Source organism: Nymphaea colorata, chromosome 6 (genome assembly GCF_008831285.2).
Source record: "Nymphaea colorata isolate Beijing-Zhang1983 chromosome 6, ASM883128v2, whole genome shotgun sequence".
NCBI lineage: Eukaryota > Viridiplantae > Streptophyta > Magnoliopsida > Nymphaeales > Nymphaeaceae > Nymphaea > Nymphaea colorata.
Genome location: NC_045143.1, coordinates 16,560,650 through 16,630,013, shown reverse-complemented (window position 1 = coordinate 16,630,013; position 69,364 = coordinate 16,560,650). Strand labels below are relative to the sequence as shown.

At 39.7% G+C, this 69,364-nt stretch overlaps 8 protein-coding genes across 18 annotated transcripts in view; 2 read left to right on the top strand and 6 right to left on the bottom strand.

Moving 5' to 3' along the window:
• Positions 1-3,181, top strand: part of LOC116256078 (pentatricopeptide repeat-containing protein At3g09040, mitochondrial-like) — a 5,351-nt gene extending 2,170 nt beyond the window's left edge. For all 5 annotated transcript variants that reach the window (XM_031632241.2, XM_031632237.2, XM_031632239.2 and 2 more), the window contains one exon: positions 1,167-3,181. In XM_031632241.2, coding sequence (XP_031488101.1) covers positions 1,323-3,179 — 1,857 coding nt within the window. In that variant the 5' untranslated portion in view covers positions 1,167-1,322 and the 3' untranslated portion in view covers positions 3,180-3,181. The remainder of the gene's footprint in view (positions 1-1,166) is intronic.
• A 2,702-nt stretch (positions 3,182-5,883) lies between these two features.
• LOC116256080 (uncharacterized) lies at positions 5,884-6,764 on the bottom strand. Its single transcript, XM_031632243.2, has one exon. The coding sequence runs from the start codon at positions 6,604-6,606 to the stop codon at positions 6,172-6,174; it is 435 nt and encodes a 144-aa protein (XP_031488103.1). The 5' UTR covers positions 6,607-6,764; the 3' UTR covers positions 5,884-6,171.
• Positions 6,765-18,370: 11,606 nt separating this feature from the next.
• Positions 18,371-19,115, bottom strand: LOC116256460 (zinc finger protein ZAT11-like). Its single transcript, XM_031632831.2, has one exon. The coding sequence runs from the start codon at positions 19,003-19,005 to the stop codon at positions 18,505-18,507; it is 501 nt and encodes a 166-aa protein (XP_031488691.1). The 5' UTR covers positions 19,006-19,115; the 3' UTR covers positions 18,371-18,504.
• Positions 19,116-24,768: 5,653 nt separating this feature from the next.
• LOC116256374 (zinc finger protein ZAT12-like) lies at positions 24,769-25,592 on the bottom strand. The gene has a single exon (XM_031632730.2). It carries the CDS (start codon positions 25,511-25,513, stop codon positions 24,968-24,970), a length of 546 nt encoding a protein of 181 aa, XP_031488590.1. The 5' UTR covers positions 25,514-25,592; the 3' UTR covers positions 24,769-24,967.
• Positions 25,593-28,846: 3,254 nt separating this feature from the next.
• Positions 28,847-40,016, bottom strand: LOC116256146 (general transcription and DNA repair factor IIH subunit TFB2). Of its 5 annotated transcripts, none has more exons than XM_031632384.2 (16): positions 39,776-40,016; positions 39,010-39,150; positions 37,541-37,708; positions 37,329-37,397; positions 36,004-36,097; positions 35,721-35,821; positions 35,535-35,580; positions 35,380-35,439; positions 35,168-35,236; positions 34,631-34,714; positions 34,462-34,545; positions 32,201-32,286; positions 30,709-30,799; positions 30,031-30,111; positions 29,833-29,907; positions 28,847-29,143 (listed from the first exon to the last, which is right to left on the bottom strand). In XM_031632384.2, the coding sequence occupies exons 2-16, from the start codon at positions 39,120-39,122 to the stop codon at positions 29,009-29,011; spliced, it is 1,356 nt and encodes a 451-aa protein (XP_031488244.1). In that variant the 5' UTR covers positions 39,123-39,150; positions 39,776-40,016; the 3' UTR covers positions 28,847-29,008. The 5 variants fall into 5 exon arrangements, with proteins under 5 accessions (XP_031488244.1, XP_031488241.1, XP_031488242.1 ...); XM_031632381.2 differs by having other exon boundaries at positions 39,010-39,167; positions 39,771-40,015; XM_031632382.2 differs by having other exon boundaries at positions 39,010-39,167; positions 39,776-40,015.
• Positions 40,017-42,193: 2,177 nt separating this feature from the next.
• Positions 42,194-48,124, top strand: LOC116256570 (protein HIGH CHLOROPHYLL FLUORESCENCE PHENOTYPE 173, chloroplastic). Of its 2 annotated transcripts, XR_004173157.2 has the most exons (14): positions 42,194-42,802; positions 42,956-43,168; positions 43,959-44,163; positions 44,275-44,350; positions 44,742-44,877; positions 45,007-45,111; positions 45,254-45,334; positions 45,538-45,627; positions 45,747-45,812; positions 46,381-46,437; positions 46,512-46,589; positions 47,276-47,323; positions 47,488-47,623; positions 47,790-48,124. XR_004173157.2 is itself a non-coding variant. In XM_031632969.2 (13 exons), exons 1-13 carry the CDS (start codon positions 42,335-42,337, stop codon positions 47,859-47,861), a joined length of 1,695 nt encoding a protein of 564 aa, XP_031488829.1. In that variant the 5' UTR covers positions 42,196-42,334; the 3' UTR covers positions 47,862-48,124. The 2 variants fall into 2 exon arrangements, 1 of the variants encoding a protein (XP_031488829.1); XM_031632969.2 differs by lacking the exon at positions 47,488-47,623 and having other exon boundaries at positions 42,196-42,802.
• A 1,126-nt stretch (positions 48,125-49,250) lies between these two features.
• On the bottom strand, positions 49,251-55,881 carry LOC116256297 (uncharacterized). Its single transcript, XM_031632625.2, has 7 exons — positions 55,372-55,881; positions 53,464-53,640; positions 53,216-53,365; positions 51,556-51,657; positions 51,391-51,461; positions 51,226-51,293; positions 49,251-49,758 (listed from the first exon to the last, which is right to left on the bottom strand). Exons 1-7 carry the CDS (start codon positions 55,627-55,629, stop codon positions 49,523-49,525), a joined length of 1,062 nt encoding a protein of 353 aa, XP_031488485.1. The 5' UTR covers positions 55,630-55,881; the 3' UTR covers positions 49,251-49,522.
• Positions 55,882-57,063: 1,182 nt separating this feature from the next.
• On the bottom strand, positions 57,064-63,305 carry LOC116256440 (homeobox protein BEL1 homolog). Of its 2 annotated transcripts, none has more exons than XM_050078489.1 (6): positions 63,167-63,305; positions 62,651-62,719; positions 61,012-62,438; positions 58,958-59,343; positions 58,081-58,141; positions 57,064-57,732 (listed from the first exon to the last, which is right to left on the bottom strand). In XM_050078489.1, the coding sequence occupies exons 3-6, from the start codon at positions 62,404-62,406 to the stop codon at positions 57,352-57,354; spliced, it is 2,223 nt and encodes a 740-aa protein (XP_049934446.1). In that variant the 5' UTR covers positions 62,407-62,438; positions 62,651-62,719; positions 63,167-63,305; the 3' UTR covers positions 57,064-57,351. The 2 variants fall into 2 exon arrangements, with proteins under 2 accessions (XP_049934446.1, XP_031488666.1); XM_031632806.2 differs by having other exon boundaries at positions 62,663-62,719; positions 63,167-63,302.
• Positions 63,306-69,364: the final 6,059 nt, after the last annotated feature.

The window sequence follows — 69,364 nt, the reverse complement described above, 5'->3', positions numbered from 1 at the left end:
TGATTTTGATGTTCAGACTTCAATGTACCAAATTGTAAAATATCATGCCAATTGCTATGTATGTGAAAATTTCTTTGACTTAATCTGCTTTCCCTTTTTTTCTCTTTGGAAGTGGAATATTTTTTATTCTTAATGGTGTGAATGTGATAGATCATCGATGGAAATTGGTGATCAAATATATGAAAAATTGATAAAAATTTTGAAATCAGTCATATTATGTGTTATAAATTATAAGGTCATGGTTGTACTGTATTATTTAATTTAATGTTGACATTTTATGTAGGTGAATTTTTTAATGAGATGGAAACACTTCATAAATATTTCAGACCAAAAAAAGTGATTGCTACTTTCTTCATGTGTGTGTGTGTGTGTGTGTGCATGTATGTATACACATGTATGTATATTATATGTATGTGCTTACTCTGTCCTATCTATAACCGGTTTGGTTTGCCCCCCTCAAGAATAATTTCCTGGCTCTAGCATTTGTTCACATTTAGAGGTCGAGGTATGATGGGGTTTTGTCCTTGAGATATCCTCCTTTTCCTTCATCATTGATTATGGACGTGGCTTATCCACTCTCCTCTTCTCTTGGTTTTGGGAAAACCAAGATATTGTGATTCTCATATGATTTTCATGATGATAAGTATTTCGTGATTTTTTAGATATCTAGTTTCCCGTTTCCAGTTTAATGTCTTAAAATCATGATATGAAATTAACTTTCGCAGACATCATACATAATCAGATTGGATGTGTTTAACTTTTGATTATGAGTGTTTTGGGGTTTTTAGTTAATCACTAGTAGTGAGTTCTGTTTGATTTTTTCCCTAGTGAGTTCTGTGTGATTTTTTCCCTTTGAGAATTGTAAGGGCTTCTTGGAAAATGCTGGTGCGGTTGTCTCATCTTCTCTACTTTGAAGGAATGAGCAATACTCTAGAATGAGCAAGCTGGAACTTTTTGGGGATCAAAATGTCTTTGTATAACTTGTATGAGCACCAAACCATTTTTTCAATTTTGAACAATGGCTTCTTAAAGCAATCCACATTTTATCTTGATGTATAGACTTGTTTCATTTCATCCGTGTGAAAGTTTGATTTTACTTTATGTGAATAAGTTGTAGTATTGGTAGGTAATCGTTCAATGACTCATCCTTGGTATTTTATTTGCAGGGCAACAGTGTCTAGTTATCTATGCTATACCTGCCATTTCTGTGTCGTGTTTCAGCTGCTGCTTCTGCTAATCTGAAGTTACTAAGAGCATAAGATAGAACATGCTGGGACATTGCTTGGCCCTTGTGCAAGTACGGCTCAAGATACACATGCTTTATGGTAGTGATCAGATTTCTGTTTGAGCTTGCATATCATTGGAATATAATTCTCAATCAAAATGTGTATTGTGCCTCAAGTATGTGTTTCCACCACTCAAAGTTTAGTTCGAAGATGGCCACCCTGATGCGGCTTGGTTCATCCCCTGGATGCTTGAACTTTAACCGTCTGAAAATTCAGCGAATTTCATCTCTGGTTTCTGTGCATCCAGGCAAATTCTGTGATGCCTTGCAAGAATGCACAGACACAAGGGACATAAAGAGGGGCCTTCAGTTCCACTGTCAAGTGATCAAGTTGGTGGGGACGGGATGGCTTTCACTGTGGAATAAGCTTCTAAATGTTTATAGCCGATGTGGGCTAATGACTTATCTTTTTCGGGTGTTCAATAGCATGTCTGAAAGAGATATTGTTTCTTTTAATACTGTAATCTCTGGTTACACACAACGAGGATTATATAGTGAGGCTCTTGTTGTGTATTCACAGATTCGCACATCTGGCATGGTGCCCAATTCTATTAGTCTGTCCACTATGCTTAAAGCTTGTGCTTCTGTAACAGCAATAGAAAGAATACAGCAGCTACATGCTGAAGGGCTAAAATGTGGTCTCAATCTAGATAAGTTTGTTATGAGCTCATTAGTTGACTGCTATTTTAAGTGCAAGAGGTTGGACGAAGCAAGGGTGGCTTTTGATGAAATTGATCTACTAGATATTGTCTCATGGAACATAATGATTGCTGGATATGCATCAAATGATTGTCATGAACAGGCATTAGAAACGTTTATGCACATGCTTCAAGCAGGCATGTCTTGTGATTCTTTTACTATGACCAGCATACTTGGTGCATGTGTGCAGCCAAACCATTTGAAACTGGGAAAGCAACTGCATGCTTTTGCAATGAAAGCAGGATTGGCTTCTGAGACACCAATTGGAAATGCATTAATCACCATGTATTCGAAATGCAGAGACATGAACCATGCTAGCGAACTCTTTTTCAGAATATATTCAGCTAATATCATTTCATACACAGCTTTGATTGCCGGATTTATAGAAAATGGCATGAACGAGGATGCAGTGCTATTCTACCATCACATGCTGGACCAAGGTGTAAAAGAGAATGAATATACTTTTGCAAGTATACTAAAATCATTTAGCAGCCTATCAAGTCTGCAACAGGGGAGACAAGTACATGCACGCATAGTGAAATCAGGATTTGAATCTGACCTCTTAGTTGAAAATGCTCTTATAGATGCCTATTCCAAGTGTGGTAGCATTATGGATGCTCAGACCGTATTTGTTGGTATGATAAATCACGATAAGGTGTCATACACAACAATGATTGGAGCGCTTGCACAGCATGGGATGGGGAAAGAAGCTCTTGAACTTTTTGAAGCAATGAAAGTTAAGGGGCTTCATGCGGATGATGTTACGTATCTGACTATCCTTTCTGCGTGCAGTCACTCTGGGCTTGTGGATAAGGGACTCCAGATATTTCAGTCAATGAGTAAATTACATAGTGTTAAACCACGAAGGGAACACTATGCATGCATTGTTGATATGCTGGGCAGATCAGGGAGGCTTGGGGAGGCAGAGAAATTTATAAAGAATGTCTCCGTTGAGTCGGATGCTTATGTATGGGAGGCATTGCTTGGTGCTTGTCGAATTCATGGGGATATGGAACTGGGCATCAGATCAGCAAAAAAGGCTGTAGAATTGGGACAGGAGAAAGATGCAGTTCATGTGTTGTTGTCGAGTATTTACGCTGAAAAAGGGATGTGGGAAGAGAAGTGCAAGGTGAGGAGGAAGCTGGAAGGTAATGCATTGAGGAAAGAACCTGGGAGCAGCTGGCTTGAAGTTTGACATACTTCCAATAATTTTGCGTGGTGTCCTTTTGGATTTGGAAGCATTGTAGGACATATCTGGTCTTGGTTTTGTTCCAAAAGTTGGGCTTTGTGTCAATCTTTGTGACTGATACTTGGTTCAACAATGAAATGGTAATACCATGAGTTGGGGTGAGACCCGAAGGTGATAGAAACTCTGCAGTTAGAAGGTTAAAGCTGCATCAAATAGCTAACTGAGGGCTATGTTCTTTTCTGGGTGTACTGGGTGGGACAAACTGGGATGGCCATTGGCCCATTGCTAGTATTGGCAGGTGTCCTCATGCTCTTGGAGGAAGGCCAATAGCGCAGCTTATACTCCCCGGCCAACTAAGATATCACCTATATGCATTCACTTGGAGACAAAAAGATCTATCAAGATGATCTTACAAGATAACACGATTCACTTCCAATTTCGTTATGATTGATATCGACACGGGCAGTAAGTTCCTAGTCGCTGAGAAATCATTATGAAACCGATTGACGCCCTAGTTGATTCTTCATCGCTTCTGTCACCGAAGATACGGTCGCCACGGAGCAAGAAAAGAGACTGGCAAGCAATCTGGGCCGTTAACGATTCGCCTGGCTCCATTGGAGGAGTTGTCGTGATTGCTGGGGACTCGCCTAAGTGGCGGGCTGATTCCAGCGAGGTGTGGACACGTGAGAAGTAATTAAAGCTCATCGTTGGTGGCTCACCCAGTCCAGAATCTGAAGAGATATTTGTCCCGTCGGGGAGCGGGACAGGAACGTGTCCGTCTGCAACTCTCCTGTCTCAGTCGTATCGGTGCGTGTCAAATGACTCAAATCTCATGAGGTGGTACATCGAACAAAAGCCTTCAGAGTTCGGAGGCCTGCATTTACAAGGGAGGCCGTAAGTCTCTGTCGTATCGGTGCGTGTCGAATCTCTTTGTTTCCCTTCTCACTTGCTCTCGAATATCCCCGCTAATGGGGAAGGGGAAGAACATCGGTCTACCTTTGAAGTTGCTGATCGAAGGAAAGCGCAATAAAGTTGTATTTGCGGAAGCGGGGAAGGATTTGACAGACTTCCTGTTCGCCCTTCTCTCGCTTCCCTGATGCTATCGGGAAGCTGTACGACGTGTTCACAGGCATGGACGATACTGAAGGCTTCTTTGGGCTCCAAGACGGTTCTGACCGACGTGTTCCTTGCCAAGGTCTGTATACATGGACACTCTTTGCCAAGGTCTTCGTCTGGGAATTTTCTTATGCTCAGCTGTTGTTGGGACTCGCTTTAAGTCTGCGATAAGCAGCTTTTGAAGACTTGGAGTCCCAGTCCAACAGTTGTTTCTCCGTATTCACTTGAGAAAGGGAAGTGTTTAGTATAAAAAAGGCTAGCGCGTTAGTGGGACTTCAATAACATGCGGTGGTGATACTTCGTATGATTGTGACCATTGTTCTACATAATCAATGGTGGAGTGTGAGGACAATTCAAGTTCACTTTGGGTGAGGTCTTTAGAGTGTCAGGCACCTCACTGATTAGTTTGTTCGTGCTTTTGCTTATCAGGGAAAAACAAAACGTAAAATGCTCTACCTAGTGCCGTGAAGGAGCCGGGGAATTCATGTGAAGACGAGATACGAACCGCAATGGAAATCAGGATTTTTATACTGCTAGTGAATGGTATCCCCTCGAGGGTCTATCCTTTGGCGCTATCTGCTTCCTCTCGACCCCTTCTGTTCCTTTGTGGTATAAATGTCGCTTTTCTGGAAGAATGTATTTAGCGATGCATCTTACACAAAGATAGCATGAACCCCTGCTTTTTTTGTCAGAGAATAGGATTTTTTTTTTTGAGTGGTTGTTTCGTGTACCCATCAGGCCATCACAGATCGGAAAAGGAGTCTGATGCATGTGCACTTCGGATATTTAACGATGGAGGAGGGGAATTTACATCTGGGGCCTGTTTATTTTGGGATAGAATTTTCAGAAGAGAGATCGCGTTTACGACATCGTTTCATTTTTAGCCAGAACTGCCGAACTTTGGGTTCTGAGCTTGGAGAACCTCTTATATTTTCGGTATTTTTCGTTTTTAGATGAGTGGCTTCCTTCAATCTTGTAGGGCAAGAGGCATTCGCATTCCTGTTGGTTCGTTCAAGTTGAGTGACTTTCAAACCTCACCTTCGGTTGCGCCGCAATCGGGAGTGTTGCCCTCATATGGTTGCCTTGTTCGCGGGCCGTGTGTTCCTGCTCTCAAATCACGAGTAAAAAAAAGGTGCTCTTGACGAAACTCTGCCAAGAAAAGCGGTGGTAGGTGTTGCCTACTGGAAAACCCTCACAATGGGGATATGAATGGGTCCGAGAAGCCTGGAATTCGACCTTCAAAGGCGAATATAACTGTTGTTCCGTTTGCCCTGGGTAGTACATTAGCGTTGCAGGCATAGCTATTGTGACATAAAAAAGGATGCACGTATGGCGGAGGGTTGATTGTTATTCGGGTACGTAATACACAATTTTCAAGCAAAATCAATATTTTGACTAGCAATTTTGCAGATTGTACCTAGGAACTTGTGAGGAGTATGACTCATTCTTGGAAGTCTTGTAGTTTCGTCGCTTATGAATGGCTGTTAAGGGTAAAACCTATATATTATTGCACTTGAACCATGGCTTCCATGCACGCTGTAAGGATTTTGAAGGTCAGTTCATAAAAGGTTTCTTAAACACTGAGAAGAAAAGACCAAAAATTTACAAGAAGATGGTGACTGAAATTCCTGAGTTACTCAGACGCTCGTAGGAGCCAAGATTGGAAGGCTGCGTTGGATTTACAGTGCAAATTTCGATTCCCATTCTACATCTTTTCTGAGTATTTCCGATTTCCTAAGCAAACAAAAAGATGGTGGTGGGACAAACATATCAGCAGCATCTTTAAACGATTTCTCTTTCCCACTGTTTGTTTTGGCTTATTGTCAGTAATCAAAACATAAACAATTGATATAAGCCCACCTAGAGAGAGGGAGAGAGGGAATCACTGCGGCTCCCTGCAGAGACCCATTGCATGTACGAAGCCAGCTGACCCTGCCACCACCAATGCAGCAAACAAAGGCGGCACCACGAAATCCAGCCGAGACCGTCGGACAAGGTTCGCTGAAACACAAAGAACATCGCCGGCATCTTCCATCGGCAGCCGGAAACTTGCTCCGTTTGGGCCGGAGGCACTCATACTGCCAGTGTTGCATGCTTTAGAGAAACCGGAAGACGGAGACACCGCGTTGACGAAAGCAAGTTCTGGCGCGAAAGAGACCAGCAAGACGACGGTGGTCAGGAGGGCAGACCAAGAGATGGCATACAGGAAGAAGGGTCGCTGCACTAGTGCGAGGACTCTTCCCAGAAGGAAGCTGGTCTTCAAAGAAGCCATTGCTATGGGCAGGCCATGTCTCGTATGGGGAAGAAGAGCGCTCATCTCTAGTTAGACGATGGGAGTACGAGAGCGGAAGCTTGGCAATCTGATGAATTCAACAATCAATGGCTGCTGAATTATATCAGTTGCTCGGCTAAGTTTAGTGGATAAAAATAAACCTAACCCCAACTAACAAAAGTGTGTATAGTTGGGTTGGTGATGGGAAACGGAACCACTCCTGTTCTGGATTTCTTGGTTGACCTCTGGTTCTCTTGTGGAAAAGGGATCGGCCTTGCACCGGTCTGGTTTTGTCCGGATGCGGGATCCAAATCTCAGAAATCTGTTATCAAGACCCCGATACTGATAAGATGACATGGACCGTTTGGAGTTATAATAAACAGATCCACTAGAGAACTGGACTCAGATCTGAACAATTTTTCACGATATTGGTGGTAGCTATTTGCAGGACAGATTCAGGCTTCAGGATCCTAAATCTTTTTCTTATTTTTGAACTTTATCGTGGTGATGAATTATCTTCATTGTGGTCATCATCGTCAACGGTTGATATACATCCTATCGGCCCCTGACCAAAACGGCTGTCCCGACCTGCTTCTTATTTATTAAATAATAATAAAAATGCAATTTTTGTTATATTTTATTTACAAAAAATATTCAAGGACGGTCTAAGCCGATTTTGATCAATGGGGGTCGAAACTGCCCTTAGTCCCTTAATTACATATCGTTGGCCCATTTTGACTCACAGATAGTCCAATACTCAAAGGTGAACTTGGTTATACAAAAAGACAGGACTGCCCTTATTTTTCAGTGTCAGATGAACGTTACATCAAGTCATTAACCAAAAATATCATGTGGCCCCTCGAGGGTAAATTAGAGATTTTCAGCATCCATGACTCTCTTCCAAATGTTTTGGTGCGTTTATGATTACTCCTCCATAGCAGCATCCCAGCTAAATGGGAATTTATTTACATCATTATGCTAGTTAGCATGTTACAGTAACAGAAAATACCAAAGTATATCCGATAAACAAAAAAAAAACGAATTTTTTTTTAATATCTATTCATGTATATGCAATTTATACAATCAAATATAAAAAAATGTGTTAAGGCATCGTAGCTAAGAATTTATTAGCCAATTACAGAACAAACTCACTATATCTACTAAACTTCGAAGTACTTGTAAAAAAAATAACAAGTTCTTGTAATTTCATAAACGAAAGCTTAGTATACTTTTCGGAGTTGTTTGTTGTATTGACATCGCGCCAACCCCAGAAAATAACAAAAAGTTTTCTGAGTATTGGCACCACCAATTTCTCATACCCAGCAGCGCATCTTCTTCGGCCACTTCACGTTTGTTGTTCTTCTTGTTCTCATACAATTTCTGACTTCTTGTTCTTCTTCATGATCATCTATAGGTGGAGGTAGGTTAAGGTTAATATCAATTCTTGGCCGGTTGTTTATGCAAGGTCATATGTCCACCCAGTCTGGCGAGTTGGGAAGCACCTTCTACAGATAGAGCACTCATGGCGGCCCACCATCACCGGATGCTTCTCAACTGCACGCCCACCAACGTCCTTGCATCGACTACTATGACCACTTAATGCTTGAAACGAACGAAACTGGTGATGGCACTTCTTGCACTCATACATCTTCGTCGTCGAAGAAATAACTGCCGCTTCGTCGTGAATGGCATCCATGCTTAGAGAAGAAAGCTTGGGAACGCCAGTTTTGATGCAAACCTGCTGGTGGGTTGCCTCCATCGAGTAAAAAAGCTTGGAAACACCTCTTAAGGAAGAGAAGAGTTATCGGAGATGGGAGGGGAAGTGAAGGTGGCAGAAGAAGAAAGGTGGGAGGGAGGGAGAAGAGTTATCGGAGATGGGAGGGGAAGTGAAGGTGGCAGAAGAAGAAAGGTGGGAGGGAGGGAGAAGAGTTATTGGAGATGGGAGGGGAAGTGAAGGTGGCAGAAGAAGAAAGGTGGGAGGGGCAGGGGGTGTAAAGAGCCTCGTGAGAGAGGGAGAGAGATCTGTATATATCTTAAATAACAAGGAACTGCATTTTATCCAAATGTTGTTCATATCGGTATTGGCATAAGATAACTGAATTTGTTCACCAATTTGGGTTATTAGTCATTTTTCTGAATTAAGAATAATTTTATGATATTTCAATTGATTAATTAAAACATTAAAAAAATGAAGGCAAAAAAGGAAAAAAAAAAGAGAGAGAGAGAGAGAGAGAGAAACGCATATTGGCGGTGGCCGAATCGCTAATACGGGTGTGCTGACGTTATCAACACTGCTAAATATCAGTTAAGATGGGTTAAAGAGAACATTTGGCCCACTCTTAGAAGCCAGGAAGGACGGAAACGGGGGGTCGAACACATTTGGGTGTGTTGCCAACCCAGAAACAGATTTTATATATTCCTCTTCAGATTTTCGGATCAGAACCAAATACGATTTTTTTCAGGGACATAATTAGCTACTTTTCAGAAACAAATACTACTGTACTTTGGCCCTTGATATTCAGTTTTCTAGCTAACTGAGTTCCTCAGTCTGCAATTGAATTTTATTCTTAAACGGTGGTTTACATCTTTGGGGTCAATCATTTCTGAAATTGAATCTGACTTTGAAGTTGCCCTTGTGATGGTGCAAACATATAAACCCACCAAGGTCCTTGGTGATCGCTGTTACAGAAAACAAATTTATCACATGAAATACATTGGGGAACTTACTGATTTTATCCTTGCGCAAGTATTTATTCATGTGATGTACCATAATTTTGCTTTTCGGCGTTTTCATGCAATCAGAATTCATTGGTTTACTTGTTCACCTGATCAAATGATTACGCAATTACTTGGTTGCGTGCATATTCCTGTGCAATGCAATGATTAAAATGTCGCTGTTAACATTAAAAAAGAAATAATAAAAAAATATAATTTACATATTTTTATCAAAAATTAAAATGCCTCCACCTCTTTTCTTTATTTTTTCTTTTTTCATGTGCAGGCAATTCAATCTATTAAAATTTAAAACTTTTAATTTAATCTATATAAAAAAAATTCAGTGCATGTTACACTTTTTAAAACTATAGTTTGATCCCTACAATAAAAAAAAAAAAAAAAATCTTGATTGGCCATTCACTGCAGCATTATATTTTATTCCAAGTGCGTCTCATTTTTGTTTTTGTTTTCCTAGGACAATGGAAATGGTAGACAGTGAAGTGAAGTTAATTAAAAGGTCATTCTTGTTTTCCAATGGTATCGGGTTCGGATACTTGATGAGTACCCAGTCGATTGAACCCAAAAAAATTAGTTCGAGTCTTATTTTTGTATATTATTTTTAGTTAATAATGATATATATATATTTTATTATTTATTTGATATTTAGTTAATAATGATATATATTTTATTATTTATTTTATATTTAAAAAAGTATTTTTTATGTTTCGAACTCAAACTTACGATGCCGAGGCCTAATTGCCATGAAGTGAGCAACTGTATCAAGGTTATCGTTGACGGTAATAGAATTGGAGGTTTCATATGATATTGTGTCCTCATCTACTGTTAATCAAAGCTTATAACCATGGATAACTGAGCAGTAGCAAGCATGATAAATAGGAAAACCCAAATTATTGGGATAAACTTAATATAGTTCGCCAGTAGTGTGCCTATATCTGCGTCTAAAATGTCGTACAATAAAACATATGATTCTTTTCTAACAGAATTTGTTGATTTCTTTTACCTTTTTACCCGATGTAACAACTTGCACTATAAATTCCCTGCCTCAATTCTCTGCTCTGCTCTGTTTCCTTGGTGGTCGACTTTAGCAGTTGCCCCCAATGGGGATGGGGAAGGGGAAGGGAAAAAACACTGGTCCACCTCTAAGGTTGTTGATCTACGGAAGGAGCAGTAAAGTTTTTATTTGGAGAAGCAGAGAAGGATTCCTTTGGTGGACTTCCTCTTCGCTTTTCTCTCGCTTCCCCTGGGCTCCGTGGTTAGCCTGCTGGGAAAGCAGTCCGTGCCTGATCCCGTCGGGAAGCTGTACGAGAGCATGGAAAACCTGGATGCCTCCTACGTCATCTCGGGCTCCAAATCGCCGGACCAAATCAAGGCCGAACTTCTCTACCCTCCTCTGCCATCCTTGCAGCTTGGCGATGGCGTTCTTCATCTACCGTTGAAGAGTGCATCCACGTCGCCGGTGTACCACAACGCAGGGACGAGGTGCATTTCTTGTGGTAACCTGCAAATGAATACTGGTGGGATCGATAAAGGGGAGACGGGCTATGTGAAGGGAGTGGTAACTTACACCATAACCGATGATCTGAGCATCGCGCCATTGACCACGATTTCGGGATTGACCCTCATGAAAAACGTCAAAGTAGTAGACATTGAGGAGGTAAATCGTTTATCCATTTTCTTTTCTCTTTTTGTTCAATCTCCTCTGGAATCATTCCTACCTCTGTTCTTTCCGTTAATTCGTGCTCACCTCTTACATCGATTTCCTCCTCATTGAAAGTTTATCTCTATATATAATCAGTAGACATGGTGCCCAATAACAATAAATATTAACATCTTTTACCACAGGCTATGGCTATATTGAAGGCTTCTTTGGGCTCGAAGACGGTTCTTTCTCACCGACGTGTTCCTTGGCCAGGTCTGTAGGCAGGAACACTCTTTTTCCGTCGTCCTTCACTCTCGGAGTCTTTTTTGTGGGGACGGACTTGTGTTAAGCCTGCGATATCGGGTTGTCGACTCACACTCCCAACGGCTGTTCCCCTATTTTCTCTTGAAAACGGAAAACGTTGCTAATAAAAGCCTTAGCCCTTTAGCGGGAACTACAGTAACGTGTACTGAAGTATCGGATGTGTGACGTTGGTCTTCACAACCAAAAATGGACTATGAGGTGAACCTAAGAAGTTTATTTGAGGTGACTCTATGACTGATAAATTTGATCATGTCATGTGGTTTTGCTTGTCAGGGGAAATATGTAGACACGCTGCCTAGGGCAATGAAGAAAAGAGCCCGGGAGTTCATGTGAACACGAAATAAGGGAGTGCAATGGAAGGCGGGGAGTTTTTGACTGCTTGTAAATGACATGCCCTCGATGTGCCCATCTCCACTGTTCTCCGTTCTTTTTCTTTTGGAAGAGTGTTCTTAATGATGTATCTTCGAGGAATTTCTTAATGAGAGAGAGAAATTCACTTTGGCTCCCTGCATCGACCCATTGGATGTACAAAACCAGCTGACCCTGCCACCACCAATGCACTCAACGGAGGCGGAAACACGAAATCAAGCCGAGACAGTCGGACAAGGTTCGCTGGGACACGGAGAACATCGCCGGCTTTTCCATCGGTAGCCGGAAGCTTTCCCCATTTGGGCCGAATACAATCATGCTGCCTTCTATTGCATGCTTTAGAGAAGCCGGGAGACGGAGACATGGCGTTGGCGAAAGCAAGTTCTAGCGTGAAAGAGATCAGAAAAGGACCGTGGTTAGGAGGGCAGACCAAGAGATGGGATACAGGAAGAAGGGTTGCTGGACTAGTGCGAGAACTCTTACCAGAAGGAAGTTGGTCTTCAAAGAAGCCATTGTTATGGGCAGGGGAGACGACGGGTCGTGTCTCGTGCGGGGAAGAGCCTGATCGCTATGTTAAAGGATGAGAGTAGAAGCTTGATGATCTGATGATAACGGCTGTTGCATTATATCACTTGTTTGGTTAAGTTTATAATTTATATCATTACGGTGTCGGTGCCCACCATTCAACAGTTTATACACATCCTATCGGCCCTTCACCAAAACCAAAGCCTGAATCGGCTGACCCGACCTGCTTCGGTTTCTTATTTAATAAATAATACAAAAATGCAATTTTCATTATATTCTAATTACAAAAAATATACAAGAATGAACCAAATGGGAGTGGAAACTGCCCTTAGTCCCTTAATTAGGGGTCTGACTCACAGCTTAGAGGCCGCTCTCACGCTAGAGTCCAATAGTCAAAGGCAAACTTGGTTATAAAAAAAGACAGGACTGCCCTTATTTTTTCCATATGCACGTGTCACTGAGTTATTAACCAAAAAAATCAGGTCGCCCTCAAGGGCAAATTAGAGACTTCAGAATTCATGACTCGCTTCCAAATGTTTTGGTGCGTCATTGTTTCTTCTGGTCAAGGTTGTTGTCATACCCAAGCTCATGGGTTATTTTATTATTGATTAGGAGAAATACCTTCTAACCTGATTAATCTATATGCAGTTTCTGCAAACAAACAAACAAAAAATTTAAAAATCTGAATCTGAATCTGAATATTAATACGATTACTCCATACTCATAAACTATTCAGACATTGGAATGGCCGCATCCAAGCTGAATCTGAATTTATTTACATCATTAAGTTAGTTAGCATGTTATAGTAAAAGAAAAGACCAGTATATATTGCTACTGCATTGCAAAAGATTCAACTAGGAGATGTTTCCCTTGGTTAATATAATACACATCCACCAATGCGTCAAAAAAACGAAAAATTTCTGAATATGTATTCAAGTATACGCAATTTCTACAATCAAATATAAAAAATGTGTTAATGGCATCATACCTAAGAATTTATCTCCATCTTTAAGCTAGTTAGCCAGTTACAATGGCATCATACCTAGGAATTTATCTGCATCTTTAAGCTAGTTAGCCAGTTACAGTAAAAGAAGAAACTTATTGTATATACTAAACTTTGCAGTACTTGTAGAAAAAAAAAACAAATTCCTATAATTCCATAGGCGAAAGCTTACTAACTTCTAGGAGCTGCTTTCTGTATTGACATTAGAGAAAATACAAAAAGTTTTCCTAGTATTGGCACCACCAAATTCTTATACCCAGCAGTGCATCTTCTTCGGCCACTTCACGTCTGCCTCTTCTTCTTCATGATCATTAGCAGGTGGAGGTAGATTAAGGTCAATATCCAGAGGCTCCTTTTTTCCCACACCGTTGGCCGGCCGCCTTTACAAGGTCATATGTCCACCCAGAGCCTAACCAGTTGGAAAGCACATTCCACATATCGAGCACTCATAGCGGCCCACCGTAACCGAGAGCTTCTAAACTGCATGCCCACCAACATTATAATACCACATCATGCATCGGCTACTAAAGCTGCCTAGTGCTTGGAACGAACGAAACCTGTGATGGCATTTCTTGAACTCGTACACCCTTGTTGCTATAGGCGCAATTGCAGATTCATCATGCTTGGCATCCACGCTTGGACTTGGAGAAGGAAGCATGGGAACGCCTGTTGCCTCCATCTTTTACTCGTAAGAATTGAATGATGCTTGGAAACACCAGTCGGTTAAGGAAGATAAGAGTTGAATGAGTTTGACTCTCAGAGTTCTAGTGGGATCAAGAAGGGCGGTAGAAGCTAGTTGCTCTTTGATTGCTTATTTAATCTCTTCACTTGTATTAGTCAGTTACGCCATTATCAGTTGCTTAAATACTACATTTGGGAGGGTCTGTGTGACGCTAAATTAACAAGATAATTATCTTCTCTTTATCAGATGCCCAAGCAACTTTTTAAATGGGCTTGATGTTGATCCAAAAGGTAAGGTCATCACTTTCTTGAAGATAAAGCAGTCTAGAGTCCAATTCGCTCTATGAAAGGTCTGGGACGCGTGCTTGAGTGATGGACATGCGTCCACTTGTTCGTTTGAACTTGGAAAGCCTTAGGGCGACCACTTACTAAGAAGGCACTATATATTAACTGTATAGCTGAGGCCTATCCAGGTTATAGATCAACACTGGTAGCTGGCGGAGCATGAAAAAGGGAATTCGCTTTCTATTTGGATTTTGATTTGTTATTTTGTTTTGTTTGGACGCAGTTCTAGTATTTTTTGGTTTTTATTTATTATTATTGTATTTTGAATCCAAATCCAAGGATCTGTCTTTAGGCCTTATAAATATGTTTGGAGCTTGCTCCATTTGTAATTAGCTTTCAGTTAATAAAAACCGAAATTAGAAAACTGAAACATGAAATTCCATTTTTACCGGCACCTGCTCTGCGCCTCAATTGGTGTGAAGATCTATACATTAGGGTAAGAGAGGACTTGCTTAACTAATCTAGGGAGAATTAAAGGAGATGTAAAAGGAAATGGGAAAAGAAAATTAATTGTAAAAAACCATTAGGGTCTTCATTAACTCAAAGCTAATTACAAATGAGGCTTTAAACATCATTATGTGGCCTGAAAACAGATCCTTGGATCTATATCCGAAACAGAGTAAGAATAAATAAAATCTTAAAAATACAAGAACAAGATGCAAATAAAATAAAATAACAAATAAAAACCTAAATTCGAACTGATTTTTTTTTTTTTGGTCATGCTCAGTCTCTCGCTCAAGAGGGCATGACTGTGTACGACCATGCCACTCTGATGATTAACACGTTCAAATGCCGACGGAAATTGGTTTGAAGGGCATTTAACTTGCTAAACACTGATTGGGGGTGAAAATATCAAGATATCTTCAAATCAAAACTTATTTCAGCATTACCTGAGTTACAACAAATTTTCTTCTTAATATACATATATCCAGAAGAATTTAAGACTGAAGTGTTCCAGATGTTGGTTGATGGGAAAAAGCAAAAAATCCGTCGTTAAAAGTACTATAGACTGTCGCTAAACACACCAGAAAACGTTGCTTCAGATTAAAAAAAAAAAAAATTGTTTGCCAATGCTCCTTTAGCGACAATATTTTAACACCACATTTTTTATTTTTAATTGTTCCGCTAAAAGAGAACTTTGCTGAAGCTACTCTCACAACCGTTTTTTAGTATCGATATTTTATTTTTAGTTTTAACTTCCTAACATACACCAGCATCCAAACTTCCTTATATATATATAAGAAAGTTGAAAGTTGCAAGCACATAGAAAGAACATCATCTACAGATCTAATCCCTGAAAAGTATTTGCTCCGAACCGGACCTAACCCGCCCGTCTGGCATTTCCGCGTTGCCTTTGCTCACGGATTTTACTCTTAATTAATATGCACGGATTTGGATTAGGGAGACAGATGCACGTGCAATCTGGATCTGGACCCAGTTAGCCCTAATCAAATGTGTGTGTATATAAAGCACTCCATCTACATACTTAATCACAGTGGATGTACTTGAATTATATTTTAATCGAATTCAGATTCATTCAGACGTACAGCTGACTTGAATCCAAGGAGAAATACATGCAGTGATGATGGCTCACAAATATTGTTGAACCTCGTCTGAACGGACCAAGTCAACCAGCCATCCATCGCAGTTGATTGAAATTGACTCAGCTTCGCTTGCTCCCTTAAGTTCTTCTTCTTCTTCTTCTTCTTCTTCTTCACTGACTAACGACTTAACAACAGCCCACAAAGGAAGACGGTTCCCACTCGTAAGTAAGGGGGACTTTTGTGAGCAATATCATCGGCTTAGCTGCATTGACTCCATAAGTCAAGATATAAACGTACGCCGTAAGTGTCAATATCTTTTATCTATTCATGGGACGATAGAGTTGGTGAACTTTTCTTTAATACACGGCCCATAAAAATAATATTCTTTGTGACGAATGAACCAAAACGGAGGAAATTTGTTGCCTTCTAAATGTGAAATTAATCCATATAGTCTCTAAGGTGGCGGTGCATTGATCATGTGTTATGAACACTAATTGGTAGCTACCGTGTGAAGCCATTGACAAATGTAAGAGGGAACGCCGACTTCTCTGTCTTTATCGTCTTTAGCTTGCTAGCAACCAATCGCACTCATAATCACATCAACCTCTGCCATCTTCCTTAAGTCATACATGCTTGTCATCTTTTATGATTTCTCCATTCTTTCATCACAAACTGAGGTGTAGAAGATTAATTCAGGTCCTTCTAGATACAAGTAAAAAAAACAAGCATCACTGGGATGTCAAGCATACGTCAGCATCCTATATATATATATATGTATGTTTTTGCTAAAAGTATGTTAAATAAAATATAAACATCCTAACATAATTATAAAATTATTTTGATTTAAAACATGATTCAATTTTTTTTATGAAAAATGTTGACTTTTCTATTCATCAAAATGTTGATGCTATGAGAACCATTCAATTTTGCCTATTGTAAAAATGTTATTAAAACCCAAAAAATAATCAAGTCAATGTATATTTTGCATCATTTTATCTTTAGAATCAAAATTGGTAAGGTTAGATTTCAAAACAAAATTTTAAATATCATGTTTAAAGGGTCTGGTTTTTTGCCCCTAACCTATTGGTATGGTTTCTACCAATCTCTCTCTCTCTCTATCTCTTCTATATAAGAGAGAGGGAGAGTGTGTAGTAGTAGGATGACTACCCGGCCGACTGTGTATGGACAACATACTAATTATCAAAGTATCATCGATGTAAGCGCTGTTTGTTGAAGACCACACATTCCAAAAGGTCGCAAGGTACAGCACTTGACTGGACTCATGTTGGTTTGGTGGTCCTTTTAGGACACTTTTTACCAGTGTTTTGGTGTCGATACTTTTTCAATTTGCCCACATCTTGATGGGCCTTTTTTCTCAACTTAGAAACAATTTATAATGTTTTAATTTTCTTTAAATATAAGAAAATAAAAAAAAAATGTATTGCATCACTGAAGACCCTGCATGTGTTGGGGATCGAGCACATGATCTTGTTGAACCCAGGGGCGGAGGGAGGGGAGGCCGCCTAGGCCATGGCCCCACCCCGGCCAATGAAAAAAAAATACATTAAAAAAAATAAAAAATTTTAATTACGCCATGTAATTTTTATATTTGAATTCAGTTGGCCCTACCTGGATTCAGAGAGGCTGGACTCACTGGTTGGACTCACTGGTTCAACCTGCCATCTATTTTTTCCCATTTTCTCTATTTTCTTGTTTTACTTTAGTTTTTTGCAAACCTTATTCTTAGATTGTGGGGGCCCTTTTGTTTTCCAAGCATCTAAACGGCAGCAAAGCCAAGGTTTGGTCCAGGGGGTGCCACTGCCATTATATAATTTTAAAATCTTTACATGTCCAAATTTAACACCTTGTTTGTGAGTTGTGTGTCTGTGTCGGCTGATACTCAGGCTTAGGTGGGAGTTGCCGTATTTTAAAAATTATGTAATAAAATATTTTTTTAGTCTTTTAACTTTTATTTGGTTCTTTTTTGTCTTTATAATTTTTTTTTTTGTTATTAGCCAAGAAAAATTTGATCCTTAATCATGATGGCTAAAAAAAATTGTGCTCCGGACCAAGCGACCCCTATAACCAGTGTTCGGAGCCTAATAGAGTCTGCTTCACGGCCGTACTTCACTACTCTGGAAACAAACATAGGCATTCATTTTGTGTAGCTTGGGGTCTACAACTGAGGTCAGACCCCGCCCTTCTTCTTTTGAATTGGACCTTACATGTGGTTTTAGTCATGCACTGAAAAACTCACATCCTCATTTTCACATGGTGGTGGTGAAACCCCATGTTTTGTTTTCTCCGTAAGACATAGAAGGGATTTCAAATTTTTCCACCTCTGATCTTGGACCATATTAAGCTACCAAACACACCATTCTGTGTTTTCAAGAGATCAAAACATGCTTGTCTTAGACTTTTACATGCATGTACCTTGCAATGACCATAATTTCAAGAGATCAAATTATGTATTTCATGTTCCTCGTGTTTAATTATCGACAATTATAAACACGGTTCAGGTACCCGTGTATTATTTATTATATACAGGATACATGCACCCAAACTCTACATACAATTTATATAAAATAAGGTATAGATGTGGGTGCTCTTGTTGGTATGATTTGATTGCTCTAATAAGTTAAGAATAATAATATTTCCGCATGAAAATTTTCATTTACACATCCTATGTATGAACGATTACAAAAATGTATGGAAAATAATAACGAATCCCATGGTGGCCAAAGAAACCGGCCGGCTAGTTCCTCTCTACAATATTCTCAAGAGTATGTCAAGCAGAGCTGCAAGTTGGGCAAGTCCTCCAGAGGAGGCATGTTGAGGTCGAAGAAGTGGGCTTCGACAGTGCGTGGCTTCTTGGTGGGCACGGCGGCAGCTGGTGGTGCACCACCCACGGTGAGCCCATGGGCCGCCGTATTCCGGTGGCGCCTCATGTGGCCGCCGAGAGCCTGCCCTATGGCGAATTCCAGCCCGCAGATGGCGCACTCGTGCCCTCTAGGCTTATGATGCTTGTGAGACTGCTGACCCTGGTCGCCGTCTTCCTCGGCGAACCGCGGTCTCTTGTGGCTCGCCCGGTGGCCGCCGAGCGCCTGGAAGGTGGGGAAGCGGCGGTTGCACGTCTTGCACTCGTATCCCCCCGAGGGTGAGGTCCGCGCTGCGGCGGCGGTGCTCACGGCGTGGGAGAAGAGCAGCAGGCACTTGGCCGTTTCCGCGGCTTGCTCCAACTCTTCTGCTCCTGCATCCATGTGGAAACGAGGGTTCATGGTTTACTGAAACTGCTGCTGCCCGCTGCTTCTGTGATTGAACCGGCGAAGAGTCAATAGTGGAAAGGGCGATGTGAGGATCAGTGTCCTTGGGGAAGTGATGAATTGGGTGGTGGTGGTTGTTGTGCAATGGATGTGTAGACGTCTATATATAGACGCAAAGAAAGGAGCCAAACGTTGAGAGGTGTTGCGGTCAATGAAGTAGTACGTGTTTGGTACAGGTAGCCGGGTAGGAATCGGATTTTACTTGTTTTTCTAGATCAAGGGGTTGCTTGGCTTCTTCCAAGTAAACGTTTCAGTCAATCTTTTATTGAAAAAAGATTTGAACTTTTCCTGTTTAGCAAGCCAGAAGATTCAACACGTAGGCATGAAACGTCATTCTCTCTCTCTCTCTCTCTCTCTCTCTCTAGATTGAAAGTGCCAGGAATTTGTGAAACCGAACGAGATAAGGAAGAAAACTTAGAAAAGGAAACTTCGTGTGAGGAACCATTTCATCGAGAAGGATGACGCAACGTGGTGGAAAGACGTTTGATGAACCGCCATACCCCACAATCTCCATACGATGATCATATCGCGCGTTTGATTGGCGGGGAAGAAGACTTTTAATCGGCCATCCGACTAATTTCTCAAACAAAGATTCACCCACCACACAACACGAAAAAAGTTTTCCCACGACTTTTTTCATACTATCAAATGCCTTAACTATTGGGAGGTTAGTGTTAGTGGGGGTTATAAGCGTGCGCTAATGTGGGCAGTTGCCTACAACCACAAAATTTATTTGATTTATATATTAATATTTTTTTTCTTTTTTACCTATTGGTGCTCTTTAAATTTCAGATTTCTTTTGTTGCTACCATTTAGCTACAAATTTTTGTCTCTGCCACTAGTTGATGGCCCTCAAAAACTCTTTTAGTGAGCAAGTTTCTGAAAAAAATCTTAAAACAAAAGAAACAGACCAAAACTTTGGAAAATTATCTAGTGTCATACTTGAGTATGTTTTTCTTTTAGGCTGCATATGGTAGCAAATGTGAGACACAAGTTGAAGGTTGTATCTAATGTCTACCCAAACCCAAAGTAAGTCAGAACCTTAAGACATAGCTATCACTATCACCTTGAAGGTTAATGTCATGTAATGCCAGCTTTCTTTAGTGGGGGCTGTGAGCTTCAACTTTTTTCCAAAACTTTTCAACTGCCACGCGACATATTTTTTAGTTAAAGATATATTTCCTGCTATTAAAGGACTTTTCTTCGCGGGGCATTCAATGAGAAGAATATTGTATTATTAGAAAACATGTCTCAAGAACATCTGTTTCCTGTTTTAAGAAAAATATATACAGTCCGATTATTGCTGTTGTTATAAGATTCAACAGACCAAACTTTAGACACATGTTAATGACGTCATGTTTTTGGGAACAACCGAACAAGGACGGTGAAATATTGCATCTAAATCATGGTGTTCTGCCATTCCATTAATTGCAGGTGTTTGTTAGGAAGCGTGAAAACAAAGACCAAGTCTGGTATATCAGCTGTGCTCAGAATGTCAAAGAGTAAGATATCATGTTCCTGGCATTTTAGGAACGAGAACAGAACGAGCCCATAGGTAATGTTTGCTCATCTAGAATTAAGATTCTGCATCCCTAATTTTAGAATGATGGATAAGAAAAACTGATCACTATTTACCGTAACTTTATCACCTTCAGCCATAAAAGAAGTCAAATATCAGTATTTAGCTGTGCACCGTGCACAGTCGTGTACGTAACTCCTGATGGGTTTTATAACACATGCAAACACATTTATGTGTCGATGTTCATGCCAAACCTTCTTTCTTTTATTTTATATCGTCTTGAGGAAAAACTAATCCCCAAATGGTTTTCTTAATTCAAAACCAGCAAGTTGCACCAACTCATGACTAATCTCACTAGTGTTCACTTTGCCCCCACCGTTTGTAGTCAGTCAATTGCAGGAATTTGGTGAGAACTGACTCTCGCTCTCTGAAAAGAGAAAGCACTGTATACAGCCAACCGCTTCTGATGCAATCCAGTGCCGTCAGGCTAAATCCTAAAGAAGACGTCATGCTGGGGTCTGATCCCAACCTACTCCGCCATGGCTTCCCGTCCAACCATTCAACAATATTGGCCCTGCTCCTCCGGCGGGCCAAGTTTGACTGCTCATTAAAATCCGTGGGTCTCCATTTCATCCTTCATCGGCTTGACCGGATCTTTGTCCCTCATACAAATTTATTTGTTCCACAGTGCGCCACCACAGCCAGAAAAGCCCACCAGTATTCCTCTCTCTCGTTTAAGGTAGTGCTCGATAGGCTTAGCTCTGAGACTGTATTAAGAGTTGATAGTATGGAACTTAAATTGTAGATTTAAGGTCGGATGGAAGAAGTCCAACGGATCTGAAAGTTTAGTGATTTCAAATCACCACAGATCTCATATCCGTGGGGATAATTTTCACCCTTCGGCTCCCAACAGCTCCCATTTGAAACTCTCTTTTCTATTTTGTCTTTGCAACAACATAATTTTTTTAAATTATATACAACTTTTTAAATATTTACAGACGAATATCGATGAAAAATTTTCTTATTCTTTCGGAGCACCCAAAGACTTTTCCACTCATATCAGCTCCTAGAAACCTATCTTGGAATTTGGACGCCATTTAAGGCTCCTACAAGCATTTCTGCACCAACATGTGGGAGCCAAGCATACATATGAATGCCAGAAACCAAGCTCAACGAAAATCAACGCAATTTTGTCACCTCCAGAAGGAATTTGCTGCGGCAAGTTTGAACCTGATCCCATTCTAATGTGTAAAGGAGGCATGAAAAGTTCAGCAATCAGCAGTGAGTCCAACGCTTCGAGAACGGAATTGAAATTTTCGCTCGATTTCATTGTCAAAGATAACTGGATAAGTTCTTAAGTTAGTTTCCAGGATTCATTCTGGCAGGATGGACGTGATCTACGTGGTTATTGAATTGGACCGAGATCTTGAAATAAGAAGGCTCGATAACTTGCAATTTTTCTCTAAATTTTTAAACAAACCCGTCTAGTGTACGGCTGCTCATTAACTCGGGGCGAATCTCTTGGTTCCCCAATTTAGCTGAATCGTTTGTAAAATGGCCAAAATTATCTAAAACATACATTAAAAATGAAAATATATTTATTAAAACTAATTACAATACAAAAAAATCTTAATTTAATGAAAAAAATAGTTAAAAACTGATGCATCCATCCACCCTTTATCGGCTACCGCATCAGATCGGTTCCCCACTAGATTAAAGTTTTAAGCTCAAATTGATTGAAGCGGCCGGTTTTTGACAAACAGTGAATTAAACTGGTGGGAAGATTGACCCTTACGTTTCGAACCATGTAAATCTCATCCACAAGATCATAAGCTTGTTTACAAAAAGAAGGCTTGAAAAATGAATCGCGAGATTATTCGCTTATTATATTTGACGCAATCTTGTATCTTATCAATCAGAATTTTACCTGCTTGGCCTGTAATGTTTGGTTGGGCATGCCGGCCTTCACCTGATCACACCAACAACATGTACTTTGGCCATTGAAACTTCATTTTCTTCAGTAATTGATTAAAGAAGGAAGATGAATTACATGTCGGCAGCCTTTCATTAACAAGCAAAAAATAAAAGAAAGAAAGAAAAAGTTGTAATATGTATAGCGTTTACGTTAACATCCAACTAAATCAGGATAAGTTTCTTTTAATGATGTTTTGTTTTTTTAATTAACAATCCAGCCCATTGGGTTCTCGTCTAGATGATGTGAAAGGCCGCCATATATGTGTACATGGAGTGCCGTGGCTTTTGACTGCTACTTGATCATTCAAGCACGAGACGAGGCTGGCCCTTGAACGAGACAAATCAAATATTTATGGGGTGACTATCGCCTCATGTAGCAATCAACCTCTTTTTATACGTAATTTCGTTAATGGCGTCCTCCTCAGTAAGTCAAAATATTTTTGCCTCCTCCTTTCCCATGCATATTTTTCCGTGTGCCATCGGCTTAGTGTAGAAACTTTAGATTTTCTGGATGGGATGTGAACCATTCTCGAGTCATAGGTTCATGATTATTGTGATTAAAGGCATACATTTTTAAAACCATCTCTCTCTCTCTCTCTCTCTTTCTCTCTCTCATACATACATATATATATATATATATAGCAGGTATGTCAGGTGGCATGACCCTTTGTTTCTCTAAGACATTCTTGGTTTTGACAGGGGGTTCTTGGTTTTGACAGGGGGAACCTGCTATGGCGATTTCCATCCAAAGGAGTGGTAGCTTGTTTGGGGGTGGCAAACCTTTGGAAGAAAGGAAAGCCCTTTGCTTTAATAAGCACCAACCAAGGTTTTTGGGTGGGTGTCGTTAGAAGTTAGAACTATGGCTAGAAGTGTTATGACCTGACCTTATATATACATTGGACATTATTATACGCTAGAAATATGTTTTTACTTATGTAATTGAAATTAAAAAAAAAAAAAACAATGAGCATTAAGTATTCAAATTTGACATATGGTGAACCATTGAATATTGAAGATATTTATATTTGAACAAGAATTTGCATTGTAAAACTAACTTCTTACTAAACTTCACGTAGGTTGGTCATAACTGTAAGGTCCGATGAGCACAAAAAATGAACATTTATGTAAAAGTAAATAATTGTTAAGCACGTGTAGGTGCTCCTTAGAGAAAGAGATGAGTAAAAAGTTTGATGCTATACTCAAATAAAAATATTACTGTTTTGCAACAGTAACTAATTGTTATTATCTAATGAATCTACAGATTTGTGAAACATTATGTTACAGTGAATCTGCCTCACTCACTTTTCGAAGCAAGTTTATAAAACAACAACAATGGGTTAGGAGTCATTTGGAAATAGTAACAGTATGTTACTATTTCATGCAACTAACCTAAAACTTGGTGAGAGTTATTGGACACTTTAAAACGTTCTCCTTTCATTTTTTGAAGTAGAGTCATGAAACAATAACAATGCATTATTGATGCCAAACAACCCCAACAGATCAATGCTCATTAAAAGAAATTAAACCATCCAAACAAAGATAGTTATTTACAAATTGTAAAATAAGTAGAAACATGCCAATTGTAAGTATGTCCAAGTAGATAGGGTTTAGTAAATTTGATTAAGTGCAAATTTGTATGCTGAAATTCTTTCCATACTAACAGTGAAATACGTGGATGGTAAGTAACTTGCGCCGCGGCGGGGGTAACTCAAGATACGTTGTCTAACTCATGTCACGTGTAACGCAAAAATGTTAAATTTAAGAAACACTCAGAAGACGGTTAAACAGTAACTTCTCCCATGGGTAATGTCGTTAGATAAACGATAGAAAGGTTTCTAGAATGACAGCGTTGGGACTGGATTAAAGGGTTAGCTTCAAAATTTTAACTGAAATATTATTTTTTAAAATTTTTATGCAAAAACAAGTGAAATTTAAAATTTACATGTAAATATATATATAAACTTTTATTTATTTATTCATCAAGAGTCTATTGTGACTGTCGAAGGGACTTGTGATGAGACTTTTGAGGTTGACGCATGGTCGCTTATCCTTTCTCATCAGTATTTTCCTGCCCATAGTCCTTGTTATATTAATACGCAAGTTGTAGTATGAAAACCTGATCCCGTGAGCCGTCAAGAAAGAAAAATTTAACCGCGGTAGCTAGCTTGCTTCTAGATCTTTTCAAGCTACTAAGTTTTTTAATTTGCCGTTCTCAGATGAAAAAATAAAAATAAAAGAATATTTGAATTATTCATGTGTACATGACCCTGCGACTACAAAACTTTTACAAGAAATACTGAAAAAAAAGAGGAAGGAAAAAAATGTAATGGGTAGTAAACAATCTACAACAGCCACGGCTCAGGCAGCCCGTCGAGTTTGATCTATACATCATCAGCCTCGGTTAGATGAGCAGCCCTACGTGACCTAAGCAAGGATGAAGGTGGTGGGGTAATCCTCTAGAGGAGGCAGGTTGAGGTCGAAGAACCGGGCCTTCTTGGCTGCCTTCTTCGTCGTCTCGGCGGTGGGTGCACCGAGGGTGAGCTCAATTGCTTCGTTCCTGTGGCGTCTCATGTGGCCGCCGAGCGCCTGTCCGATGGCGAACTCCAGCCCACAGATAGCGCACTCGTGCCCTCTCGCCTTCCCCCGTCGCTGCTTGTGAGGCTGCTGGTCGTCGGAGTCGACGTCGCCGCCGTCCTCACCCGCGAACCTCGGCCTCTTGTGGCTCGCCCTGTGGCCGCCGAGGGCCTGAAAGGAAGAGAAGCGGCGGTTGCACGTCTTGCACTCATAGGACCCGCCCTTCAAGGGTAAGGGTGCCGCTGCCGCCGCGGCTGCTGCTGCTGCTCCGCTTATGGCGCGGGAGAAGAGCAGCAGACACCTGGCCGTTTCTGCGGCTCGGCCCAACTCTTGCTCTTCTTCTACTTGGTTCGCCCTTCTTAGCTGTGCCTCTTTTTCATGATAACAGGAGTCCATGGTCGAGGAACAAAGTGATCGGGAGACGACGACGAGACGGGTGATGAACGCAGAGAAAAGATAGGTGGGAGGGAACAGGGGATGAGGTATTTATAGATTATGCAACGCGGATCATCTCTTTACATGGAGTAGTAGTCGCAATGTTTGGTATTTTTTCGGACGAGACAAAAAGTCTTGGTAGTTCATTAAAAAAAATGGTGAGAAGCAACAGAGAGGGAGAGGTTCCGTCGAATTTGCTTCGTTGGAGGTCAAAAATGAGATATGAATCGTGTCGTTCAACTTTTCTTAGCAAGCAAGAAAATTCCACACGTTTTGGGATAACGGTTTTCGTAGAACCTTCTCCTTCTAATCCTTCCCCATTGAGAAATGTGTACGGGGCAAGAAAAGGAAACCTCTAATCTAATCTTTCCATGCCGTTTTCCGAGAATGAGCACACTCCTGTACGAAATTTAGTGTGGAGTGGAGCCGCCGCATCACTGTCGGGAGGAACTTTTCTGTGATGCTCCTATTTTCATATATATTATTTTTTCTTTTTCTATTTTTCCAAGTTCCTGTTTTCTTCGAATTTTGTACTTCCGCATCCATCAGTTAAACTTTCGAACATGTGCACTTTGTACTTAAGTAAATATTTCAAATATTAATTAATTAATTTTAGATCATAAGAGTAAAAACAACATGAACAATGATAATAATAATAATAACTGTTTGGCAAACTTGCACCCCAAGATGTAGTAGGAAATTCAAACTTCTCCTATTCTGACTTGTTTTAACTCACTTTCAAAGTTTAAAAGTCCTAGGATGGATAATGAAATACTTCAGGCTCACCTTATATGTGTTTGATTTATTTTCTACAAGGTTATCCAGAATCGATTCTGGTCTTTCATATACAAAAGGTGGTAAAATGAAAGAAATTATTCGAACTCCTGGTCAAGTCCATTTTAATTAATGATGACCTGCAGGAGAAGACACGGCACGTGTCCCACCCTCTCCGTCAAACGCGTAGGTGGGACAGAAATAATGGAAAACCAAAACGTTGAGGTGTCGTGAGATTGGCGGAATTCAGCAGCCAATAACCATGTAAATGCATAGTCAGTGGAAGGTGAGGGGGTTTGTCAATTACAAGTAGGCGGGCAGTTGTAATCTACAGTATATGTCACACAAATCACAATCGTTAGGTTGTCTTGCTCCTTCTTCCACTAGTTACTTAATTGACTGGTAAGGATTGACCCCATAGAAGCTTCTCACACACGCACACAAATATATCAACTAACCAGCATATAATTGTTGTTCACTTTTTTTTTTATCAAATAATTTAGAATCAGCTCCCATAGTCTTCATATGTGCATAGTTAGTTCACATGAATCACATAAATGTGGTGACTCACATGTGTGCGTGCAAAATTGACCACGGATGAACGCATGTAGCCACATATTGTGTTGAAATTCTAAACCCCAGAGAGATAAAGAGAAAGCACATGTGAAAGCACCAGAATGACATGAGACTACACCATAGAAGTGACGCCATGGTGTAGGGCAGCAAGTAAATCGGGAATCTCTGAATTTCCGATCTGAACGCATCAAGTTTTGGGCAGGACGGATAGTTCAAGTCCACATTTGCTTCTCAGTTTCAGATTAGTAGATCGGGTTTGATTAGTCAATTTTGTGCACGTCAGATCTAAACCATAATTTCATTTAATGCAACTTTTACGTGCAAGCAAGGGATTTCTTTTTTTTAATCACTTTCCCATTGAATTCAGAACGCAAACTCTATTTGAGGGGGATTTAAATCAAACAGGATCGGGAGAATTTTGTCCCGGCAGGCTAGGCGACCTGATCACTGTGTCGGGCTCCATAGGGGCAGAGAACCTAGCTATTCAATGCTCAGTCAATGATATGATACAGACCCCTCTTCCTCCAGCACAAAGCCAGGAACGGGTCTTCATGTCATTCGTGGCTCCCAGGACCTGCTGACGGGGCTCTGGTGGTCAAACTTAGCTTCTTCCCAGATATGCCATTACAAAATCATTCTCTAAACTCTTGATCCAGAACTGTTGTAGTTATTGCCAAATCCAGTAAATCCGGAGCCGGATTTGAATTTGGATGTATAATGTGCAAGTCCAGGAAATGAAGTTTTCATATGTAACTGGATGTGGGTATTCTTCAGATAAGTCACTGGATTCGTTAAAACTCAACTAATCAGCCATTAAACACAAGAAGATGAATTTTCTTCTCAAGCAACAACAGGTATACATTGCTAATTGCCTAGGCATATTTGTCTTCGACCTCAAATTTACATGTTATGATTTATCGGTACCCATGTCCTGGTCGAGTCAACCAAAACCAGCCATTGTGTCAAACTGGCCTGCTTCAACCAAGTCCAGCTTCGACCAAATCAGGTGGGTTGCGCCATTAGCAGTATTAGTTGGTGTCTTGACCAGAACAGATGGGACCGAAAAGCCTGGCCCTAAGATGCACCCCAGTTTGTATATTGGAATAAACTAGGATGAGCGCTTTGGGTTGAATAGCCAAGGATGCAAACCATTTAGTCGCACCAGGTAAACCAAGTATTGTCCTGATTAAAGAGCAAGGGTTGGATGATTTATGCACATTTCCAACCAAATCCTGAACAGAAGTGCAACCAAATTTGAGACATTTAGACCCAGCCTTACATCAATATATTGGGTTAGCTAAATGAACCCAAACCCGAATTTGACTAGGCTGTGTCCAAGTTTGTCAGGTTTGGTGATGGTTAGATCAAAAAAAAAAAAAAAACAGAGGTCCAAACTGGATCTCAATTGAAAGACCTGATTAGAGATAACCGTGAGATAGGTAACAATCAGATCTGAACCTAGACCCACTGGTTTACATCCATAAACTGCACTAGGCCTAGCCATATATCTGGATCCTGCCTTCTGGATCCAAATAACTTCCCAGTGGACCTGAAGCAAGCAAGGGAGACGATATGTTGGAGCAAGTGCAGAGTAGAATATTTGATTATCTGTTCTACTCACTTCTTAGAACAAGGCATTCCATTCCAGAAATTCAGTCCGCCATGGAATGCCTGGAACACATAAAAAAGTGTTTTTGGGGGAACACTTTTGTGCTCCGTGCGTCCAGTGACTGATAGATCGTTTGTCGGCGAGACAAAACTAGTGTTACGGCGAACAGCAGAACCTTGAAATCAAGCGACCTCGTAGGCACATCTTCTTAGAGCATGGAATTCACGTTTCGATGGTTGAAATAATTTATGGCCACACTTCACACTGAAAATTTAGTAAAACCATACAGGTTGCCTTAACCTAAATATTTTTTTTTCAGAGGCTAAAGTAGCACGTATTGAAACTGGACTTTTCCTTGGATTCGGAAAAATATTAGCCATGGAAAGTAAAACAGAGTCGTGATGATAATGATAAATAACGCTGTGAATCGAAGTTCACAAAAGGTTCCCCCTTCCCTACTGCTGCCTACATTCAGAAAATTAACACATATTCACAAACTACCTTTGCCTGCGAAGATAATTACGCATCTCCTCATGACATTCTCCACGCAAAATTAGAATCATCTTTTGGGAATCTTCCCACAAAAGCCCACCAGTTTCTCTTGCAAAATCACACGCATTCTCGAAAACCTCCTGAAACAGATTACGGACTAAACTCAGTTAATCAATTCCTTATTTAGTTTATAAGATCTACCTATATATATATATATATATATATGCACACACACACACAAACAAATTTTTTCTGTAAGATCACAAAACTTGCGTGACCTTAAGAGCCTGCTCATGCAACGGGGACAACAAGTGAGTTGCCACGGCAAATAGATTTTAACAAATTTGGAAGCCACTTAAGGCGTCTGTTTCGAAAGTTGAATGTGCTTCTAATGGCAGAGGGATCTCAAGGAGACCCACCTACTTGGATCAGGCCTTTTCCTTGGCCTAATAGACCATATATAAGGGAAAGACAATATATAAAGGAAATCAGTTGCTAAGATCCATTATTCTTAGACCCTATTTCAGGCCCCAGCAAAAAAGACAGGATTGATTTAAACAGTTAAACGTATATACCACTGATTACTTAGTATGGAACATGTATTAGATTCGGCATCTTTATGCCGATGTTTTTTCTAGACGTGGTGAAAAATCAATAGCTCGGACTGCGCTAGAATGGCTAAATGAATCAATTTTAAGGAAATGACTCCAACCGAATGATGAATAGAATTGGATGATAAATATGTTGAACAAAAAAAAAATATTTTCTTGACAAAAAGAAAGATAGTTATGCTAAACATGAAGGAAAAGAAGACCCTCTGGGATGTAACCTTCGATGGGAAATCATCATAAAGATGTGACGGAATCATCTCTACTCGATTTCGATCAGCCTCCCACAGCCTGATCTGTAAAGCAGTAACGAAAACATAATGTCATGTTTCTTGATTAATAAATTTAGAGATTCGATAAAGATGCAGCCTGTCATTTATTAGACAGAAAACCTAGGCAACAAGCAACTGGTTCGCTACCTGATCGGTAACATTCTCTGGCACAGTAGGTATTCTAGTTGCTACACGAGGATGAGCGTTCTGCTGAAGAAAAGTTATTATCTGCAAGCCATGAACACTAAGGTGAACCCAAGCATACACAGAAAAAGATAAAGATACAAAGTTATGCTATAAGAATTAAAAAACAGTACCCTAATTTTTTCAGAGTATCATTAGGTGCAAAACAAACACTATTAAGCTAAAAAGTGACAGTGAACTAATTAACTGATGATGCAGAAAATTGCATCCTAGAGTCTGGATATCTTGACTAAAATCAACTCTTACTTTCTTGATGAGTGACCAGCTATAGAACGGCCATACAGGATATATAAAGTATCCCAGTTTGGCATAACATGACACGTGGACAAGACATGAAGTACAACTTTTGCAGTTCATTTTTGTTACACCTTGAATAAAATAGGGAAATGAACGGCCTATGGAAACTTAAAAAAGAAAAAGGAAAGATGGCCCATTAATGGCCAAGGCCCTACTCATCCATCATAAATCATTATATCAGGACAGAAAGGTAATTAAATAAACCTAACCATCATTAATACAAATTGCAAACAGCAACTAAACACAGAACATAATGTAAACAGCAACTAAACCGGAAAACTGGGTAGTGCGATGAGCAACTAGAAAGCTGCTGGGGTCTTTTACCTGCTCCGCTGTTATCCCTTTACTAAAAGCAAGGTACAGACTTTCCTTAGCAATAGATCCAACAATAAGGTTTGGAACTTGATATTCAATCCTGCAACCATAAAAAGAGAACTGCTTGTCGAACAACAAAATCAAGGGACTGGACAAGAAAAGAAAGAAAACATGACTCTCCAATCAAATGCACCAATACATGTTTCATTAGCTTTATACAGATCCTGCAATTCAAGGCAATAATCCAAAGGCTACTTGAAATATTAGTGCGCAAGGTCAAGAAAAGTGCAAACAATGTCATGGCATGATTAAACACTGTTACCAATAGTTGACAGATATTTACATCCCATTCCATATTGCATCCATCTTGAGATATGCACCACTTGATCCTTTCACGTCATGTATTACGCTTTCCTTATATGTGTGAGTTTTAGCCCCTAGACATTTTACATTTCATTGCCTTGTCCGAGCATCGGTATTGTCTATGGCTCTATGCTAAATTGCTAATTCAAAAAAATCATCAAAAAAGAAAATATACCTGAGCTTCTTCATGTATTAGTTTTCTACTATATTAATGAACCCAAGCAAGATTACCAGGATAATTGTGACCAAACTATCAAGAGAAAGGCTGCCTCATTATTTCCAGGATAATGTAGGTTGCCAGGTCACTTACTTGCATGATGAACTGAATTTCAGTAAGCCCAAAAAGTGATCGTTCTTATTCTTCGTCAATTTTTTCCCTTTCTTCTTACTTTGTCTTTTTCCTTTTCCCTCACTAACTGGGATTGACTAGTTTCACTTGTAATTTATGGGCCCTAACTAGGCTGCCTAGGTGGTCCATGTAGCACTCTTGAGTCTTGACTATATAGATTTTAATAGCATAAGACTAGCTTGCTACTATTGGGTTTTCCATATCTAAGCAACATATTCACATGGACTAACATATCATGCACAAGAAAGCTGAAACACAAGAATCTGATAAGGATTATGTGTCTCAAGAGTTCTAGTGGTTCACAAAGGGAGAAACAACCCATCACATGAGGTAAATTCTAGACAGGCACATGTCACACTTTCCAACTCCATGTAATATATGGAGATACCATTTCAAACTGCCAATTGCCTCAGAATGTCCTCCAGTTCCATCTTTTTCATGTCATCTATCATTTCCATGTTTGTTTCTGTTTGATTTGGTTGAACTTAATTGATTTGTTCACCATGTCAGGGAAGTTGCATCGTGAGGCATTATTGTAGTATCGCAGAATTACATTGGACTAAATTAATTGTGTTGACCATAGTTAGGCAACTGACATACATCAGGAGCATTCTGCAACCTCATACAAGGGTTTTATCTCAACTGAAGATGGCCCATCCTTTCACAGCATCTGACAAAGATTATTAGCTACATTCATAAACATCTTTCTTTTGGAAAATTGATGACAAAAATAAATAAATGTCATTATCAAAGCCAAATGTATGAAAACTCAAGAACAGCTTAGACTACCTTGAGAATAGGTCCAGTATCTCACAGTGAAGCTTCGACGATGAATTTGCATACAATTTGAAGTTTGTTTCCACAACTATAAAACCCTATAAGTAATGAATGAAAAAGTATCACGGATATTGTACAAATGAATCCATGAAAGTCTGAATATGCCCCTCAACTGCATGAAAAACAATACTAATTCTTTTTGACATATTTGGCTAATGGTATGCAGAAACCAGCGGATGTCAACATAATAGCACAAAAGCATACCTATAATAAGCTGCTGAAAAATAAGGGACAAACATAACAGTTCGTTTCGAGCATTTAAAAGGCTAAATTAATGCAGGTCATCAAAATGCTTCAATACTGTTATTGGATTTGTGTGAGGAAATCATGGCATAGCAAGAGCTTGCACACAATATAGCTGCCAGCAAAAGCAGGCATGCAGACACACCACACGTCACATACTTAACATATAGATATGCATCTGTATGCATAATTCCTGGGGTTGGAGATATGTCGGTGCAGTAAATAATAGTAAGTTCCATCTATTTTTCATCATTTTACTATACAATGGTGCCACCCTGACCTATTTTCTGATCCACCACTATAACTACATATTTAATTGTGTTTCAGTTTGGAAGTTTGTCAATGCATATACACACTCATCATAACTACACATATTTATGGATATTATTTAGATATTGGATTTCATGTGATATTAAACACATTTATGTTTACTTAATAATCAAAAAATTACCAGCTAAGTAAAAATTTTAGTCTCCCACAAGATAATCTAGGGAAATCCTTGGGAAGTTCTAAAAATTAAAAAAACAGAAAAGCTAGAAATAACATATTTTCTATTTCTTTTCTCACAAAGAATAATAAACAAAGACATATTTTTTAAAGGGATCTTTCCAAATGCATGAAATTAACAAACCTATTCCTGGCGTGGAATCTAGCCATTGACACTATGAACCAAGTAAATTCGTTTTCCCTTCAACATAAGTACCTTTAGAGAAGAAAGAAAGAAAGAGGTTAATAAAATAAATGCAGGTATTTTTGAAATGACATAAAATCCATTTTATTAGTATTTGACTGTGGTGATCTGCTAGCCATGGTTAAAGACTTGCAGAATTTTAAAAGCAGTGTCATTTAATGCATGGCATGACTGGGAAAAAAAAAAGGCTAAGGCTTTATGGTAAGGGTTGAAAAAACCCAAACTCCACAATGCAGTATAGCATGGCTTTATGGTAAGCGCTGTCCTTCCCGTGCCTTTCCCTTATCTACAGTAAGGGTTGAAAAAACCTTATTTCCATCATGTTAACCAGAGCGTGGAATGCACATTCTTCATTTGTCGACCAGATTCTGGCAGGTGCACTGAGTTCCATGACTGCACCAGGATCAACAAGAAATCCAGTGATATTTAAGGTATGTTTTTTTGCTTTTTCGTTTTCACTTTTTACTGATTTCACTATTCTCCCATTTTTTTACTTTTTCCGACTACATCTTCGACTGTATTTCTGATCACTCTCTCTCCCACACACGTTTCCGGCACGTTCTCTCTCTCTTTTCTTGTGTCCCTTTATCTCTCTTATTTTTTCTCTCTCTCTCTCTCTCCCTCTCTCTCATAGACACACACACACATCACATATGGTCTGCTGCTTTTGCTGTTGCACATTAATGTCCTTGATTTTGAGCTTGGACTGCTATACTGCATTGTGAAGAAACACCATTTGCCATGCTCATGAATGGTGATTTGTAAACTGTATACATGACTAGCTGTATATTATTTTTCTTAAAAAAATAGTCATCAAAACTCGGCCGAATCACAAGTTGCAAATGGATGAGTTGAGTCCCGAGTCACTGGGTTTTAAAACATTGGATAGGATATATTTTTTGTCATTCTTTGAAATATTGTGAATCCGTGATATTCTTCGATAGTATATGACTGTAAAGTACTAAAGTGCCAGTAAGATTGGTTTGTTTTTTTAAAAAAAAATGTCAGAGATGTTGGTGAGCTGGTGACTGATCTGCATTAAGCCAAACTCCGAAGACCTTCTTTTCTACATGTTGCATTCTTGTATAGGTATGATATATATGACAAAATGTAAAAAATAATTAACAGTAGAAACAAAACCAAATAACAATAGCAACAGTGGAAAATAGACTGAATAAAAATAGATACATGTATCCTCAACCCAAACTCCACAAGGAAAAGACTTCACAGGATTAAATGAACTAGATCATTGCATCATCAGCATGAAGCGTGTATAAACCTCTTTGCGTGATGTTGAATCTGACAAACTCATGGCAAGATTTTTGACAAATTTAGTCGGAATAAACCAGCTCTCTTTTCTTCCCTACAAAGACAAAAATAAGCAATGCACAAGTTCTGATTGAAGACTTAAAGGAAGCACCACATAGTTCATACTGAAATTCTTTTACCTGCTGAAGTTTGACCAGTCCAAGCTGAGAGAGATCTTTAATAGCATCTTCCTGCACCTCTGTCAAGGTGTTCATATTATATGCCTACAGCCATGTGAACGCAATATCAGCCCATAAGGGCAACAAAATGTTTATACATGGATTCTAATTTTTGAAGTCCAAAGTTGGTGAAAAAAAACTAGGTGATGGCAGTGAAGGTCAATGGTGATGATGGTCATATCAGTGCAGAATCTGCAGATGAATGGAGATAATGAGGGTGGTGGTGAAAAAATAATTGTAGCAGTAGCAAAGGGCAATGTGTGGGGTAATAGAACTGTCACATAGAAGAAATAATAGTGAAGAAAAAAAAAACTGCTTTTTAGCAATGATTGTTTTTCTACTAGTTTCTACTAGTAAAACATGTCAAACAAAAACAGTACTGCCAAACAGAGAAACTTTCTGCCAAAATAATGCAACACCAATAAGTAATTGGTGAACCTGCATCCTGAGCTTCAAATGATGATGATGATGAAGCCAGTAACAAAGTAAAAGTTGTACCTCACCAGTGGCATGAAAACTAAGCTCAAGAAGAAATGAGATCAAATCTGTTGAATCTGTTCCTCTGTCCTGCCCAAAAGGAACCACAGACAAAGATTAAAAGCACAACTTATCCACCAGTGCAGAAATTATTTTGCAATGCCATGGTATGGAACACAGCGTTATTGGCAAAAGGAAAAAGCAAACATGCTAACATAGTCAATCTGTTATACCTCAGAGGTAGAAATGTATTCCCTAATGATATACCAAAGCTGTGCGTTGGTGTCCATCAGCTTTTCTTGGAGAAAGAGAAAAGATCAGCATAAAAAATTGAAAATTAAAGAGAGGCAAAACAGCAACTCAACAGGACAAAATCTGAAGTGCATACCAAAAATTGAAAGCCATTTTCAGTTAACTTTAGGCCATCATTGTCTCTGCAGATTTGAGAAGCTAGAAAATATTAGTCTATGAAGACTAATTTAACATGGAATCAGGTAAATTATCAAAAACAAGCAAACAAAAACATAATCAAAACTACTAAAAATCAACTGAAGGCACAATTAGAAAGGCAAACCTTGAACTTAGAAGACCACGTTGTACAACTTTCATAATTGCAGAGCTAAAACTTGCCGATTTTTCTCCCTTGGTTAATCTAATAAGTTGAAGCAGGAAGTTCTGATTAAAAAAAAAAAAGCAAGAAGCAATATCTCAGAATTATATGCTAAACAAGCAAAACTTGAAGTTTAAGAAGGTTCCCCCTGATAGCGGAGATAGAAGGAAAAACAAAACAGCAGCATGCCATGCTTCTTACGGGAATGTCAAAAAAAAACATAAAATTTAAAAGATGAGAGTGCAACCTCCCACTGCTCAAGGGCATAAGCCTCTAGCTCCTCCAACGTTGGGAGCCTCACAACGATGCTTGAAGGCATTGGCTCTCGTGGCATAGCCTCTCTGAAGTTATCAAATTTACAGACCACAACAAAAACAAAATTAGACTGTAAAATCACATGAAGTGGCAACGAAAGCAAGAACTTAAATTCACCTCATGCTAGAGTAAGAATTGATAAACATGTTTGCATATCACTGATTGGGAAGCTCCTCTATGTTATTGTAACCAGACCAGACATATCTCTTGTTGTTAGTAAATTAAGTCGGTTTATGGACACGCCAAGAAAAGTGCATTGGAATGCAAACTATGATGGTTCTCAAATATCTCAAGTCTTCTTCTGGCAAAGGGCTATTATTCAAAAAAAGAGCATCTTTGGATGCAGAGGCTTATACTGATGCAAACTATGCAGGGTCTATTGATGATAAAAAGTCCACAACTGACTTTTCTACATTTGTTGGGGGAACTTAGTCTTGTGGAGGAGTAAGAAACAAGTTGTAGTTGCAAGATCCAGTGTTGAGTCAGAGTATTGGGATATGGCCCAAATTACTGCAAAAAGACATGGATAAAGTTCATGTTTATAGGCTTAGGCATTCATGTTGAACTTCTACGAGAGAACCAAGCACATTGAAGTAGACTGTCATACATTTGTGACATGGTGTAGACAGAAATTACATCCACAATGCACGTATCTTCAGAAGATCAAGTGGCAAACGGTCTTCCCAAAACCTCTTCCTATTACTGATTTTACTAGATGTTGTAACAAGCTACGCATGATTGACATCTATGCCTCTTCCTATTACTTATTTTTATTTCTTATGAGGAGCTATTATGTTTCTTGGTCTGACCCTAATCCTCAATCATATGGGATTATGGGCTAATGAAGGTTTTTAATTGTCTCCCTTACATCTTGCATAACAAAGAGTATGTTCAAATTGCTGAAAGACAAAGCTCCAATAAATTTCTTTCGGAATTTCTAAAACAAAATTTGAACATTAAATTACTAAATATAATTTGAGATACCCTAGCAATTTTGAATCTTTTGTAGATCAAACTTAATAAACCAAGGTGCAGTTAACTTTTTCCTTTTTTCTTTTTTGGATGCAGATGTATATTGTGCACACACATGCTTCTAGTACACAAACAAAGAAAAAAGAAACAAAGAGTTGATCTTGTCTTCAGCAGTGGTTCATGCTATTTCTCAGTTGACATCTAAAATGGAAAAAAGAAAAGATGATAAAGTTTCATTAAATATTTCAACAGCAATAAAGGATCGGCTTACATACTAATACTTACCCATTTACTATGTACTTCTGAAGGTTACCTTTGAACTTCTCATTCAATGTGTAACTAGTTTCCTTTTTCCTGTTCAGAGGATCAATATTCAGACAATCTTGGTAAATGAAGTATCTCCTACCAAAAAAGGGACATGCATAGATGGCCCTCTGTCTATGTGTGTGTGTGTGTGTGTGTGCGACAGAGAGAGAGAGAGAGAGAGAGAGAGAGACCTGTCCACAGTCTCAATAAATATTCTGAGCTGCAGTAGCCTATCAACAGCAGCTTTATGCTTAGACAAACCATCCGAAAGCACCCATTCCTCCAATAATTTAGCAGTTAAGCCAACATCAATATACAACATTTGCAGAACATACTTCTTGGATAATGGAGGCAGAGATCTGCATGGAGAGCAAACAGTGAAGTTGCACAAACCAGCTTCACACAATCATGGATTCAATGACATGCAGATAACAACTGCTGTAACAACAGATGATGAAAAACAATACAAGGATATTGGAGAACAAAAGGTAGAAAAAAAAGGAAGTAGGAATAGTGGGGAAGGAGGTCAGTGAAAATTGAGAAAATTTCAGTCCAATCTATTCTCTTGACCATAAGAAACCATCACTTCAACTGTATGTAGCGCTCATTTATCTGTTGGCAGAAGTTTCTCATTAGGCCAAAATATTGTCAAAGTAAAAGTTTTGAAGGCAATACCCTCTACATAGTGGTTAAACTTAATCATTTTCCAAAAAGGCCAAATGAGCTCCTCTAGCAAGAATTTCGCACAGGCATAACATTTTTGCAGTGTTTGATAAGTAAAGTTCAAAAGTATGGGGACCAAATTTTTGACAAAAATGCCCTGCAAAAGGCAAAACCTTGGCCTGTAATTGGACAACCCTTAAGAACTGAAATGTTGATCCACACTATGAACTTGGCATAACAACACCACATCAAAATCAGATCCTATATTTAGTAATGTTCTGACACCAAGCAAATTGAGAGCATTTGGAAAGAAAAGGGCGAGAAAACAATATGGTCCTTGTGCAACAGGACCATAATCAATTTGAAAAAAAAATGGTCCTTGTGCAGCAGGAAAAGAACAATTGAAAATTCCTATAAACAATCCTTAATCATCCAAATGAGATAAACCATGTGCTAAATTCATGGCACCCATCACAAGAATGCTGGCATGACATTCCACAAGGTCTACCCTACCCAAATCTAGTGTCTGAAAAGTCTATATTATTGAGTTATTTTCCTTTGATGGAATGGTAATAAACTACCTATAAACAAATTCTACACTTCTAAACCAACTATGCTAACATTTCCACAGAGCGTAACAATCCGACCCCCTGCTAGGCTCGGGCCCCTGGTTCGGCGGATCCCAACCCGCCCCCTAGCGATCCCTCACAATCTTCAGTACCGGACTAAATTTTCGGGGCGTTACACAGAATCATTGATTCTGAAACCAAACCGGAAGAAAAAATGACCACCATGATCATCTCAAAAAATCACAGACTAGCAAAGGCAAAGAATGAGATGTAAATAAACAAAATAGCCTTTCAAAAGACTTATTCCTTATACTTGACTGTATAAAACCAACAACTTCAAGCACCCAGTAAAACAACTGCAGGATTTTTAGGGGTAAAAATCTAGGAGACTTCTTTTACTTTCAGTTAGTGTAACAAAGAAGATATACCTCATAATGGCTTCGCAGACGAAGACACTATCGTAGAGCTTGTCGAGCTTGAAGACTGGCAGCGCTGCCACCAGATCCATGAAATTCTTCGCGATGATCCTCACTTGCGGCATTTTCCTTCATCTACGTCCTCCGGGCTCTCTAGGAAACCAAACTGACTGGACACATTAGATCAACACCATAATTAATAGATTAGATGAGTAGTTAGGGGGCAAGAGACTCAAGCCGGATAGCTAAGGTGGAACGGGTTGGAAGGCCAGGGGATATGTGAGAAAGAGATAGATAGAGCATTAGGAGTTTCAAGTTTCAACGGGACAAGGAAGTCAAGTACCACTCGTAAGGAATGATGTCAAAATTGTAACACAAATCAAGAATTGCAATTTAACACTGTCGAAAGCCCTAGATGAGACATTACAATAGAGGCAGCGGGTCATCTAGTTCGGAATATTGAAAAATAGCCAAAGATAAACTGATAGTAAGAGTACAAAGAGAACAGAGCAAGACTGCAACAGAAATGCAATAAAAGGGAAAAAGAAAAGCATTCTTCACTTTATGGAGAATAAAAGGGGAAAAGAAAAGCATTTTTCATTTTATGGAGACTTTAGTTCAACTTATATCGATCACAATCACCACGCCTCTCGACCAGAAGTCAACAACTCCAAATGCATACAATCAGAACTAGCAAGACAAGACCGGTTCTCGAATCAAGGAAACAAATAAATGACGCAGCGAACAGAAAGAAAAGAAAGAAAGAGAAGGACCCCACTGCGTCGTGCTCCAAGAGCGCCTCCCGCTATGCAACCACGACAGCAGGTGTAGTTCGCCCCAGAGCTGGCCTACAGAGAGAGAGAGAGAGAGAGAGAACAGGTGATGATGAAGATCCTCGCCCAAGCAGACTACGCCGTTGGAGACTGCCGCCGGACTCAAGAAAGCGCGCACCGTTAGAGAGAGAGAGAGAGAGAGAGAGAGGTTCGGTGAGAAGGGGAGGGCGGGTTAGAAGAGGTGGCGGGCCAGTCTAGGGGTGTCCCCCGTTTGTTTTGCTTCTTTCCAGCGTAACAAGCGGGGAAAAACTTTACTAGAATGCCACGGACGTCGTTTGATTCGTGGGGTAGGGATTTTTACGTGAGAAAAACGACCCGAAACTTAACACGGTTATTTTATTAGCCCGAGTAGTGATCAGAATTGTCGATACCCACCAACATAACTATAACTGTGTTGTTTTGATGTTGGTGGTAAAAACTGATAAGCAAAGGAAGGACAGGATTTTAGGTCTAAAGAAGTATTGGAGAGGCAACCAAATGTTTCATCTCTTCGAGCAGTAAGAATTAGAAAAGGAAATAGTCGGAGCCCATTTTGAAGAAATCATACCTCTTAAACAGAAATTTTTCATCCCAACATTTTATCTCTGTGGTCGATGACCACCCTATAATCAGATCAGGGCAGAGCCAAGAATTTTTTGTTGCATTGGTTAAATTAAAAAAAATTTAAATTTTTTATATATATATTAAACTAAACATTTTTAAATTTATATATAAATTTTTAAAGTTTTTAAAATCTAAAGAAAGCCAATGCCCCTGCCGGCCCTCTTCCTTCTGCCCTTGCCTATAATACAACTCATCTGACAGACAGGATCAGATGGAAAATTTTCACCCAAACAGCTCCACCTTTGGCGAAGGTTTTGGCCACATGGAGAGAGAGAGAGAGAGAGACCTGGGCCTTATCAAAATCAGGCCATGCCCAAGGTTGCGGGTAATCGAGCCCAGCCCAGGAGGTGAGCATGGGCTGTGGCCTGGTCGGGCCCGAGCCCACTTTTTAGTGGGCCAGGATGGTCCCTATGCTTAGCACTACCAAAATGCATATTTATTTTTTCAAAATTCAACATTGATGGATTTGGCATTTTTTTCCTGAAATTTACTTTTTGTCCGCTGGGGCATCCATTGTGCATAACCACAGCTTTGTACCCTCATGAACACTTCTATGAAATTTCATGAGAAAAAAAGAAGAAGAAGAAGAATTGTCCCGTCAAAAGGAACCTAGTGAAGGATTATGAGGAAGAGGAAGGGCGTCCACATATTATATGTATGAGGCCAGCTTTTGACTTTGTAAAATGACTAATTTTCTCTATAAGATAGTGCATACATATATAGGAGAATCACGACTGTTGCTGGATGAGTAAAAAGTCACTAAAAACACTACAAACCATTGTTAATGCTCGTGCATTTACCATATTTAGTGGCTGAATTTTAATGCTTAATCATTTCACAACATTTAACATCTAGCAGATATATATATATATATATATATAGAGAGAGAGAGAGAGAGAGAGAGAGAGAGAGAGAGAGAGAGAGAGAGAGAGAGTGAGAGAGAAATTGGTAAATACCAAACTACTTAGGTAAGAGATAAAAAGTATTTTAACAAAATGTGAACCTCCTAATGTATTCATAAATACTAATTTTTATATAAATCTTGTTCTAGTTCAAGTTATTTTTGTAAAAAAATTGATCTTTTATACTATTAAATATTGATGTTATAAGAACTGTTTGGTTTTTTATTATTTAAAAAATATCATTAAATGAAAGAAATGGTTAATTTAATTCACCAAAGCACTCTAGAGATTACACACACAAACACACAATATATATATATATATATATTAAAAAAGTTGTGGAGTCCGCACTAAATGTTGGCTTATTTGGATGTAATGGACTTGGGTGTGTTCCCCTACACTGATTCGATTTCCTTTCCATTTGCTCGGAATTCCAATTTCTGAATATGTTTGAATCTGAACAATTTCACCCTCAGATCCGAACGGATCCAACTCGATCAATGCCAAACCTCAATCAAATTCAGTAAATGGCAAGTTGGATCCAAATCCTGACGGTTCACATCCATATTGTTCCCACCGGCTAACAAGAACGACAACAATCGGAACAGGGAAGCATTTTTGGTGTTCCGACTGACCTGGTTTTAGCCAAAGCTCGGCCCACCATTAGCGCCCATTTTCGCTTTGGAAAAGCAATGTGCGCCCTACGATTTAGTTGCGTGATCGTCCCGTCAATGGAGTCGGCGTCGCGGAGCTTCGTTTTTGGATTAGGTGGAGCCTACCACGTATACTCTCTGGCCTTGGTTTCTTCTATGTCCTCGTTTTTTCCTTTCCTTTTTTTTCTCCATTTGTTTTTTCCGTGGAGGCTTTCGTCCACCCACAGAAGAAGATCAAGTGATGCCACGTCTCTTCCTGTATTCTCATGTAAATCAACCAACTCACTCGTTCTTATAGATCGTCACTCTCTTTGGAGAGCGGAGGGAGGAGGGAGGGAAAGGAGGAATGGCCGTATCGAATAACAGGGCGCCTTTAACATTGCAGATTGGTAGCAACAGTAACAGCCTTAACCTGGTTGGTCTTCATCTTTCATGCGATTGGATCCCCAGAAGCAGGAGGTGCCGGCCCAACCAACGATCCCTCGTGGTAAGAAGCGAGTCCAGAGGACAAGAAGAAAGGACCAAGCAGCAGCAGCAGCAGTCACCTCTGACCTTAGAGGATGTGAACCCGGTGGGTCTGGGGCGGAGGTCGAGACAGATGTTCGATGAAGTGTGGAGGAAGTTCTCGGAATTGGGTCAGATTTCAAGGACCCGCGAGTCGGAGACCGATGATGGCCTGCTTCTAAAGGACGGGCCTAGCTGCGAATTCAGCGTTCCTGGCGCGCCGGACACGACGGTGCTTGTCGTCGGAGCCACTAGCAGGGTCGGACGGGTACTCGTCAGGAAACTGATGATCAGGGGATACAAGGTCAAGGTATGAAGGTCATCCTAATTGCTTCATTTGGTGGTTGCTACTCTCCGTTAGACTTCCGTTTTTGACTCGTTGCTTTGTCAATGTCACTCTTTAAAACGTTTCCTTTGTTGTGATACCTTCGTTTGGTGATGGACACCCTTTGCGCCCTTTCAGGCTTTAGTGAGGAAGGACGACCAGACTGTGATCGACATGCTCCCGAGGTCAGTGGGGCTTGTAGTAGGTGATGTAGGTGAACCGTCGACTCTCCGGGCTGCCGTCGAAGGCTGCAACAAGATCATCTACTGTGCAACAGCTCGTTCTGCCATCACTGGGGACCTCAACAGGGTTGATTATCAAGGGGTGGCCAACGTCTCCAAGGCCTTTCAGGTCTGCTTTTTGTGTTGCTGGTCTTTCACGTTCTATATTGAATATGCATGCACTGAACAGGAGAAAATGCGGTTTCCCTAGTTGTTGTTGGGCTTTTTCACTCATCCGGGGAACTCAAAGTTTCCTTCCCTCCTTGTGTTTTTATCGTCACTTCCAGTGATCCGTTCCATTGTCTTTTTGAAGTTTGAAAGGAACAGATGAGGAGCTTTTGGGAGGTCGTTATTTACACTATGAAAGGTAGGAAGTAGCTTTCACATGGAACACTCCTAATATAGGGAAATACTTCATATATAAAACGACCGTCCATGAAACCATACGTTTCGGACGGAAGGTGGTGGAAGTTGTGGAACAATTACATTATTCTAATGAGGAATGGCTTCACAAATGTATGACGACAAAGAAATCCTTATTTCGTAGCAAAAATAGTCGCTGTTCTGCCTTTTGAGGTCAACCAAACGCCTTTCAATTCTTTTAGTTTTTCATTTCAACTAGTCCTCCTTTGGGTTTTCACAAATCTGCTTCATGCGGCTTGGTAGAAAAGAATCGTAGCTACACGGCCTCTTAACTGGTAGGATAACGCACTCATCGTGATTTTCACTTGGTGTATAAACATGTGAATATTCTTCTCTCCGTTGTACAACTTGAATCTCTCTCTCTCTCTCACTCACGTGCAGACATGGCCGTTTCTAATAAGTTCCTATCAGATCCCTGCTCTGATACCTTAGATTTAATGTTCCAGTCTTGAAGACATTGCACAATTGGGAGGGAGTTTGAGAGTTGTTTTTTTCAGGACTACAACAATAGACTAGCCCAACTGCGGGCTGGTAAAAGTAGCAAAAGCAAGTTGTTGATTGCAAAATTTAAATCCCCTGAGTGCTTGGAAGGATGGGAAGCTCGAAAAGGAACCTATTTTCAGGACGTTATCGCAACCAAATATGAAGGAGGGATGGATGCCAAGTTTGAGTTTACAGAAATAGGCAGCGCAGTCTTCTCAGGTGATGTCTTGCTCATTTCTCAAATTCGAACTGTTGCTTAAAATGCTGATTTGGTTCAAAATTCCAAAACCCTTAATGTACTTTATTTGTTAATTTGTTTTTTTATTTTAGGATACGTCTATTCAAGAGGTGGATATGTGGAGCTGTCAAAACGTCTTTCACTTCCACTGGGTAGAACTCTTGACAGGTATGCATTATGGATATGATATATGATGGGAGATAACAGAAAAGGCTTTGTCAATGAGTAGAATGGACCAAACTTGACTTGTTCAACTTCTATGGTGAGCCAAGACGGGCCCGTCTCAGACTGATAAAGAAACTGCGAGACCAGCTGAGCTTTAGCTGGCCTTTTTTCTTGTCAAATATACTTTTGAGACTAAAGCAGTAAATTTTGAACTTTAAGCTGTCCAACTTGTGTAGAATAAAGTTGGACTCTGTAAAAACCGGCACTTCAAGAGTTGGTTTACTACATCAACTCTACGAGTCTACGGTATTATATGTTTTAAATATTTAATTTTAGTTAACATTCCTGTAGATAATAATTTTAATTTTCCACCATGTCCACTCTTTGTACGTAGGTATGATGGCCTGGTTTTTTCTCTAGGAGGCAATGGTCGATCATATGTTATAATTCTTGAAGCTGGACCCATGGCAGATACATCTCAAAGCAAATTATATTTTGCCCGAATAAATACCAAAGTTGGCTTCTGCAGGGTCAGAAATTTTGTGCAAGAAATAGTTACTCTTATTTATTTATTTGTTTAATTTGTGGCTTGAATCAGCTTTGTTGTGTTTTTCTTTTTCCTTACTTTTTTCCTTTTTATTATGATGCATAAATTATAGGTGAGAGTGCCATTTTCTGCATTCCGTTCAGTAAAGCCAGACGACCCTCCATTGGATCCTTTCCTTGTACATACATTAACTATTCGTTTTGAACCTAGGCGACAGGTGATTTACCTGATTGCACAAATTATGTTCCTCAAAGTTTCATTCCTTTTCTAATAACAAGGTGCTACACTGTTTATTCAGTTTCTCTGATGACTGGCTGCATTTTGTGGCCGACTCACTTCATGTATGGTTCTTTCTCTAGAGGCAAGTTGAAGCATCCAATGGAGTATCCCAGGACCTTAGGAGCTTCAAGTTGATAATTGAATATATAAAAGCATTACCTGTAAGTATGATCCAGGAAATAATGTTTCTCTTGTAGCTTTCTGTCCAGTGTAATTTAATCTATTTTCATGAAAATGCTCTGAATATTGGACAACTTGTCAATTGTTGTATATTTTTCCAACGAACGAGAAAGTGATGTTTCTTCTCACACTGAATATTTTGCGCAATTGATGTTTCTTCTCATATATACTTGAACATCTGCAGACGGGCTCAGAGACAGATTTTATACTCATTTCTTGCACTGGATATGGAATTGAGTCTACTCGAAGAGAACAAGTTCTTAGAGCCAAAAAGGTTGGTCTTCGATCACATATTTTGGTACATAAGCATGTCAGAGTTTCCTGTTAATGACCTACAATTTAGTTCATTTTTTTACAACATAATTCAGAAAGTTTAACTGAAGTTTTTTACAGGCTGGGGAGGATTCACTTAGGAGATCTGGCCTTGGTTACACCATTATACGTCCGGGTCCTTTGCAGGTACTTACTGTGATCATATTTGTGCATAACACCAAAGGGTGAAACCAAGAGAGCGAGTACACTAGTAGATGGTGCTTCAAACTGAGGCTGACATCCCACACTTTTTAGTCTGGGATATTGTTGCAAAATAGCCGTTCTGTCCTAAGCAGCTTTCTTCTGCCAAGATGGAGAAAGCAATAAGGTTCTTTTTGTGTCTGTGTGTGTGGAGGAAACTGAAAAATGCATTCCCTGCAATACCTTTCTTGTGACCTTGCCTGCTATGTCAAACCAGTCGGGGCTGTTTTTTGAACCCCTTTGTTCTTTCTACCTACTTTTTCTTTCTACCCTTTTTCTCTTCGTTTTTCTTTTCACAACCATCCTTTCCATCCTGCATTGGTGAAATCTTGGGGAGCAAAGGGGACTTGAAATCCAGTCCCATATGGTTTCTGGTTTTACTCATTTCCTGAGTATGCTTGGTGTACCTTGTTCAAGTATACATACGTCCTATTAGGTAATATGCTGCTTAAGAAGGTGGTGACTTAGTACTTCCAAGACCAATGTAATAAGCCATTTTTGTGTTGGCATTCAGGAAGAACCTGGAGGCCAGCGTGCTCTCATATTTGATCAAGGCAACAGAATTTCTCAGGTGAGCTTCTCTGTTTCACTTTGTTTCAGGACAGTGTATGGATTTTTAACTGGATTGTAATCCCTTAAATGTAGGGAATTAGCTGTGCTGATGTGGCTGACATATGTGTGAAGGCACTGCATGATACAACAGCAAGAAACAAAAGCTTTGATGTTAGTAATCCTGTTTCCCTACAGAAAACATTACTTGCTAGTTGCTTCATGGAGAATTCCATTTAGAGTTCCATTTTCCTGAATTAATATCCATAAAATGTCCCATTTTTAATATTTTGGTCTGAAAGGTGCCTTCCATATTTTATTATGCAAAGTATTGCATTCCGAAATTTAATTTATTTGCAATGGGAGTTGCTATGGTAATTTCATTTTATTGAACGTTTTCTTGTTGCTTCATCTGGCATCTTTGCTTGATAGATTTGGTCAAAAGATTGGATGTTGAACTATTTTCTCAGTCCAGAACAGCGTAGATCGACAAACTGGGTCTGTAGATGGAAATTATCATGTACATGTATGCCATTGCTATCTTTGACAGAAATCCTAGAAAATATTTGCTGTTTACATAAATTTTTTAGTTATATTTCTCGTGGTCGATCTACTAAGGCACCTGCTTTTGATAGGCTTTCGAGTATAAAATAGTGCTTTTTCATTCTTAGATGCAACATTAGTAAAATTTAACGCACATCATGTTTACAGAGGCCGAGTTGGTTCAGTGTTCAATGTGCTGTCCACTGATCTGATTGACAACCGCTATCCATTCGTTTGTGCATTAACCTCTAGTTATGTGTGTACATGTGTGTGTGTTCTGGTCCATTGTGATTTGGCTTAACTTGCACCTTCTACAGGTATGTTATGAATATGTCGCTGAACAAGGAAACGAGCTCTATGAGTTGGTAAGGCCTCTTTCAGCCAGATCTGAAGTATCAAGACTCATTTCCTTGGCTTGTGGTTTCCAAACTCTTACAGGCCCTTGAGATTTTTCATTAAATAATCTTACTTTTTATTTGTATGTGCCTTCTCTGAAAGTTGAACCCCTTTAATATTCGTTATATTCAAGGTTGAATAATCACGGACATGTTTTTTCGACTGAGATTTTTAATCGGAAGCTCATGCCTATGACCGGCAGTCAATAGCTGAAGGGCGTGAACTTTCACAGAAGGCATTGAGAAATCAAAATTTGCACTTATGTTTGTGTAAGTCGCAATCCTTTCATGCTTGTGACAATGAGCCTGTAAAAATCATTCATTGTTACTTCTCAACTTCTCACCCAACCAAATATGCCCTTAAATTGCTGACGTCTCACTTCATATTAGTTGTCATGTACTAATGTCTATCTTTAATATTTTCATAATTGTACAGGTAGCACATCTGCCAGATAAAGCTAACAACTATTTGGCACCGGCCCTTTCGGTTCTGGAGAAGAACACTTGAACTCATTAAGGCTTTGTCCCTTTTGTATGTCCCATATCCCTAGTTTCTCTTGTCAACCGTACGAGCATTTCAGCCTGTAATTCTTTTATATCCTGCACTAGTTTCTCTTGTCAACCGTACGAGCATTTCAGCCTGTAATTCTTTTATATCCTGCACATTGTAGGCCTTGCCATGGTTGTGCATAATTCACCGGCACAAATGTACATATGGTCCGGAATAATGTCTAATATTGGGGGGTTTTCTATGGCAAATATCTTAAATTATTGCCCTCCAGGCCAACAAGTATCCAGTTTTGTTTCGTAGATTCAACGCCAACAGAGTTTGTTAGTGTTCGTTTTTCAGTCTGGACATTTGGCACAATTGGGAGCGCACATGTATTCACAGACGCGGGCATTTTGGCAGCCAAGAAACATCCTGGAGCACGTCACCAGAGTCGTTGCGCTTCAAGTCGAGGAGAGAGATACTTTATGGCAACTTTGCAAATCTTTCGATTTCATCAAACATAACGTCATTTTCATCGAAACATCTGTTTTATCGTAATGTAAGATGAGAAAATCTTTTTTTTTTTTTAATATTATTTGATCCATATTTCCCATTCTATTGCGTACTATATGACATATGATACTAAGAAAATCCCAAAAGTTCAAATATCGTTATGTATGGCAAAAGTTCAAGAATTAACAAGATATCATTATCGATAAGTATTTCAAGGCATTTCAAATTAGGCACAGATCCACTTCTTTAGCTTTTAATACTAAGCTCAATTATCTGGCTTTAGCTGATAAAGGCCATCAAGCAAGGGGAATGTCCAGCACATTATGATAATTATAATGGATGGCGTCCTATAACTTCTCAGCTTTGAAACCATCGGGACAACAAAGGTTGAAAAAGTAACATAATTTTACTAGCACCATCACTACGAGAAACCGAATGCAAGTATCAGATACAAAATGTAGCAGATGGGGGGTCCGAAATTACAGGCTATATCTGGGGCATAAATCTTCTTATAAGAAAAAGAACTTATGCCCTCTTACCCATGGAAAAGAATAAGTTGATCTAATGGTGGAAAACGCATAACAAGACCAAGAAGCTGATAAAATTCATCGTGAACCATAAATTCAATCTTAAATTGACAAGCCAAAACATATTCAAGTATATCCTGCACATGGGGCTTAGTTGCAATTCAGATTCATGGACAGGAATCAACTGCATTTGTCCGAACGCCAAACCCAAAGACAGCGTGCGGGTCATAGTCTCCACTATAAAAGCAGAATGTGTTGCAACAAAATCCCTATCTGCATAGCATGCAGAAATGATGCCTTGATAATCTCAAAGAAGAAAATGACGCACTGATACCACCAGACTAGAATGTAAAGTCTGCAAGAGGACTGATAGGAAACTATGAAGAATCAATGATAGATTAGTCAGTTCAATGACAACAAAACCTATTGATACATTTGTGAGACGCCAATATTTGGATCTATACACTAACATGTACTCTTCATGGTAGGAATCACAAAATTTACTACCATGGGCTTCTTCGATGCAACAAAAAACTCACCAACCTATCTAGACTTAGCACCAGACTCTTGACAGCACAATGGATGGACACAGATGCAGATCTAGACTCAAGGTCGCAGATGGTCCAACATACCGTATCTTCAAAAGTGAACATCAGAAAGAAGCATTTTTAACGTCTCGTATGTCATGAAGACGATACCAACACTTGGGACAACCTTATAATATTCTGGAAGAATTCCTCTGTACAATCCTCGGAAGCCTTCAGTCCGCACTATGTGTCTAAATGTCCCAAATAGACCTGTATTATAAATACGAGCTCGACCGCCAGCACCTTCTAACTGCTTCCGTCGCCTCACCAGATCAAGAGGGAACGTTGCTGGAAACCATATAAAAGGAATCCTCAGGACACACAATAAACATAATGTTGAATTACATAGGTCAAGCAGTTGTCCAATCTCAGGTGAAGGATTCCTATTCCCTATCACATCAAATATACAAAACACAGCAGATATTGACATCACTAATAGTAATTTCAAACTTTGTTGGCTGTCAGATCTTCAATCTAATTAAGATAACTTATTCTTTGATACGGTAATTACGTTCATCAGGTCAACATGCAAATGAAGAAATATATTCCTAAGATCATTCCTAGCATGTGTACATATCTAAATGAAATGGACAACTTTGATCTGAGAATATGCAGGCTAAAAAAACACAATGTGCATCGAGATTTCAAGAATCTCTATAGTCATTACTTTCCCTGTTAGCAGCAAGGATACAGGATCAGCCAATTATTTGGACAAGTAATAGCACAATAAGGATCATGAAAGGCGAAAGCCCCGATGGAAGCCAGGAAATCTGAAGCATTCATAATGAACACACACAAGCTTGAATTTTCTTCTACCAAGAAAGAAAATATGAAATGAGAAATATGACCGTAAGTGAAAGGAGGTCTAACTATCCATTTCTTGTTGTCAAAAGTCAAAACACAGGTCAAATGAGTTGACACGCTCTTTATTTCCCATAGAAGAAAAATATTCTTAACTTAAAAGGACATATGGAAAAGTACAAAAGTACACATTTTTTAAATTTAAGCTAAGGTCCCAGTCAAGCAGTCACCAGCAAGAGTAAAGTTTTGAGCCAATTTCAGGTTATTCCAGAACATAAAGCCCATTCTTTGGAAGTATAGGAAAAAACTGGGCTTATCAATGGGAGTCTCCTACTTTAAAGTGTGCCTATAAAAGGAAATTTCCTTAAATCTTTTTTTTTTTTCACACCATACCATAAATGTCAACAACCTTGAATATAACATAACAGCCTGCCATCGTTTTCACACACCATCAATTCATAGTTAGCTTTTTTTTTCTTCAATAGAGCATTTCACTTACAATCTCAAACTTTTTATTCTATTGTCTAAACTGACGGTTGAATAAAGTGGCGGGTGGCAACATGTTTGTCACACTGCTCACAGCATTATTCCTTATTTTCACTAATCCACATATCATATTTGAATACTTGTGTTAAATATTAAAAAAAAAATGAGACTTTTCTATTGAGAACATTACATGGAGGAACACTTTCTTAGGGGTGCCAAGGTAGGGGGTAGGTTCAACACATTTACTTTTACTTAAAAAAAAAAACTATGAAAAATGAAAATGCTAATTCAATGTTGGGAAGAATTTCATGCAAAGAGAATGCTAGAAAATTCACATTTCAACACTCTACGCCAGAGGGAAGCACTTGAAATAGGTACCTCAAAGTACCAATACAAGATTAGAGGACAAAGGTTCTGACCATGTGAACAAACTGCACAAAATACTGCTCTATATATAATCCTGAATACCTGTTGACGATGCAATGCCTGAGAGACTTCCACAAGCCAGGCTGACAAGGACAGGAGAATCATTTGGCCTATTGTCAAAACCCAAAGTAGGTATTAGAAGCTTCACTTTTATCTTTGGTCAAATGTAAGGTACACTCTTAATCAACTGGCCAAACAGAAGCATACCGTTGTAATTGCCATGAAGACCTCAGAGTTTCATAAACACAAAAGCTAATGGCTATACTAGGACCTACTCCCTGAATCATGAAAATCACTGTTAATAAAAGCAGGTTGAAGTTAAATAACCGACCAAAAAGAATATCTCCGTAAAGATAATAAACATGAACTCACCAGGAGAGTAGCACCCATCCCTTTATATAGCCCTCTAATGCCCTCATCCCTGCAAATGGTGTAAAGTGCATGTGATATGCCTCTGTAGTACATTACATTGGTCTGCACAGTTGTAGGTAAAGGTCAGTTAGGCTGCTCCTTAAAACAATTCATAAACTCTAGTGAATAGAACATAGCTATTGGCATACAAAAAGTTGCACAAAATGGGCAGTATCATGTCTATCACTATATTATTTTCTCAATCTCATCTTGAAATTTGACCATAATGCATTTTCACGCACAAAATGCCAAGTTCAGTATACAAAATTTATGCTAAAATCTCAAAGCATAAAGCAGAAAGGCAACATTCAGTCCTGTAGCATGAACAAGCATATTGCATGAACAGAAGCAGTTGCAGGCTTGCAGCACACAAAGGTGCAACTTACCCTGAATAGAGATCTTAACATCAATGCTTTAAATCATCTCGGATATTGCATGCAGCCATGCACCTAATATTACAATAGATGTATTACTTCAATATTAATTAAAATTCATTTTCTACATTTTTATGTACAAGTCACTCGTGCAGATACCCCACAAACATTTTGCAGAGAAAAATGTCAAAATTCTAAACCAACATTTTTCTTGCTTTTTTGCACGAGATAGGAGGTTGGGAGACTGTTTTATACCAAGAATTTCCTGAACTACTACTTTCTTCAATTTCTTTTATTCTCAAATACCCCAAAATCCCCTTAAATCTCTGCATACACGGCATTGTCTGACATGGGTTGTTATCATAACATAAAGTATGATATTGCATCATATCAGATGATATGGTGCAATACGAGTATGTTACACCCTTGTAACAAGAGATCATCATAATGCATTTCCCTATAGCCTATAGTTATGTGATGCATTGTAATATATCACACATTACAATATGATGCATAAAAGGATGCTTGAAGTAACATAATCAAGCTTTTACTTACCAGAGTCAAGAAAATCACTTCCTAAACAAATATGTAGCACAAGTGACAAAATACCTGCTACTTTGTCTCATTTACTGAATATACTAAACAAAAAAAGAAATTTAAATAGGCAAACATAAATGCCATAGAATCTAAAATTGAACAGATATCTAACAACAAGGTTACCTAGAAAAAACAGACTCCAATATCAAAACAAACAGAAATGACAAAGGGACAAACACAACCACAATAAAGCCTAAAACTGAATTAATATCTAACACCATAGGTACCTAGAAAAGGTTGACACCTTATACTGTAGCTGATTGAAGTTCACGCCACTACTTTATTCGTCTGAGCAAATGAATACCGATACAGGAATCATAAAAAAGAAAAGAATGCATGTTCTTGTTACTATCCAAGCAAGTGAAACAGAAATAACAGCATTAGATCTAAACAAACATGGGCTTTATTGACATCAATTAGTTCAATCGGCAGGCATCTGAAGTCTTCAATCATTAAAAAAATATTCAAAGCAAATACAATAGCACTAAGTTAGTATGCTCTTAACTCTCAAGCATAGGTTTACTCCTTCGATATTGCAACAAACTTGCTTACTTGAGAAGACAAATAAAGCATGAAACTATATGAAAACATTGGCTTCAACAATGATCTCAAACAGGAAAAGGAAAGGATGCAAACTGCAAACACATCACCTGGGCAGCTAGCCGTGTTCTAACAAGGTCCAGTGGGTATGACATAGAAGCTGCTGTTATTCCTGACAAGCCACCACCCACAAGGCGTACAAAAAGGTCTGCAGTTACACTTTGCCTCTGTTTTTCCAATCCAGGAATTGACTGCAGCAACTGCAATAGAGCAAGTCTCCGATTATTTATCAACAGGAGCCCATTAAAAATGGGAAAAAATGTTTTTGAGGTGAAACTAAAATTTAAAATATACTGACATTTTTATATTTCTCATATGTATAAAAACTGATAGATGAGTAAGGAAGGCGATGAACTATTGTAACCAGATTTCCCCTCCAAAATGCTCTAAATCCTTCCTCATAAACAATGCGAGAAGCCTCACGCCATATGCTAGCCTTGCTTAGAGTAGCAACATCAGAGTGCATACCTTGCACCTGAAGAAAAGGAATGACACCATCATAACACGAGAAATGATGATGAGACTAAACCAAAAAAATCAGTATGTAAAAGTGTAACATGAGAATAACAAGGAAAAACAGCAACCACCTTATGATATGTTGGTTAAATAGTTGACATAAACCAATTTCGAGCAAAATAAGTTTGAGAACTGAGACCAAAATTGGGATCATGCTTATACAACAACTACATAATATAATGGCGGAAGTTTCTATTGTGTCAACCAACTCGTGTGTAATACATCCTACCTTAGCGAGAGAGAGAGAGAGAGAGAGAGAGAGAGAGAGTTGGATGGTATAGATAAAAATATAATTGTCCTTCAGCATGTAGACTGGATCCGCTTTAGCGAATTGATGGTGCCTTCTGCTATGCAGATCATCTGCTATTCACGATAAAATTGCTCAGGAACTTCAAGCCACAATACTACCCTCAAAAAAAGTGTTTCTACACCCTGCAGCAAGGAAAATAGAATCTTCTTGTCCTTAATTTTGCTTGGTGATAAAGATCTGGAGCATAACAGGATTCCAGACCAAACCCCATACCCACACAGATGCGTCTGTAGCAATAAAAGGCTACAGCTGCCATCTCTGAAATGCCACGTATTACAGTTATTATAAGCTATGAAACCAGCATTCTGATAGGCAGCAAGGACGCAACCTAGATTGGAAAAACTAACTTTCACGCAATTAGGGAACATCAATAGGCCAAAGCAACCAGTATGAAGGCTATACCCTATTTGTCAGCTGCTTCCCATTATTCTAACAACCTTATTTGTTGTTGTAATGGAGGGTGGAGGGAGGACAAGAGAGGGTCAATATAGATAGTATATGCCTCACACTGGCGAAGTGTCCAAAACTGGCAACTGTAGTCCTCTTGAAAATAAGGATTGCACCACCCAAAATTCTCACTTATCAAGTATAACATAGGCAAGTTTAATTTCCGCAACTTCCAATTTAATGCAATTCCTAAGCACCATCTACATCCAGCTCAACAATTTCTGTTATTCTCAATAACATATCAATCCAAGATAAACGTTTCATAAAGGAGCTTAGTATGGACATAGTGAGATTATGAAACTTAGTCGTACCTCCGGGAAAAGTGCCCACATTCACAGGCCAAGGGTCAATCACTCGTCCAACTATAAAATAAAAAACAGTTTATGAAGATAAGTTCTGCTCTGGTTTCTTCTTCTTTCCCCTCTTTGTTTCAAAGCTAGAACAGCTTCTCCTTGCAACCAGAACTAACCTAGAAACACCATGACCAAAAAAGATAATTAAGGATGACAAACTGCCTTTGTCTGCAACCACTTTGACCTTCCGGCTCAGCTAAAGACTGCTCTTCACATCCGTTCTCCGTGAAAATGGATTCCAAAGCAATTACGGGTCAAGAGAACCCATTAAACGCTGTTCGAGCTGATATCATCCCACCACAACCTTCTCGAGCAACTCATAGATCACCAACCGGTCTTCGCACAAGAATTGCTCACTTACCAACTCAATGCTCGTTTTCCCTTATACATTAATTCCAGTTGGTCGTTAACCGAATATCAACACGAAGATGAAACTTAAATCAATAAAACCGTCAAAAATCCTTTTCCTCAACCTCGTTCAATTACGCGATCCAACTTCAGAATCTCCTCAAAAAATTGGGGAAAGAAAGGGTGGAAAAAATTCGGAGACGAAGAGAAGCATGCAAGAGAAAAGACGGACCTGAAAGAGGATAGTGAGACGGGCGAGAGGCGCGGTGCAGGTCTTGCTGACGGCACCAGCAATTCCACCTGCGAGAAGCTGGGAGACAGTGCCGATCTGCGACTGCTGGACGGACTGAGAAAACTTTCGGACGCCGGCGCGATCGAGACCGCTGGCTGAGTTGAGCGACTGGGAGCACGTCGAAAGGTGCGCTCTGGCTGACCCCACGTGGTGGTGGAGCCTCCCGTCTGCCGCCGCCGCCGCCGCCTCCGTTTGCATAGCTAAGACAAACTCTCTTCCTCTCTCTCTGTTTGCGTTCCAGGAGAACCCTAGAAAGCCTTAGCACCTCGCGCAAACCCGACCATCTCCTCGTCTCTCTCGGTTCGTTGCTTCCTCTTCACGCTGTCGAAGAAGCAAGGAGAAGTCGGGACGGGAGTGAGGGGGAGAGATTCGCACGGTGATGAGCGACAGAATCCGAGTCTCGTTTCGCCTCTGCTGCTACTCCTCTCCTGTTTTGTTAAAAGGAGGGGAGAGGAGGAAAAACGGGGTCAAAAAGGGCAGCCCTAAAATCACGAAACCGACAAAGAAAGGAACAGAGCCTGTTCTCGCCTGTCCACAGAACTGCGGAACAGAAATGTCCACGGACGCAGATGTTTCTTTCCCAAGTAAAGCTTTTGTGTGTTGTACTTTTGGAAAGGTTTTCCTTTTCCCTCCTCCCCTTAAATTCAGGGGTGTTTTTCAGACTTAAATGATGTGGAGACTAAGCCGCGAAACTTGTAAATTTTCACTAAAAAGGCTCGTCAACCTTTTTAATAATAAAAAACCGGTGTTTTTTGTAATATTGAAAGTTTAAACATATTCTCATTCTTGGCAAACTTGGGGCAAGGGTTTCTTGTATTCTAGTAAAGATATGTAAACCCTTTTTTTTCACTAATAAGTTTATGATTAGACATTAATAGCCGGTTTAATGAAGAAATTCTAAAACTTTAGATAAACTCGGACCTAAAATCTGAAGTAATCAAAGCCCTGTAAACTTTCGAGCCAATGCATGTTGAGACTCGATGACTGGCCTGGCATGATTCTCGCTTGCTAAACTTTAGTTTTGTCCTTTCCTATGTTCCAACCCAATTCTTTGGTTGGATGTTCAGGACTTGAAGCTGTATGTATCTAGTTTGTCAAATATCAAGTTTCAAATCTCATCCCACTTACATCCCTATTAATTGATACGGAAAGGCTAAAGGGTGGTCCACCCATACGAATTAAGATAACAATAATAAATGTCACCGACTTGAAAGATATCACGATTTGGCTGTGATGTCATCAATTCTTGCTACTTTGCTTTTAAAAAAAAAAAACGCTGGAAGATAATAGTTGCAAAGTAAAAACAGGACAATAATACATACCTTACCAACTGTATTGTAAAATAGTTACAAAGTAATCTCTCATTCCCTTTGTTCAGTTAGCTGGCCAAGGATTGGTCATGATGAGATAACTAAAACAGGGGATTATTATAATCTTAATTATGCAATACAAATCATTTGTACACTTGGGCACTTTCGAAGATAGAAATTCTTCCCCCTTCAAGCCATTCCAGGTTTTTTAATGGTCTTTCTCAATATACGACGCAGGGAATGATTTACGATGTTTTCAGCGATTTTAATCCATATATATATATATATATATATATATACTGCACACTTCTCCACATGCATATGAAGACAGACAAACACGAATGCATTCGCCAATTAAATCTTTTCTCACAGCCTCATATGACCAACACACCGACCCTCAAACTCCAAAGAATTAACCATAATTTTCATATCTTAGCCCAAAACATGCAGGAAAATTGCCCACAAACGCGTGTTCCTCTCTAACATAATGCCCCATTAGTTTCTGTATTATCATTGTAACTCCGCCACTTTTGTTTCGTCACTCCACGGCCATCGTCTTGATCATCCTCGACTCGTAGCTTCTAGGTTTGACGACGGAAACCAGAAATTTTCATGGCCCCAGTGACAAGTACACACCGCCAATGCCACCGGTGGCGCGAGTCGTCTTCACCGATGCCTCATTTTGTTGGTATAGCATGCTGTTATCACCGATGCTGCGGTCCTTGTAGATTGGAATTTGCGAGACATTGGCCGAGAATTGCTTTGTGGGCAGGAGATGGCCAAGAGGGTGGTCGGAGTTGTCGCAGTTCTGTCGTCCATCTGGGGCCCGAAAGGCCTGAGAGCTCCTGCTCTCGCCTATGATGGCCACCGACTCTGGCTTGTTCACTGAACTGAAGTCTGAAGATACGGAATTGCGTGATTCCATCATGTGGATTTCTTCTACCATGGGCTTCCACAGCCGCACCCTAGCATTGATGAACCAGTTGGATACCTGAAATTGCCACCATCACTGTCATCATCGTTTTCTTTTTTTGTTTCAAATTCGGAATACCAGTTAATAATGGAAATTGACGTTACAGAAGAGAAAGGGGAAAAAGAAAGGAAGACAAGTAGCCCGAATCTTGCTTCATAGAACGAACTACGACCACTACTCTAACAAGAACCAACTAGTGTTTGAATGACACAATACTTGTCCAGCCGTTCTTTTTTAACGCACAAATAACCATGTCATACGCAAATAACAACCATTGAAACAAACACAAATACGTCATTTATATGCAGCTGAATAATTACTGTGTTAGCTGCATGATAAAAAAGAAGGTGGACTGAGAGAACGCACCTGGCTTCTGGTGAGACCAGTTTGCTTGGCCAACGTTTGCTTATCCGTGTCAGTAGGATACCTACAAATAGAGATACCATTCAAATCTAATCATACGAAATGCATTTGATTCATGACTTCATGTTTGTATTAGCAGGATTTTAAAAAGTTACGCATAGAAAATGTCAAGAGGAAAAGGCAGCTGACAACCTCGCAGCAGCACACAGAAAAACAACAAAGTTCAAAATCCCCGTATAAATATTATCAGCAGTTTGAGCAGTGTGATTATCATGTATTAGAACCCACACATAATTCCTATATCTGAAGGAAACAGCTTATTGACAAGTACCCCCCCAAAAAAAAAAGACTATCTTCCTGCTTTCCAAGTCCTCAGAAAACAGTAGTTCATGGTAATTGATACGAACATTGATTATATTGCGAGGAGAATACTTTTTTTATTTCTTCCAGTTACTTCTTCAGGTTTTTTAGTCAGGGTTGGAGAGAAGGCCGGTCACTTTTTGTAACAACAGTTAACCTCATTTCCGTTACCCCTAACATGCAACCCAAGGAGGTCACTGGACTTTCAAGCTGTGGATTCCTGCTCATCCTTAGTCTGATCAAACAATTAGCTCCAATATGCAAAAAAGAAGCAGAATGATCCACCATTAAGTGGATATCTCTCACCAACGAAGTGTTCAATTTTCACTTGAGAGGGAAGAAAGTTTCACAACTCTAGTTCTAAGTTTGAGTATGTTTCACCCCCAAATCCTTCCATTGGAAGCATTACTAGACGAAATACAATCACACAAACAGAATTTAACAACACAGGTCAAAGTTGCGCTCTGTGTGTGTGTGTGTTTTTCGGGAGAGAGAGTGAGAGAGAGAGAGAGATGATTACGGATGTAAGAAATGTTCGAACAACCAGGCCCGAAGCACTGCCACAGCTCGTTCTGGAAGGCCCCTCTGTGGACGCCAAACTTGCTGTTGCTGTGGCTCATTGATTCTCAGAGACCCGGCATCCCTCTGTTGGACACCCCCTTCCAGCCCCAGCTTTGAAATTTCATCTCCTCTGGCAGTGCCTGAGAGAAAGCAATCCTCACCAAGAACCTTGCATGTGAACTTCAGCTGATTGCTGATTGCGCTTTTAAGATGCCGGAAATGTCTAGACATGGCTTTGGCAGCCATGGAAGTGTATGGTGCAGCATTGTTCAGGCCAGCAACAGACTCAAATGAGGCGACCACTGCCTGGAGCTGTCCACAGAAATGCCTGTATTTCCTGTAAACCTGAATCCAGGATAGGACAAATTCATTCAGACATATTTTCCTGGGTTTATCTTAAAGAATAAATTGAACACAGCCACCATAATGCACTACAAATGGTCGCACAAGCCAATACCTATTACTTCAGAATGTCTTCTTAAATTATCGACTGATCGTAATCATGTGGAGGTTTCTTTTACAAATCAAGCCAGTTGGTTAAGAACCATGACAAGCAACACAAAGTATTTGAATGGAATAAATCACACAATTCTAGCTAATCCAGCAAAGTAGCTTTTTCTCAGCAATCAAATGTTCATTTTGAATGCATTACCTTGGATTGTCAGCTTCAGTTTGAAAAGGTAAAGAAGAAAAAGAAATCTGAAAAGGAAACAAGCATAAGAAACATGCATGCAGTGACAAGTTTTAGCATCATAATCCCTCGAAACAAACTAGAAAAAAACTTTCTATCAATGAACATCCTCATTAATCAGTTACTTTGTCTGAAGGAAAACAGGCAAACTGCACAATCACATCACTGAGAGAGACCACAATACGTACTGTTTTTCATCAGCCCACAAGTAGCCAATACTCAAATCTTAGAAATCTTGATCTTACCAATACGTGAGGTTGCAATGTAGTTATCCCTACTCTCATGTTAAAGACAAAAAAGAGAAAAAAAAAAAAGTTCTTATCGAGAAGCATAATAAAATGCAGGTCTACAACTTCCATGATAATCTAGAAAAAGTAAAAATAATTTTTCAAGAAACTGTTTTTAGTATTGTATACATAATACATTAATAAGAATTAAATTTCGAGCCATTTACAAAACAGATCATGCATATTAAGCCATCTTGTCCATAGATTGCAATATCTGCAAAAGCCAAACAAGAACCTATTAGAAGCCACAAACAAAAAATCCCCAAATGCTAGAAAATGCTGTTTCCATCTTTTCTAAGCTGTATATATGGTTGAGGAAGGAATTTGGTAATATCCAAGTATATGCTTCTCAAGAAATCACAGTTCTCAGAAGTTAGAACACCAGGGCATGCATGCATCCACAGACACGCACACAAGTAGACATTATGACGGACTCATGGAAATATATAAATTTAATTGACGTCCAATATAGATTAGAACTAGATAAGCGAAGCACGGCTGGATGGGTATAGAAAAGCAGAGATAAGCAAAGGGTATAGTTCAATTCCAAACAATAGCCCATCGTAAAGACTAGAAGTCTCTGTTTCAGATAAATGTTTTCAGTGATTTCAGACGCATAGTAACAATTGCACTAATTGTTAGGATCTCAAACATGGAAAAAACAAGAACAATTTTCTGTTGAAATCTTGAACTTGCAACAGAGATCTTTCTTGATCTTTTTCCATGTATTGTAGATTCTGACACTTACAATGTTAACACCCATGGTGCCCAGCGAGGATGATTACAACAACATCTGACAACCATAACAGAAGTTATTTAGATTCGAACATGACAAGCAACAAGCTGTCTAGCTACAATCTGAGATAACAGTTAAACAACCAGGCGCGGATCATACAGAATTGGAGAGGCTATGGAATCTAGTGGACAATAAAATTCACTGCACTATAAGAAATAAAAGGAAACAGAAAAAAATTTCATTTTGTAGGAAAGAAATTATTTATTTTTGTGGATGGAACTAAGATGCAAAGCGCCTACCTCATCAAGCATAGAGATCAGCCGATTCTTCTTCCTGCGGTGCTCGTTATGATCTGCGGAAGCGGAAACTGGGTTCCTTCTACTCGGTTCTGCGGGTTCGTTAGTGGGAAGATACACCGAAGAAGAGATGCAGGGAGGATTATCCAAGGGAATGTGGCAATAACGACCAGAATTCCCACATTTCCCGTCAATCTCAAACTGGTCGTTGTTGGTGTGAAATTTTCCGATGGTCCCATCATCGTCGCTAGTGCTGCTGCTGTTGATTGCAACCTTGCCCACGTTGCAGAGCTCATCCAGCAGCTGCTGAGCAGGCTTCAAGAACTTGGAGTTTTTCAGCACGGTTGCGTATCCCGTAAATGGACCCAGTGGTACTGGGTTCTTCTGAATCCTAGAGATGAATGCAGCAGGACCATCTTTCTGGAAGGAGAAGCAATCCCCAACTGGCTCTTGCTTCCGTTTTTCATGATGGCCTATGGTGCAAGCAGAAGCAGGGCAAGCACCCAAATTCTCAGCACCGAATCTTGTTTCATGTTGCAACTGCGACTCAGGAGTTGGATTACGGAACGATAGAGATAAAGACAAGCCCTGCCCTGTTGTATCTGTCCTAAACCATCCATTGATGGCCTCCCTTCCAATGAAAGACTCCTCAACCAACTGTGGCTTCAACCCTCCCTGCTTATGGTTCCACTCACTGAAACCCGACTGGCCGCTCTGTACATTTCCAAAGCTTGGCAAAAGGAGGCCCTGGCTCTGCTCCCTGATATTGAATTCTTGGGAGGCTCGAGAAAGAAATTGGGACTGTTGAACTGGGTGCTGTTGAACATCTTCCCTACCTCCACAGTTAGGATTCAAAACAGTTATAGAAGGCGGTCCACCAAGGTTGTAGATGGGAAATCCACCAACTGAACCAAGAACCATAGAACCCACGGCTGAGCTTTGGGCAGACGGGTTCTGCATGCAGTTGGCTATGCAATCTGTGCTTGCCTGATAATTTAGGCACTTCCAACCACTGTTACTCTCAGGAACGCTGCCCTTGAAGGATGGCAACCGTCCAGCAGCGGAGGAACTCATCATCTCCGCGGAGATCAGGCTATTGGGATCGTAGCCAAGAGGGATTAGACCACCTAACCCAGGGAATCCGGAGTACGCACTTCCCGATAGCCCACTGTTCCTCGATTCCTCAACTTCTTGAGATTGAAGAACAGGGTCGGAAATCCCAGCGGAAGGAGTGGAGGAGGATGGGGACGAAGACACATGCTGCTGTATTCTGAGCTTATCTCTTCTGATCTGCTGTGCAACATGTTGTGGTTGAGAAGATCCGAGATCTACTCTTTGGGGGAACGAATGCTGCATGAACTCAAAATTCAGAGGTATGGGTTCTCCAGAGGGGGTCATGCCTCAACCTGAGGTCATCTTTTACTCCAGTTCTGCACACACGCAGACATAAACCCAGTACCCATCCAATCACACTCAAATGATATATATAGCAAATTGCAATAAAGAAAGAATAATATAAATAACAATAAAATATAATAGAAATAAATAATTGTATGAACTATGAAAAGGAAAATAAAAGTTACACTGTTCAGTGATGCATGAACAGCATGTAGGTATAAAATAGAGAGAGAGAGAAAAGGACCTGCAGGCGTACCTGTAAGACGACCATGTAGAGAAAACAAAAGCAGATACAATGGAGATCAATGTCAATCTGCAGAACAACCAGGAAATAACGATATTTAGATACCTTGATTTGATAACAAGCAGCCAAATATTCTAGATTTCAGTCACCAGAAAGAGAAAGATATCAGATACAGCGTAGAAGTTAGACATTACAAGAGTTTGCGCAGAACCGAAGTAAAAAAACAAGGCAGAAAACAGTTTCAATAAGACGAAGACATGTGATACGAAAATATTTAGCAACCTTTCCTGCCATGCACTTTGAAATAACAGAAACATCAACACGTGATGCAACAATGAGTAAACAAAAAAAAAAAAGCTAAAATACCTGTTGTCGTAGAACAAGCAAACAAAGGGAGAATGAGAGATGGGGAGAGGAGACACGAAGGGTGGGGAAGGGAAGATCAGATGTATGAGATCATTAATCACAAAAAAACGAAGCATGGAGAGAAGAAGGAAAGAAGCATTTCATTATCACCGTGCAGCTGCAGTGGCAGTGGCAGTGGCAGTGGCAGAAGCACACACCCCCTTCCTGGCCGGAGTCTCGATTTCTGCGTACCCCCAAAAACCGGAATTTACCGGTCATGAGGTTTCTTCCCTTTCCTAGCACAGTAGCTTACAAAATAAACTATGTTATTCCATCTACCAAAAAACTTAATAGGACGTTATTTAGCATTAAGAAACGAAAATAAATTTTATTAAATCATCGAAGAACTACACGGGAAAGGGCTCTTCCCTACCTCCCCAAGCGGTTGTCTTCTCCATCGGGGCTGTACATTTTTGACTGCTTTCAGTCTTCGCTTCTCCCTCCCCACTCATTACCCTTTTGCTTTAAAGCTGCCTGAAAAGAATTACTGGCTGCAGCCACCGCTCTCCCCCACCGAACCTCACAAAAATCCCTCCACCCCTCCTCATCTCACGTAAACTTGGCACATACAATCTATCATTTCAAATGAAAGGTACTTTCTCATTAATTTTTTTAGATACAAAAAAGAATTTCAGTAAATCGTAGAATTCCGCTTCCCAACTTTTTTTCTGATACGAATCTCGCTTTCCATGACAACAGTCGAATGAGAAGTTCCCGTTAAATGTTATCGTTTTGAAACATGTGAAACGCCATTCTTTGTCGTGGTCTGCTCTCAAGCGGGTTCCTTTTTTTCTTTTCTCATTTTTATGAAAAAAAAGAGTTTTTTCCTTCGTTGCCATTGATCATCCTCAGCTTGGGCAAGTTTGAAAAAGAAAAATTAGTCTCTTTTTTGTGATTTTGGTAAAGAGCCAGGCTTTTGAAAATAATTTGGAGACCTGGCCTCTGCAACTTGGTGGCATGCCATACTCCTGGTCTACGTTGACGTGATTGGTAGATTGGATTGATAGGTGATGGTGGACGTCAGAAACTGACATAATATTAATTTTTTCTTCTCAAGGTTGGGGGGAAAGGAAGTCAGTTTTATGGGTAAAATGATATAAATAATTACAATAACTTAAATAAGTATTCACTACCAACAAAGTTGGCTTGTTTGAGACGACGGAAACTGAGATATCTATATGCTTATCGCTTAAAAGCGAGCCGATCTGCCCAAGTAATTGCTTTCTGTCAAGTAATAAGACTAAGATTGATCGATTGCCTCAGGTTTTAGATTTGGACAAGATTTTTAGATTCAACGTTTTTGAAGTAAGCACATAGTTTTCAAAGACGCCGTTTGGTGCCAACCTAACTGGATCTTTTTCATTTCCTCTCCTTTTCTTTTCCTTCCTTTCTCACGCTCTACCATTTTCCTCTCTGTTGGCGATTGAGTCGGTCCCTCTATATAAGCCGGCGAATCTCTGAAGTCTCTGTCCGCTCTCGTTTGGATAATTACCGGATTTCTCTACGGCGAGTCTATCCGTCTTTCTCTCTCACCAACCCTCGGCACGCCTGTCAAGGGTTTAAGAGTCCTCTCCAAAACCCTCGAAGCCATCGAGTGTTTGTTGTTGGTCTCTCCAAAACCCTCAGTACCCATCGAGGTTCGAGGGTTTCTCCCCTTCTCTAAAACACTTGACGGCCGTGAAGGATTCACGAGGGTCTCTCTATTTATCCATCTCGCCTGGTGTGGTTTCCGCGCGCCGGCCATTATTGCTGCTTCTTGTGAGGATTTCCAATCACGGATCTTACCTTCAAGGTTTGCTAAAACTATTTTACCAGGGCTTTCAAACAGCTTAAGAGAAATATTTCCAAAACAGCACCTATTTTTGCATAATTAGCGATGGAAACTTTGGGAGCTACCAAATCATGTTTATGCATATATGAACAATGGAATACTTCAATGGAACCTCAACGCCTACTTTTGATTCACATATGCTATTTGTAGAAATGTCATGGGATTCAAATTCAGATGTATACTTTAACATATCTGCCTTTTCGAATATCCATATATTTAGATTTAAATTTATAATCAAATTTGGGTGAAGAAAAATGTATACTATATCCAAATTTGAAATACAAATTCATAATTTGAATCAAATTTTTAAGTTAACATACAAATCCGTGTCCGATTTTTAAATCGAATAAACCATATTATAGACAAAAAAGTACAAGACATTTATTTAAAGTCATATCTGATATCTGAATCCGATTGGGTTTTTATTTGATTGCTTGCCAAAACAATTCATTTGTGGGGTTATGAGCTGACTTGGTCCTACATATTTTTGAATTCTATGTAGGGGCCAATTATTGCTACAAAATTTTTCTTCTCTACCCACAAATCTTTTGAATCGACAAGTTTTTCATCAGTTTCTTCAATAAAATCAAACACAAACATTATGATTTTTCCTAGCCATTGTAGAACACAGCTTGAGCAAGCTAGCTGGTGTGGGAAGAACTAAAGAGCATGTTTAAGATCGTGCCGCGAAAGTGCGACGCCAGAGTTGCACCGCAAACAAATATAGCACCAACTTGGAACAACAAATAGCACATCTCGGGGTACATCCTCACCAGTTTACTCATGGTTCGAGTTAAGAAAAGGAAAAGCAAAAGCAATCATTGATTAAGCTGCATGGTTGTTTGGTTTAGTGACAGCTAAATCATCTGCAATCAATCATAAAGCTGCAAGGGAACGTTCCAATGGATGATCATCGCCATAGTGAAGCCTAAGACGTTCTGTAAACAATGATTAAGCTGCATGGCGGTCACTCAGAGGCGGAGGAGGAAGCCGAGGAATCTCCGCTTCCAATCCCGCAGTACTGGGCCCGCTCAGTCAGCTTTGCCAGGAGAAAGAGAAAAACAAAGGGACCTTGGTGTCAATCTGGTCTGGCATGCGACGCCGGTTCTGATAAAGGAGCTAAGCAACTCGGCGCTCACTCCAAGTATATTGCTTTGAGCCTGGTGGCCGAACCAAGCTCACCTTTCATGGAGTTTGCCCCCGACAAAAGTACCCAGCTTCAGAAGCCACTTCCACCACCCAATCTTGCAATTGGCTTTCTAATCACATATTTATTTTGGTGGCAGAATCCGGTAACTGTTTGTAGAAATGCGCGTTACAACCTGAGTAACACAAACATAAAAATATTGTTTTATCGTTCTGCTAGATAGATCGGACAACAGCAACAGAACGCTACTGAACGGCCTCTTTAGGGTTAGATCATGATGAACTTGCCGTTGGTTCATATTAAAATAGACTAAGGAAAGCTGAAATATGATGGAATCGAGTGGTCAGTTAGTATCTGTGTCTCGTATTTTCTGGAGTGGACCGATCATCTCGGCTTATTATTTTCGGGGCTGGGGGTGTCCACCAACTGTCCGCTAAAGTCCGGACTAGACAAGGAAAGATTATCTTTTATTTTGCTGCCCAAAAGTGGTACGGAAGATACCATCTAAACTAGATTCTATAAGTCTAACAAATTTCCACCATCATGTGGCTAAAAATGACTAGACAATGCTTTGCCCACAGAAACTCTACAATATATATATATATATATATATATATATATATATGCATGTATGGCTCGTTTTTACATAGCACTCCACAGTAAACCGGGTAATAGAATGAGTGATGACTCTGAGATATGTTGCTTTGTTACTGTAACCGGTGTCAGCAACAACTTTGGTCTGCAGGTTTTATGCTGTTAAAGGGAAGGGGGTGGGTGAATGGAAGCTAGTCAATATGACACGGAATCGAGAAGCAAGCTTTGCCTATATAAACACAGTACATTTTAAACTCATGTTGTTTTTTGCAAGAGAAGTTTAGTTTGCAGTCCTTCACTTTCAGACTGCATGTGCTCTCGAGAAACAAGCTTGGCTTTAGGAGCCTCCGTGACCGTGACGGTCCGTAAATAATTAATCTACATGCTTGCTTCTGTTTCACAAAAACTCGCCTACAGTGTGCCGATATTCCACGCAATGGCTGGAGATAGAAGACACCCAAATTTTGGTGATCCCGACAAAGGAACAAATCGCACAATTTCGAAAGGCAAAAAGAGAAAAAAAGAACCCAAGATCTCGTTCTAGCTAGATCTTAAATAACGCGGTGAGGTAGCTTTTTAATTTGAGAGGACATCACATTGTTTATGCATGAAATGGTACCATAGTCTCCGGAAATATATAAATGGGTTGCAGAGTTGGTTACAGAGTTGATCAGCTGTTGCTGAGTGACAAGCGCACTCATTCGATCTTTTGCTTTTAACTCAATTTCTGACTCTTCATTAGCCTGTAGCATAAAAGACTTTCAAATTTAAGTAGCCAACGTGCTTTTTGCAGAAGGTAATTAAGTAGAGAAAGTACTATGGTCGATTAGATGGTTATAACTGTTGAAGTTGCTAAGTTCAGATGATATTCTTTGCTAACTAGGGCAAATCCTGAATCCGAAGAGTTCGTACCAGTGTTAAATCATTGTCAAACTGATTTGTTTGTGTGTCTCATTCAAAAGCGCAGCATGTCAACTTTTAACAATCTTTTGAGGTACTTTGGAGGTTTTTATTTTTGAAACTATTCTACTACAAATATTTTCCGTTTTTTAGGAAATGATCTTTTAAAATAATTTTAGCCAGTTGACAACCGATTCAGCTGAATTGGCTCTGCCCGATTCGGTTCATACTTGGGAGAGTAGACGCCATATTTGAATCTTTTTTGCTTTATGGGTAAAGGAAAGTTGGCCTTAGGCAGGGATCCACCAGATTATGCCACAGAGGTCAGCCCAGAGAACTGAACTTTTACTTTCTTCAACTTGCGTTGCCTTGCGTTTCTGGTTCCTTGTATTGTCTTCTGCATATGCTAAAGAAAGTGGGACGCCTCTGCTTCCAAAATCTCTCCTTGGCAGCCCAAACGGTTCCAGTTCTTCACATTGTCCTCATCAAAATTACTGCGAAGCAAATGTGACGAACAGTTATATATTCACTAATTCATTGGAAGTAGTCTTTTTTTCCCCCTCCTCTCTTTCGTCTATATATATTGAACGAGAGATATTGGTGGCATGCAGGATTAATGGCTTCAAGAGGAGTTATGAGGCCCACTACTTGTTGGGCATATTGGAGGTTGTTCCACATTGTCCGCTTTCTGGCTTATATTTATTAATGCGTTCCAGCTTACTTCTCCTACAATAATGTCGCATGCCATCTTGAGAAGAAAAATTCATTTTTTGGGGGGATTTGGATGCAGAAAGATGACGACATAGGGCCTACCAAGATAGCAAACTTCCGAGATAAGTACTTAAATTTCAATGGTTATTCTTCGAATTATTTTAAAGGTTTCCATCATTTTATTCTTTTCCCTTTGTATGGTTCATGTATAATGCCAAAACCTGGTCGTTTTCTGCGGAATAAGATGCAAGAGTAGCATTCTTAATCTTTTATTTTGTTCACCAACAAGCTAACAAGCCAAAAGCATGTGGACATCATGCAGGGTCATAATGAAAACTGGTCTTTTCCTGTGTAAACGCACGTAGAATACAAGTGAAGTGAAACATTCAGGTGGCTCAGCCCGATGAAGGGGATTCCTTACTGCAGTGCACAGTGTTATAAATAAGGGCAGTCTTCTTGCTTTCCCAAGAAATAAAAAAAAGCAGGAAGAAATATTTGGGCCTTTAGGTGCGAAATGTCTGCGTTCCTTGGGGAAAATTACAGAAACATCCCGCAACATCAGTCATAGAATTATTATCGGAGAATCATGATCACCTTCTCTTCTATTATTTGCCTTCGTTTTTCTTATACGCATGAGTATGATGAAGACTATCATCAACTAAAAAGAAGGGATTCAACAGCTAGCCAACAAGGCCTCCAGCTGTTCATCTCGTTATTTGCACCTGGCACCAAATTAAAAGACAAATATAATGATTTCAGAAAATGTGTGTCTGCCACGAAGATAGTGAGATTTAACTATTTCATAGTCCTTATGACCAATGAAGAATACGGTGCCTCACGAGTTGCAGATATGATAAAAATAAAATGGCCGTTGAGAGATCGATTGCCTTATTCATTGATTGAATGAATAAGGAAGAAGCATCAATCAGTTTTCGAACGTTGAACAAACGTTTTCTTTATTCTAGACGACTGTTGTACTCTTATTTGGCTTAATGCTTTTAGCCTTTGCTGTATGTAGAGGTATTGTATCAAGTGAAGATCGATCACTCAGATCGTGGTTGTAGGCATCTAGTAGCCGAAACCACGTAAAATTGTCCTCTCTCTCTCTCTCTATCTCTCTCTCACC

Excerpts from the sequence above, each read along its gene's own strand:
- LOC116256080 (XM_031632243.2), bottom strand. The coding sequence starts at position 6,606 with ATGAGCGCTCTTCTTCCCCATACGAGACATGGCCTGCCCATAGCAATG.
- LOC116256460 (XM_031632831.2), bottom strand. The coding sequence starts at position 19,005 with ATGAACCCTCGTTTCCACATGGATGCAGGAGCAGAAGAGTTGGAGCAA.
- LOC116256374 (XM_031632730.2), bottom strand. The coding sequence starts at position 25,513 with ATGGACTCCTGTTATCATGAAAAAGAGGCACAGCTAAGAAGGGCGAAC.
- LOC116256146 (XM_031632384.2), bottom strand. The coding sequence starts at position 39,122 with ATGCCGCAAGTGAGGATCATCGCGAAGAATTTCATGGATCTGGTGGCA. Across the intron at positions 37,709-39,009 it reads GTCTGCGAAGCCATTATGAG|ATCTCTGCCTCCATTATCCA; the intron begins GTATATCTTCTT and ends CTCTCCATGCAG. Across the intron at positions 35,822-36,003 it reads ATGCCCTTGAGCAGTGGGAG|AACTTCCTGCTTCAACTTAT; the intron begins GTTGCACTCTCA and ends TTTTTTAATCAG.
- LOC116256570 (XM_031632969.2), top strand. The coding sequence starts at position 42,335 with ATGGCCGTATCGAATAACAGGGCGCCTTTAACATTGCAGATTGGTAGC. Across the intron at positions 44,351-44,741 it reads CTGGGTAGAACTCTTGACAG|GTATGATGGCCTGGTTTTTT; the intron begins GTATGCATTATG and ends CTTTGTACGTAG. Across the intron at positions 45,813-46,380 it reads TACGTCCGGGTCCTTTGCAG|GAAGAACCTGGAGGCCAGCG; the intron begins GTACTTACTGTG and ends GTTGGCATTCAG.
- LOC116256297 (XM_031632625.2), bottom strand. The coding sequence starts at position 55,629 with ATGCAAACGGAGGCGGCGGCGGCGGCGGCAGACGGGAGGCTCCACCAC. Across the intron at positions 53,366-53,463 it reads CATATGAGAAATATAAAAAT|TTGCTGCAGTCAATTCCTGG; the intron begins GTCAGTATATTT and ends GCTCTATTGCAG. Across the intron at positions 51,658-53,215 it reads GAACACGGCTAGCTGCCCAG|ACCAATGTAATGTACTACAG; the intron begins GTGATGTGTTTG and ends ACAACTGTGCAG.
- LOC116256440 (XM_050078489.1), bottom strand. The coding sequence starts at position 62,406 with ATGACCCCCTCTGGAGAACCCATACCTCTGAATTTTGAGTTCATGCAG. Across the intron at positions 59,344-61,011 it reads TGATCTCTATGCTTGATGAG|GTTTACAGGAAATACAGGCA; the intron begins GTAGGCGCTTTG and ends TCCTGGATTCAG. Across the intron at positions 58,142-58,957 it reads TTCGAACATTTCTTACATCC|GTATCCTACTGACACGGATA; the intron begins GTAATCATCTCT and ends CTCTATTTGTAG.